Raw genomic sequence first — 72,089 nt, forward strand, 5'->3', positions numbered from 1 at the left:
AGGTGATTCCGCTCCAGGTGACGAGTACGAGCTCAAGTGGGAGTTCGACGAGGACTCTCAGCATTATTATGTTTCCTTTCCCGACGATTAGTAGTGGTGCCTAGTTGGGGTTATCGATTCAGGGCCTTGTCGCATGTTGGGGGTCTTTTCTATTTTGGCGCCGTAGTCGGGCCATGAGTGATTTGTATGATGAATGTTATTTATGTACTCTGATGTGACGTGGCGAGTGTAAGCCAACTATGTTATCTTCCCCGTTTTATCATGTATTACATGGGATGTTGTAATGATTTCCTGACTTGCGACATTGCTTTCAATGCGGTTATGTCTCTAAGTTGTGCCTCGACACGTGGGAGCTATAGCCGCATCGAGGGCGTTACAAGTTGGTATCAGAGCCTTCCCCGACCTTAGGAGCCCCCATTGCTTGATCGCTTTTAGCAGCCGAGTTGTGTCTAGAAAAATGTTTTGAGTCACTTAGGAATTATATATCGGAGAGTTAGGAATTATTTTTACTTCCCAGTCTCCTCATCACTCTGGTAAGGCATCCTGACGTAGAGTTTTGACTCTTCTCTTCTCAAATTTCAATAAAAAAAATTTTTAGGATCACGCGAGTATCTTGGTTTTGTTCCGATGGTTTTGTGACGAGAACATTGTTCTTGGTGCCTCCTGTCTTTAGGGGTTGTGGCAGTGTCCCAGGGAGTTGAGCTCCGAGGTGTTGTCGTCACAATTTTATCGTTGCAATTCTGGTATACTTGAGATTTGTGCGCGACATCGAAAATCTCTTTTATGCAGTTCGTTGGTGAGATAACCTCGACGCCACCCAGTACTGGGGCGGGAGTTCGGGAGTATCGCCATAACTTGTATAACGGATGCTTTTCGAAGGTTGAGATAGATGGTTTCCGAAGGTTTTTTTGGTTATGTGTTGAAGGATGGATACAGCTGGATGTAGGATTGCTAGCTTGTGTGAGATATTATGCTCCCCTGTATCCCCAACACCTGATTGCATAACCGGGAAAATTTCGAGAATTTCATAGGTGGGAATTCAAGTAGCCTTAGGATATCTTTCCGACAGATGTATGATATGAAATTGGGGTTCGACGTCTAGTGGTTCGCCTATTCACGGTCGATTTTACAGTGGTCTCGTTGTGTCTTAAAGAGTCCTTGGCTATGCTGACTCGGGGACGCTTCGTATGTCATGTGCACTGCCTTGTACATGATGGTGCTGTACGATCGAGCCCGTGTAGGTCCCACCACGAAAACTTTGGACGAAATTTCTATCATGTATTTGTTCCGGCTTATTCCGCAAGCCAACCCTTGGTTTTATTTCGAGTTGTGGCATTCGTTTTGTTTCGACGTCATATGTTGATTCCATCCCTCGTTGTTGTACCCCTTCTACCTGATTCTTCGTGGCTTCGCAATTTAGGAATATGTGACCACTTCAAGAGAAATGCATTCGTTCATTTTGTTCGGATGTGAAGACTATATGTTGCAATTTTCATTCCGTTGGATTCAGCTTCAATATTTATCTATCAATGTGCTAATGGTGGTCAACATCTTCAGGACGGCTCCTCCAACGCGCACGACTCCGAATCCTGATCCGCCACCACCTCCACCTCCTCCAGAGGCATGGCAAGCTGTGATGGCCGCAACTAATGCAAATACTCAGCTGATCATGCAAATTCTCCAAGAGCGCAATCAAGGCAGTCAAGGGAATCAAGGCAGCAATCAGGGTCACTTTGCTACACTCAACCAGTTCCTTGCTAACGGGCCAAAGACTTTCAGTAATTGTGTTGAGGCAACCGATGCTGACGATTGGCTTGTGGATCTGTGTAAGCATTTCGAGTGCAGCAACGTCAGGCCTGAAGATTTCGTCAAGTTCGCTTCTTTCCAACTCAAAGATCAGGCTGCAGAGTGGTTCCAGCAGTACAAAGATTCCAGAGGTGGACGTTTGATCACTTGGGATGATTTCCGTCAAGATTTCCGCGCTCATCACATTCCGCAGAGCGTGGTTGAAAGCAAGCGTGAGGAATTCCGCAATCTGAAGCAAGGCTCTTTGTCTGTCTATGACTACAACAAATTGTTCCAGAAGCTCGCCCGTTTTGCCAAGCAGGATGTTCCTGATGAGAAGAGCATGATCTATCAGTTCAGGGGTGGTCTTCGTGAGGAAATTCAGCTCGCTCTTGTTCTCTTCGAGCCTTTGAGATACGATGAGTTCTACAACATGGCACTGAAGCAAGAGGCTGCTCAGTTGAGGTGTGATGCTTCCAGGAAGCGTGCCAGAGATGTTACTCCGTCTTCCTCTACTCAAGTGGCCAAGCAGCAGAAGTTTTGGCTTCCTCCTCCTCCGTTCCGTCAGCCGTATTAGCAGAAGAGTAAAGGTGGCAGTGGTTCTTCCCACCCACCCAACCCAGGCTTTCAGAACAAGACTTCGTCTCAAGCTCCAAGATCGAGTGCTCCGTATCACCGTCCGCTTTCAGAGGTCACGTGCAACAAGTGCCAACAGAAGGGTCACTATGCCAACAAGTGTTTCAACCAGAGGCGTCTTCCTCCTCCTCCTCCTGTCAGATCGGCAAGTACAGTTGTGGTCAAGCATAATCCCAAGCACGCCAAGGTCAATTTGATGAATGCAGCCCAGGCAGAGGACTCGTCAGATGTGATCATGGGTAACCTTCCTGTTAATGATATTCTTGCAAAAGTTCTTTTTGACTCTGGTGCATCGCATTCCTTCATGTCATTTCCATTTGCATCGGAGAACAATTTTAGCACTAAGGCATTACCTAGAGCTATGCAAGTCGTCTCTCCAGCTAAGCGACTGAGTTCCAGTATGGAGGTGCCAGACATTTCAATCTTGATGGGTGATTTCAAGTTTCTTGCTACTCCAATGGTTCTTGGTAACTCTGATATTGATCTTATTCTCGGAATGGATTGGCTTTCTAAGCATAAAGCTCAGCTTGATTGTGCAGCCAGGCAGATTCAACTGACTCATTCGTCTGAGGATGTCATTGTCTTTGCCGCTCGGGATAATACCATCCGGTTGTTTTCTCTCAATGAGAAGGGTGAATTGGATGCTATTTCGCAGATTCCGGTTGTTTGTGAATATCCAGACGTTTTTCCAGAAGAACTCCCAGGGATGCCTCCAAACCGGCCGGTTGAATTTGTTATTGAACTTGAGCCCGGTACGGAACCTGTGTGCAAACGTCCCTACAAGCTCGACCCCGAAGAGTTGAAGGAGTTGAAGAAACAACTCGATGAGCAAGAAAGATTGGGTCTCATCCGGCCTAGTACTTCTCCGTGGGGTTGTGGTGTTCTTTTTGTGAAGAAGAAGGATGGATCGAGTCGACTTTGTGTTGATTACCGTCCAGTGAACAAGAAGACCATCAAGAACAAATACCCACTTCCCAACATCAATGAGCTGTTCGAACAACTCAAGGGTGCCCAAGTATTCTCCAAGCTTGATCTCCGTATGGGTTATCACCAGATTCGCATTCGTGAAGAAGATATTCCCAAGACAGCATTCAGAACAAGCTTTGGTTCATACGAATACACTGTCATGTCTTTTGGCCTCGCCAACGCTCCTCCGACGTTTTCTCGCATGATGAACTTCATCTTCAACGCCTACACCAATGACTTCGTTTTGGTCTATCTCGATGACATTCTGGTTTTCTCGAAGAACAAGGAAGATCATGCCAAGCATTTGCGTTTGGTTCTCGATAAGCTCAGGGAACATCAGTTCTATGCCAAGTTCTCCAAGTGTGAATTTTGGCTCAATGAGGTTCTTTATCTTGGTCATATCATCTCTGCCAAGGGCATTTCCGTCAATCCTGAGAAGGTGTCTGCAATTGTGAATTGGGAACCTCCTCAGAACGTGAAGCAACTCCGCAGTTTTCTCGGTCTCGCAAGCTATTGCCGAAGATTCGTTGAAAACTTTTCCAAGATCGCGAAGCCTCTCTCAAATCTTCTTCAGAAGCACGTCAAGTACGTTTGGTCTCCGGAGTGTGATATTGCTTTCAACACTTTGAAAGAGAAGTTGATCACTGCTCCAGTTCTGACTCCACCTGACGAATCCAAGCCGTACGAGGTCTTTTGTGATGCCTCTCTCCAAGGTCTCGGTGCAGTTTTGATGCAAGAGAAGAAAGTTGTTGCTTATACCTCTCGCCAGTTGAAGCCTAATGAGAAGAACTACCCCACTCATGATCTCGAGTTGGCGGCAGTTGTGCATGCTCTTTTGACTTGGAGACATCTTCTATTGGGAAGAAAAGTGGACATTTTCACTGATCACAAGAGTCTCAAGTACATCTTCACCCAGTCTAATCTCAACCTAAGGCAAACTCGGTGGGTCGAAATGATTCAAGAGTATAATCCGAGTATTGAGTATACTCCAGGTAAGGCCAATGTGATTGCTGACACTTTGAGCAGAAAGGCTTACTGCAACAGTCTGATTCTCAAGCCTTATCAACCCGAGCTTTGTGAAGCTTTCCGCAAGCTGAATCTTCAAGTTGTTCCTCAAGGATTCCTCGCCAACCTTCAAGTCTCTCCTACCTTAGAAGACCAGATTCGCCAAGCCCAGCTTCTTGATGCCATGGTGAAAAAGGTGAAGATTGGGATTGCCAAGAGTCAGTCCAAGTACAAGTGCTACCGCCTTGATGACAAGGACACTCTCTTCTTCGAGGATCGTATTGTTGTGCCCAAAGGTGAACTTCATAAAGTGATCATGAACGAGGCTCACAACTCTCTCCTCTCCATCCACCCTGGTAGTACGAAGATGTATCAGGATCTCAAGCAAGCTTATTGGTGGACTCGAATGAAGCGCGAGATCGCTCAATTCGTGAATGAATGTGATGTCTGCAGAAGAGTGAAGGCAGAACACCAAAGGCCAGCAGGTCTCCTCCAACCTCTTGCCATTCCAGAATGGAAGTTTGACCACATTGAAATGGACTTCGTGACTGGGTTTCCAAAATCCAAGCGTGGCAATGATGCTATATTTGTTGTCATCGACAAGCTCACCAAAGTGGCTCATTTTCTGCCTATCAAAGAGTCGATCACTGCAGCTCAATTGGCGGAACTCTATACCTCTCGCATTGTCTCTCTGCACGGTATTCCTCTAGTGATCTCTTCAGACCGTGGCAGTATCTTTACCTCGAAGTTTTGGGATTCTTTTAAGAAAGCCATGGGTACCAACATCCACTTCAGCACTGCTTTCCATCCTCAAACAAGCGGTCAAGTCGAGCGTGTCAATCAGATTCTTGAAGATATGCTCAGGGCTTGTGTGATCTCCTTCGGCATGAAGTGGGAGGATTGTCTTCCTTATGCTGAATTCTCCTATAACAACAGTTTTCAAGCAAGTTCGGGCAAGGCCCCTTTTGAAATTCTGTATGGCAGGAAGTGCCGTACCCCTCTCAACTGGTCTGAAACCGGTGAACGTCAGCTGCTGGGTAATGACTTAATCACAGAAGCAGAAGAAATGTGCAAGGTCATTCGTGATAACCTCAAAGCGGCCCAATCCCGCCAGAAGAGCTACTATGATAGTAAGCACCGTGATTTGGCTTTCGAGATCGGAGATCATGTTTACCTCCGCGTCTCTCCTATGAAAGGCACTCCTCGCTTCGGTATCAAAGGGAAGCTTGCCCCTAGATACGTGGGACCTTTCAAGATTGTCAGCAAGAGAGGCGACCTCACCTATCAACTTGAGCTTCCTTCAAACTTTGCAAATGTTCATGATGTGTTCCACGTCTCTCAGCTTCGAAAGTGCTTCAAGACTCCTGACCACACCGTCAACTTCGAGGACATTGAGCTCCAAGAAGATCTCTCCTATCGTGAGCACCCAGTTGCTATTCTTGAAGAGACTGAACGCAAGACTCGCGACAAGTCAATCAAATTTCTCAAAGTCAAGTGGTCTCACCATTCCGATCATGAAGCTACCTGGGAACGCGAGGATCACCTCCGTTCTGAGTACCCGGAGTTCCTTCAGTCCTAGATCTCGGGACGAGATCTTTTCGTAGTGGTGGAGTGTTGTAACACCCCGGATGTAACTTTCCCTATTTGTACTCCAACTCTTGCCGTTTCCGGTGTTAAGTTATATTTATTTCTCGGGTTCGGGTCTTTGTCTCCGTGTGTTGTTTTCTTTTTCGTGCATCCCTTATCATGTCATCTCGTGCATTGCATTTGCATACATGTTCATCTCATGCATTCGAGCATTTTCCCCGTTGTCCGTTTTGCATTCCGGCGCTTCGTTCTCCTCCGATGGCCATTTCTAGCTTTCTTTCATGTGTGGGGATTAAACATTTCCGGATTGGACCGAGACTTGCCATGCGGCCTTGGTTTACTACCGGTAGACCGCCTGTCAAGTTTCGTGTCATTTGGACTTCGTTTGATACTCCTACGGTTAACCGAGGGACCGAGAAGGCCTCGTGTGTGTTGCAGCCCAACACCCCCCAAATTTGGCCCAAAACCCACCAAACTCTGCTCCATGTCCTAGAGCGTTCGATCACGATCGCGTGGGCGAAAACCGCACCTCATTTGGACTCTCCTAGCTCCACTTATGCCTATTTATACCCCCTCCATTCGGATCTCCTCTTCCCCCGTTCAAAACCCTAAAAAAAAACAGATCCATCTTCCCCCGCGCCGGGCCGGACGTGTCCGCCCGCGCCAGACGTTGTCCGCCCCGCCGCCGCACGCACTCACGCGCCGCCACGTGGGCAGCGCCCACATCGCCGCCGCCGGGCCCGCCTGGCCCGCGCGCCGGCCCCCTTCCTCCTCCTCCCGGGCCAGAGGTGGCCGTGGCCAGACCGCCGCCGCCCGAGGCCACCGGCCTCCGCCGCCGCCCGTAGCTCCGGTGGCCGGAGCCACCACCGCCGCCATCGCCGCCCTCCGCCTCGCCCGGCCCGGCCTCGGTTCTCCGCCGCCGAGCCGCCCGCCGCCTCCACCACCGACGATCGGGCCGGATCCGGCCGCCCCTCCACCGGCCGGCGAGCCCCTCCTCTCCTCCGGCGTCCTTCTCCGGCGAGCGCGAGCTCCGGCACCGATCTGCTACAGTGTCGCGAAGTGCTACAGTAAACCCTAGATCTGATCTGGGAGGTTGTTTTTTTGCCAAGTCCCTAGAATTTTTACTCCATATGCTCCTGTTCGAGGACCCGTACCTCCGCAACTGTAGCTCCGTTTTGGGCGTAAGATATATCAAAATCTTCGCCTGGACATGTACATTATTTCATTCCATTGCATCATTTGCATTTGAGCTCATCTTGATGCCCTAAATGCTGTTAGAAGGAGGCTTCGTGAGTTAAACTGCAGATCCGTTAGTTCATCATGCACTTTTGTCATTTTTGCCATGTTTGATCCGTGCATGATATGCCTGTGCCCCTTTGGGATGAATTTTTAAGCATTTTGTCTTCTTTCCAGAGGTGCCACCCATGCATTTTTAGGATGTGTGAGTTGTCTTGTGCAAGCTTGCGAAGAGAGGTACCTGAGATTGCTGATTTCAGGGACTTGGTGATTTTCACTAAGTCTGGGATATTTTAGTTCGTGATGCCATATGTCCAGCTTGTTTCCTAGTGATCCGTGCCTCTTTTGAGGATGATCAGTTAGGTAGTTTTGATATTTATGTTATGCTCTATCCATACATGTCTTTGTTTGCATATGTGGAGTGCTCTAGGTTGACTCAATCGAGCTCAACTTTTGCTTCGTTGTTAATCTGGGCAGATCGTCAACTTGTTTGCGATTTTGCCGATGCTACCGTTAGTGTTCCATGCATGCTATGCCTTTGTTCTTGCCATGTGTAGCTAGAATATTGTGTCTTATTTCTAGATATATGCTTGCCTTGCCATGAATTGCACCATGGTGAGTGCATCGAGCTCGTTTATATGCCTTCGTGAGTTAAATTTCAGCATGTCTCAGTTTTCACTGTCTGAAAACTGATTGTGTTCGAGCTATGTTCGTGAGCTCGGTAGAGTATTTTGTGAACCCTTTTGGCCCCAGGTCACTTTGGGTGTTTTGTTAAGCTTGTTGAGTATCTCCATGCCATGTTCTTACTTGTCATGTTCGGGTCATTTATCATGTTGTTTTGCTGCTCCAAAGAGAGCATCGTGATCTGAAATTTCAGGCTAGTGTTAATTTCACCAAGTCTGGAATCTGTTTTGCATATTCATTTTTGCCATGCTTGTTTGAACCTCTTAATGGATGAATTTGCCTATGGCTCAGTGCTAGTGTTTTGTTAACCATCTTCTGTACATCACTGCCATGTATTTTGTTTTCATGTTTGGTGGCTGTAGCATGTTCATTTCTTTGCGTTTAGATGCCTACTTGCTGTAAATCGCAGACCGGTGTCATATCTTAAAACGCTTGCCATTTCCAAACCGTAGCTCCGATTCCAATGATCTTTATATCGTTTTCAAGAGATTTCATCCCCTCTATCCAGTGGCACACTTGGAATTCCAAGTTGAGGCCAGGTTCATGCATTTCCTGTCATATCTTGCATTTTGCCTCCCGCATCGCATCCCGCATAGCATATCATCATTTCATCGTATTGCTTGGTCTTGCATGTGGTTGATTGTATCCTTGTTGCTTGTTTGTCTTGTTTGGGTAGAGCCGGGAGACGAGTTCGCTACCGAGGAGCCCGTTGAGTTTGCTTGTGAGGATCCAGTCAGCTCTGACAACTGTCCAGGCAAGATGACCATACCCTCGAAATCACTACTATCTTTGCTATGCTAGTTTGTTCGCTCTTGCTATGCCAATGCTACGATGCCTACCTTTTGCTTGTCAGCCTCCCAATTGCATGATTGAACCTCTAACCTACCATTGTCCTAGCAAACCGTTGATTGGCTATGTTACCGCTTTGCTCAGCCCCTCTTATAGCGTTGCTAGTTGCAGGTGAAGATTGGAGCCGTTCCTATTGGAACATCTTTTATTTGCTTGTTGGGATATCACTATATTTCTTTGTTATCTTAATGCATCTATATACTTGGTAAAGGGTGGAAGGCTCGGCCTCTCGCCTAGTGTTTTGTTCCACTCTTGCCGCCCTAGTTTCGGTCATATCGGTGTTATGTTCCCAGATTTTGCGTTCCTTACACGGTTGGGTTATTATGGGAACCCCTTGATATTTCGCCTTGATTAAAGCTTGTCCAGCAATGCCCAACCTTGGTCTTACCATTTGCCACCTAGCCTTTTCTTTCCCTTGGGTTCTGCAGACTCAAGGGTCATCGTATTTTAGCCCCCCACAGGCCAGTGCTCCCTCCGAGTGTTGGTCCGAACTGAGCTGCCTGCGGGGCCACCTCGGGGAAACTTGAGGGTTGGTTTTACTCGTAGCTAGTCTCATCTGAGTGTGCCCTGAGAAAGAGATATGTGCAGCTCCTATCGGGATTTGTCGGCACATTCGGGCAGTGTTGCTGGTCTTGTTTTAACCTGTCGAAGTGTCTTGAGTTACCGAGATACCGAGTCTGATCGGAACGTCTTGGGAGGAGGTCTTTTCCTTCGTTGACCGTGAGAGCTTGTCATGGGCTAAGTTGGGACTCCCCTGCAGGGATTGAACTTTCGAAAGCCGTGCCCGCGGTTATGGGCAGATGGGAATTTGTTAATGTCCGGTTGTAGATAACTTAAACCTTAATTAATTAAAATGAATCAACTGAGTGTGTTGCCGTGATGGCCTCTTCTCGGCGGAGTCCGGGAAGTGGACACGGTGTTGGAGTAATGCTTGCGCAGGTTGTTCCTTCTAGTCTCTCGCTCGCGCTTTGCCTCCTCTTCTCGCTCTCCTTTGCGGATAAGTTAGCCACCACATATGCTAGTCGCTTGCTGCAGCTCCACATACTTGCCTTATCCTTCCTATAAGCTTAAATAGTCTTGATCGCGTGGGTGTGAGATTGTTGAGTCCCCGTGGCTCACAGATACTACAACTCCAGATGCAGGTCCAGGTGATTCCGCTCCAGGTGACGAGTACGAGCTCAAGTGGGAGTTCGACGAGGACTCTCAGCGTTATTATGTTTCCTTTCCCGACGATCAGTAGTGGTGCCTAGTTGGGGTTATCGATTCAGGGCCTTGTCGCATGTTGGGGGTCTTTTCTATTTTGGCGCCGTAGTCGGGCCATGAGTGATTTGTATGATGAATGTTATTTATGTACTCTGATGTGACGTGGCGAGTGTAAGCCAACTATGTTATCTTCCCCGTTTTATCATGTATTACATGGGATGTTGTAATGATTGCCTGACTTGCGACATTGCTTTCAATGCGGTTATGTCTCTAAGTCGTGCCTCGACACGTGGGAGCTGTAGCCGCATCGAGGGCGTTACAGAGGGTGGGGGCACACCCCCCTAGGGCGCGCCCCCTGCCTCGTGGGTCCCTCGGTGCTCCACCGACGTACTCCTTCCTCCTATATATACCTACGTACCCCCAAACGATCCGAACATGAGCCAAAAACCTAATTCCACCGCCGCAACTTTCTGTATCCATGAGATCCCATCTTGGGGCCTGTTCCGGAGCTCCGCCGGAAGAGGGCCGTCATCACGGAGGGCTTCTACATCATCCTAGCCCCTCCGATGAAGTTTGAGTAGTTTACCTCAGACCTTCGGGTCCATAGTTAGTAGCTAGATGGCTTCTTCTCTCTCTTTGAATCTCAATACAAAGTTCTCCCCCTCTCTTGTGGAGATCTATTCGATGTAATCTTCTTTTTGCAGTGTGTTTGTTGAGACCGATGAATTGTGGGTTTATGATCAAGTCTAGCTATGAATAATATTTGAATCTTCTCTGAATTCTTTTATGTATCATTGGTTATCTTTGCAAGTCTCTTCAAGTTATCCGTTTGGTTTGGCCAACTAGATTGGTAGTTCTTGCCATGGGAGAAGTGCTTAGCTTTGGGTTCGATCTTGCGGTGTCCTTACCCAGTGACAGAAGGGGCAGCAAAGCACGTATTGTATCGTTGCCATCGAGGATAACAAGATGGGGTTTATTTCATATTGCATGAATTTATCTCTCTACATCATGTCATCTTGCTTAAGGCGTTACTGTGTTTTAACTTAATACTCTAGATGTATGCTGGATAGCGGTCGATGAGTGGAGTAATAGTAGTAGATGCAGAATCGTTTCGATCTACTTGTCACGGACGTGATGCCTATATACATGATCATGCCTAGATATTCTCATAACTATGCTCAATTCTATCAATTGCTCAACAGTAATTTGTTCACCCACCGTAGAATACTTATGCTCTTGAGAGAAGCCACTAGTGAAACCTATGGCCCCCGGGTCTATTCTCATCATATCAATCTCCATTACTTTAATCTTGCTTTGCTTTTTACTTTGCTTTTACTTTTTACTTTTTCATCTTTATACCAAAAATACCAAAAATATTATGTCTATCAGATCTCACTCTCGTATGTGACCGTGAAGGGATTGACAACCCCTAATCGCGTTGGTTGCGAGTAGCTATCGCTTTGTGCGGGTACGAGGGACTTGAGCGTGGCCTCCTACTGGATTGATACCTTGGTTCTCAAAAAATGAGGGAAATACTTACGCTACTCTGCTGCATCATCCCTTCCTCTTCGGGGAAAACCAACGCAAGCTCAAAACGTAGCATGTTACCGGCTAGATCGATGTGACTTGGAATCGGGGTCCTGGCAAGTGCGAGGAATCATAATACGCCCCGTGGCAATAACCCGACGGGTGGCGGTGGCAATGCCCAGGATGTAGTGGATCGCACTATGGCACGTCGGGAAGTCGCGTTAGTGGCATAGCATGAAGCTCCGGTTCGTCAGCTCACGTCGGTTCGTCAGTTCACTCCGTTTCGTCCGACAACATCGGTGGAATTAGGGGTACCTCCAGTTCTTTAGGAGTGCCATGTCTTGTCCCAGCGCTGCGCAATGTACGGTAACCCAAGGATTTCAAAGGCCCGCGTAAGGTGCCGAATTACACCGCCAATTTATCCCCTGAGTCATGGGTGGAGAGTTATGAGATGGCAATGGAGATGCTGGATGTGGACGAAGCGGCATGTGCCAAATACTTTACCATGATGTTGGAGGGAACAGCTCGCACATGGTTGAAAAATCTGCCAGCCAACTCTATTGGATCATGGGTCGAATTAATGGCCTGATTTATCCAGAACTTCAAAGTTACGTGCAAGCAGCCCATGTCCATCGTGGATTTAGTTGTCTGTGTCCAGGAGGAAGGAGAATCAACAACCCACTGGGTGCGCCGGGTTTCGGAGATTTTGCATTCATCAGACCGCATCAATGCTAACACAACCGTTTTAACATTGGAAGGCAATTTCCGGTTTGCACCTTTGAAGCTGAAATTGGGACGGCTCAAACGCCATTGTAATGACATGGGAACGCTTATGGCAGCTTTGGTAAAATATGTCGACTCTGATAGTAGCAAGGACCCCGAGTCTGATGATGACAACACAGGGAAGGGAAAGAAGAGCGGCAACGCCAAGGGGCAGCAGCATAATCCGGCATGTCATGGGAACAATGGTAAACGCAAGGCAGATAATAGCTTGGACTTTGTGGCTAACACCAACGCCCAGGATAACGGTCAGCGGCGTAAGGGTAAACCGCCCCAGCGGGGTGGAGGATCAGGCCCCAATCTGTAGCGCCTGTTAAACCAGCCTTGCCCAAAGCACGGATCAAAGGAGAGGCCAGCTACGCATCTTTGGAAGGATTGCTTCATCATGCGGGAGTTCAAAAATTCAAATATCTTTCAATATGACAATGGACCGCCTGGCGGTTCAGGAGGCGGTTTCCATGGGCCGGGTTATGGTGGTGGCAGTTCTTGTAGCGACCAGACCTCAAATAGTCTGATCTCTGTGGTCCGGTGTCATCCCTGGATCAGTAATGCTGACACCACACAGTACTCAGAGGATTTATAACAGAGTAGCAATCACACACTTATTACATCGAGTGTCTCAAAAGAGAACTTATTACAATAAATATGGCTTAAGGCCATCTAATAACGATAACAGCGGAAGGCTTGGAAGATAAGTGAGTCCATCAACTCCAACGGCATCACTGAGTATAGGACCACGACCTAAAAACTCCTTAATCGTCATCTGAAAAGTCTGCAACATTAACGTTGCAGCCCGAAACGGGTCAGCACATGGAATATGCTGGCAAGGTAACACATAGAGAATAATGGAATGGAACAGCTATACTACATGCATATTTAGCTGGTGGAAAGCTCTATGGTTACAGTTTTGCATAAAGCCAATTTTTCCCTACTTCAAAGGAAAAAAATTGAATTACTATCATGGTGGTTGTTAAACATTGAGAATGGTTGACAGCATTCTCAATCCCAATTAAGCATCATCATTAAACATAACCCAACAAAATTAATTTAGAGTAACATGTTGAGATTCACATGAAAATCCAAGTACTAGATACTCAAGATGTCCATAACCGGGGACACGGCTAACCATGATTAGTTTATTACACTCTGCAGAGGTTTGCGCACTTTTCCCCACAAGACTCGACCGCCTCCGTTTGGTTTCTCGCACTACATGGTGTTTGAGAAGACGGATGACCGAGACATAGTCTTTCAGAAGCGCTAACACCTTACGATCGGGTAGAATGTACCACCTACATCCCCTACATCTGCTAGTCTACCACTATAAGAGTTCGCACGACTTAGTCAACTATGCTAGAGCCCATAATAGCTTGTGGCTGCACACGGAAGTTTCTAGTATGAATAGTCGCATGATCCCTTTGAGCCTGGGTGGCGGTCCAAAAGAAAACAAGCAAGTCCTGGAATACCCAGGTGCCTCAATCCACCCATATGTGTGTTTAAGTTTCCACCTTAGATAAACCATTAATTAACAATCTCACATCTGTCATGGATTTCACTCACCCAATCCACGTCTACTAGCATAGCTTGGCATAATAAGCAAACGGAGAAGTAACTCCCAAAGGTTTGATAATAAACAGGTAATAGGTACTACGTCATCTACTTCCCATCCCACAATTTAATTGGATCCTAATCATGCAATGTGTGAGGATTGATCTAATGCAATAAAACTGGGTAGTAGAAAAGGTATGATCAAAGTGTTACTTACCTTGCTGATGATCCGCGAAACCTAACGATTCGAAGTAACAAGCGGCGCACTCCGGGTATTCTATCGCAGACAAACAAACAAGCATACAATAAGTACTCATATAATGCACAGGTAAAACTCAAATAAGAGATCTAAACAGAAGGTTCAACTTAAGAACTCCGGTTGGCAAAAAGAATCAAATCGAACAAAGCAACGAAAATCAAACTGCGAAAGAAAACAACTTTGTTCTAGTAATCTAGATCTAAGGCAAATTTTACAGTAGCAAAACCTTGTTTAAGTTGGTTAAACGGATAGAGGGTTTCGAGACAAATCACTAGGCGCTTGAATCGCCTGATTCTGATAAACGAGCGAAAAGTTAAACTAAAACGAAAATCGGATGAGGAATCGCGATCAGAAAAATCACGGATTTAATCCGAGAAAAAGAAAAACGACGAACACCAATTTTTTTTCTCTTTTTTTCGGCATGGAAAACGAGGCGTGACGAACCTTGGGCGGCGGGATCGTCGGCGGCGGCGGCGGCAGCTCCGGCGGCGCGTGCGGATCGAGGCGGGGCTGATGGGCTGGGGCGGCTCGGGGCGGCGCTATTTAAAGGCTGCCCCCGGGCGGTGTCCCGCTCGGGTACGGCCCGAAGTCGGTTCATTTTTTTTAATTATTTTGCCCGGATGAAAAATAAAAAGAAATACTAAACGGACTCCAAAAATTCCGAAATAAATTTTCACAGGCTTCTAAAATCAAGCCGCACAAGGTGAACATTTATTTGGGCCCTAAATGCAATTTGGAAAAACGCACATTTTTCCTAAATTCAAATAAAACACCGAAAAACTCCGAAATAAAATCTTATTTGATTTTATTATTAAATCCTCAATATTTCTTTATTTTGAGAAAGTCATTTTATTCCCTCTCTCATATTTTTATAATAGAAATAATTGATGATAAAATAAATAAAATCAAATGATCCTATTCTCAAAATTTGAGAGAACTCAAATATGAAAATAACAAAATCCCCAACTCTCTCCGTGGGTCATTGAGTTGCGTAGAATTTCTAGGATCAACCAAAATGCAAAGTAAAATATGATATGCATGATGATCTAATGTATAACATTCCAAATTGAAAATTTGGGATGTTACAAACCTACCCCCCTTAAGATGAATCTCGCCCTCGAGATTTGGGTTTGCTAGAAAATAGGTCAGGGTGGCCTTTGAGCAAATCTTCCTCTCGTTCCCAGGTGGCTTCATCCTCCGTGTGGTGGCTCCACTGAACCTTGCAAAACTTGATAACCTTGTTGCGAGTATCTCGGCTGGAAAACTCGAGAATCTTAACTGGTTTCTCCTCGTAGGTCAAATCGTTATCCAACTGAATAGTTTCCAATGGCACTGTGTCTCTCAACGGTATGTCAGCCATCTCCGCGTGACATTTCTTTAACTGAGAAATGTGGAACACATCATGTACTCCTGACAATCCTTCGGGCAATTCCAACTTGTAGGCCACTTCTCCCATACGCTCCAAAACTCGATATGGTCCTACAAATCGTGGCGCTAACTTCCCTTTAACTCCAAAACGCTTTGTTCCTCGAAGTGGAGATACTCGAAGATAAGCTCTGTCTCCGACTTCGTAAACTGTCTCCTTGCGTTTAGAATCTGCATAACTTTTCTGTCTGGACTAGGCTACCTTGAGCCTATCGTGAATCAGCTTCACCTTCTGTTCAGACTCTTTAATCAAGTCAGGACCAAACAACTAGCGGTCTCCAACTTCGTCCCATGACAACGGTGTCCTGCACCTCCTTCCGTACAAGGTTTCGAAAGGGGCCATCTTTAAACTGGTTTGGTAACTATTGTTGTAAGAGAACTCTACATATGGAAAATTATCGTCCCAACTAGATCCGTAATCTAGCGCACAAGCTCTCAGCATATCCTCCAAAATATGATTGACTCTCTCGGTCTGTCCATCTGTCTGTGGATGAAAAGCTGTACTGAATTCTAGCCTTGTTCCCAAAGTTTCGTGCAACTGCTTCCAGAACTTTGAGGTAAACTGGGTTCCTCTATCCGATACGATACTCCTTGGAACTCCATGCAGACATACGATCCTGGTCATGTATATCTTTGCCAACTTAGCACTGGTGTAAGTGGTCTTTACTCAGATGAAATGAGCTACTTTCGTCAATCGATCAACTACAACCCAAATTGAGTCATAGCCTGAACGATTCCTGGGCAATCCCGTGATAAAATCCATGCCTAGCTTATCCCACTTCCATTTGGGTATCGGCAATGGTTGTAACAATCCTGCTGGCTTCTGATGCCCTGCCTTTACTCTCTGACATACATCACAAACTGCTACATACTCCGCAATATCCTTCTTCATTCCGGTCCACTAGAAAATATCCTTCAAATCCAGATACATCTTGGTATTTCCTGGGTGAATTGAATACGGTGAGTCGTGTGCCTCTTGCAAAATCAACTTCCTGATCTTCGGGTCATTGGGCACATAAAAGCGGTCTTCAAACCATAGGGTGTCGTGCTCATCCTCACAAAATCCTTTAGCTTTTCCTTTGCTCAGTTTCTCCTTTATAGCGGCAATCTCTTTGTCAGCTTTATGAGCTTCCCTGATTTTATCCATCAAGGTTGACTGAATCTCCAATGCTGCTACACAGCCTCTCGGAACTATTTCCAAACATAGTTCACGAAGATTATCTACTAAATCCCTTAGTATTCCTCCCGTCATTAATGTATTGACATGGCTCTTGCGGCTTAATGCGTCAACTACTACATTAGCCTTTCCGGGGTGATAATGCAATTTCATAACATAATCCTTGATAAGCTCCAACCATCTCCTTTGTCTGAGATTTAACTCCTTCTGTGTGAAAATGTACTTCAAACTCTTATGATCCGTGTACACCTCACAATGATTTCCAATGAGAAAATGTCTCCATGTCTTCAATGCATGCACTACAGCTGCTAACTCCAAATCATGCGTAGCATAATTCAAATCATGAGGCTTCAGTTGTCTTGAGGCATATGAAACAACTCTCCCTTCCTGCATAAACACTTCTCCAAGTCCTCGAAGTGAAGCGTCGCGATACACCTCATAATCCTTGGTCTGGTCTGGCAAAATCAACACTGGTGAGGTAACTAAATGTTTCTTCAACTCCTGGAAACTAGCCTCACAATCCTCTATCCATATGAACTTGGTATCTTTCTTCAACAACTCAGTCATAGGCTTCGCAATCTTTGAGAAATTCTTAATAAATCTCCGGTACTATCCCGCGAGTCCAAGAAAACTCCGGATCTCTCCAACTGTTGTTGGGGCTTCCCACTTGGTCACGGTTTCAACTTTAGCGGGATCTACTGCTATACCTTCTCCAGATATAACATGTCCGAGGAATCCTACTTCCTTCAACCAAAACTCACATTTGCTGAACTTGGCATATAATTGATGTTCTCTGAGCTTTCCAAGTACCAAACGCAAATGCTCCTTATGTTCCTCTTCATTCTTCGAATAAACCAGGATATCATCTATGAACACTATGACGAACTTATCCAAAAACTCCATAAACACTTTGTTCATCATGTTCATAAAATAGGCAGGTGCGTTAGTCAGGCCAAATGACATAACGGTATACTCATACAGCCCATACCTAGTGGTAAAAGCTGTCTTTGGAATATCCTGTTCTCGAATCTTCAACTTGTGGTATCCTGATCGTAGATCGATCTTGGAAAATACCTTAGCTCCTTGCAATCGATCAAACAGATCGTTGATCATTGGTAGCGGGTACTTGTTCTTGATCGTTACTTCATTCAATCCTCGATAATCAACAACCATCCTTAACGATCCATCCTTCTTCTCCACTAGAAGTACTGGAGATCCCCAAGGTGAAGAAGTTGGGCGAATATATCCTTTATCCAGTAACTCCTTAATCTGCTTGTCAATTTCCACCAAATCCTTTGCTGGCATCCTATATGGTCTCTTTGATATTGGACCTGTGCCTGGCAATAGCTCAATCAAAAAATCAATATCTCTATCTGGTGGCATGCCTGGCAACTCCTCTGGAAATACATCAGGGAAATCCCTTACCACTGGTACTTCCTCTTGCAAAACTCTTGTTAGGCAATTTAATTGAGTCCTCTTTGGCACATGCCGGGATACATACTTGATCATTCTCCCTTCTGGGGTGGTAAGCAAAATTTACTTACTATCACACTCAATATTCCCTTCATACTTTGATAACCAATCCATGCCTAATATCACATCCAATCCTTGAGATTCCAATACTATTAGGTCTGAGGGAAAAACGTAGTTACCAATCCTTAATGGTAACTGATCACACCATAGACTAGCCACATATTCTGCTCCGTGCGAGGTTACTAACATGGGTGACCTAAGGGCTTGGATTGGTAGGTTATACTTATCCACAAATCCCCTTGAGATGTATGAATGCGATGCTCCAGTATCAAAAGGAACGAGTGCAGTAAATGACTTAACCAAAAACTTACCTATTACTGCATCGGGCTGAGCTTCTACCTCCTCCACGCTAACGTGGTTCACCTGTCCCCTATTGAAAGGGTTCGGCTTCTTCCCAGAACTTCCATTGCTATTTCCATTTTGTAATTCAAGACATTCATTGGCATAATGTCCTGTCTTCGAACACTTAAAGAAAGTGACTTGGCTTAGGTCCTTCTTGGCTGGGGTTGAGGGGTTGGTGCGGTTCTGGCCATTGCTTCCTCCACTACCATTGCCATTCTTGGTGCCATTGTGATTGTGCGAGCTACCTCCTCCATGAGTATGCTGAAAATGTCCTCCCGGTCTAGGGGTAAAATGTGGCTTCTGCTGAGCTCCTAAATTATACTTTCCTTGTCCATACTTCCTCTTGCGATTCTCAATCTGCTGCTGCTTCCCTTCAATCATAAGAGCACGCTCTACCAACTCCAGGTAGTTGTTGAAGGTGGCTACCACCAACTGCATGCTGAACTCATCATTCAGTCCTTCCAGAAACTTCTCCTGTTTCGCTGCATCCATAGCGACGTCATCTGGGGCATAACGTGCTAACTTACTAAATTCCTCCACATACTGGCCAACTGTCCTTCCTCCTTGGCGCAAGTTGCGAAACTCGCGCTTCTTCATGGCCATAGCTCCTGTTGAAACGTGTGCAGTACAAAAAGCTTGCTGAAACTGGTCCCATGTGACAGTGTTGACTGGGAAAGTGGCTGTGAAATTCTCCCACCATGATGCTGCTGGTCCTTCTAGCTGATGTGCGGCAAACTTCACCTTCTTCGCATCTATGCATCCTGCTATGGTCAACTCCCTAGCTGTCTTGTGGAGCCAATCATCTGCTACTATTGGCTCGCTGCTACTGGAAAACACCGGCGGATTCATCCTAAGAAAATGGGCTAAGTGGTCAACAGGTGATGGTGGTGGTGATGGGTTGTTGTTGTTGTTCCCCTGATTCTGATTCTGGACTAGCAACTGCATCAATGTGTTCTGCTGCTGGATCAACTGGGTGAGCTCCGGTGGAAAGGTAAATCCGGGGTCACGTCTCGGAGGCATCTGAGGGTTTAGAAAAGATGAGATATAAGAATAGAGGGGGTCTAAAGAGAAAACACTACCCATATGCACATGAGGCAAAAACAAACAATTCACTTCATTCAATCAAACAAGGGCATATAATCGATCTAACTATCGCAAAAGTGCTCGGACTACTATATTTACATGGTGGACTACTACTACTGATGAGGTGGTCTACTAGAAATATTCTACGGTCGTTGACTCCATGATATCTGCTCCAGCTTCATCTACATAGTCATCATCGCTACTATCTGCTTTCGAGTTGGTGCCGTCGATGATGATGTAGTCTTTCGGGCTAATTTCCTGAGGTTCTTCGTCTTCATCTACTGGCGTAGGGTCTCCCATAAATATTCCAATCTTCTTGATCAGGTCATCATTCTTCTCCACCAATACTTCAATTTTTTCTTCATAATCTTCACGTGTAGCCTTGAGTTCTTCCTCCAGTTCCTTGATTCTAGTCTTAGCCTTCTTCAGATCTATCATGTCGGCGCACATCTGGTTCTCCTGTCGTCGAATGTGCTGGTTTAGCTCCTGGATAAAAGCTGTAGTTGATCTATCCTTCCTGGTGCTGATCATCTCCCAGTGTTCATCTTGGCGCCCACAAATCTGGTAGATAGTATCCTTGAGATCCTTGCGGTAGACTTCTCCAATGCGTCCCATGGCGATGTGAGCTGCCATGCTCTTTGCTAGACTCCAAGTTGGTGCATCAAAAGAAAACTCTATGGGCTCAGTGACTGGCATGAACGTCCTTCCTGGAACTTGAACTTGAATCATCCAGCGCTCTTCTTTAGGTAAAGTGGCGTTGTAGGTTCCCGTGAAGCTTGGTACTCCTATATTCAGGTATCTAGTGACTTCCTTCAAGTGTCGTCCAAAGGGTGTATCTTCAACCGGTTGTGTGAACTTGTTCCTTGCATCCGCCATCCTAAAGAGTAGAAAGGATGAGAGGTCAGAAGAGAAGAGAGTGAGTAGTGATCTAGGTCTCTAACTTAGTGGTCGTGTCCTACAGTTAGCGTGTGCTCTGATACCATCTCTGTAGCGACCAGACCTCAAACAGTCTGATCTCTGTGCTCCGGTGTCATCCCTGGATTAGTAATGCTGACACCACACAGTACTCGGAGGATTTATAATAGAGTAGCAATCACACACTTATTACATCGAGTGTCTCAAAAGAGAACTTATTACAATAAATATGGCTTAAGGCCATCTAATAACGATAACAGCGGAAGGCTTGGAAGATCAGTGAGTCCATCAACTCCAACGGCATCACTGAGTATAGGACCACGACCTAAAAACTCCTTAATCGTCGTCTGAAAAGTCTGCAACATTAACGTTCCAGCCCGAAACGGGTCAGCACATGGAATATGCTGGCAAGGTAACACATAGAGAATAATGGAATGGAACAGCTATACTACATGCATATTTGGCTGGTGGAAAGCTCTATGGTTACAGTTTTGCGTAAAGCCAATTTTTCCCTACTTCAAAGGAATAAAATTTAATTACTATCATGGTGGTTGTTAAACATTGAGAATGGTTGACAGCATTCTCAATCCCAATTAAGCATCGTCATTAAACATAACCCAACAAAATTAATTTAGAGTAACATGTTGAGATTCACATGAAAATCCAAGTACTAGATACTCAAGATGTCCATAACCGGGGACACGGCTAACCATGATTAGTTTATTACACTCTGCAGAGGTTTGCGCACTTTTCCCCACAAGACTCGATCGCCTCCGTTTGGTTTCTCGCACTACATGGTGTTTGAGAAGACGGATGACCGAGACATAGTCTTTCAGAAGCGCTAGCACCTTACGATCGGGTAGACCATACCACCTACATCCCCTACATCTGCTAGTCTACCACTGTAAGAGTTCGCACGACTTAGTCTACTACGCTAGAGCCCATAATAGCTTGTGGCTGCACACGGAAGTTTCTAGTATGAATAGTCGCATGATTCCTTTGAGCCTGGGTGGCGGTCCAAAAGAAAACAGGCAAGTCCTGGAATACCCAGGTGCCTCAATCCACCCAGATATCTGTTTAAGTTGCCACCTTAGATAAACCATTAATTAACAATCTCACATCTATCATGGATTTCACTCACCCAATCCACGTCTACTAGCATAGCTTGGCATAATAAGCAAACGTAGAAGTAACTCCCAAAGGTTTGATAATAAACAGGTAATATGTACTACCTCATCTACTTCCCATCCCACAATTTAATTGGATCCTAATCATGCAATGTGTGAGGATTGATCTAATGCAATAAAACTGGGTAGTAGAAAAGGTATGATCAAAGTGTTACTTGCCTTGCTGATGATCCGCGAAACCTAACGATTCGAAGTAATAGGCGGTGCACTCCGGGTATTCTATCATAGACAAACAAACAAGCATACAATAAGTACTCATCTAATGCACAGGTAAAACTCAAATAAGAGATCTAACCAGAAGGTTCAACTTAAGAACTCCGGTTGGCAAAAAGAATCAAATCAAACGAAGCAACGAAAATCAAACTGCGAAAGAAAACAACTTTGTTCTAGTAATCTAGATCTAAGGCAAATTTTACAGTAGCAAAACCTTGTTTAAGTTGGTTAAACGGATAGAGGGTTTCGAGACGAATCCCTAGGCGCTTGAATCGCCTGATTCCAATAAACGAGCGAAAAGTTAAACTAAAACGAAAATCGGATCAGGAATCGCGATCAGAAAAATCACGGATTCAATCCGAGAAAAAGAAAAATGACGAACGCTGATTTTTTTCTCTTTTTTTGGCACGGAAAACGACGCGCGATGAACCTCGGGCGGCGGGATCATTGGCGGCGGCGGCGGCGGCTTCGGCCGCACGCGCGGATCGAGGCGGGGCTGATGGGCTGGGGCGGCTCAGGGCAGCGCTATTTAAAGGATGCCCCCGGGCGGTGTCCCGCTCGGGTACGGCCCGAAAGTCGGTTTTTTTTTTTTAATTATTCCAATCGGAAGAAAAATAAAAATAAATACTAAACGGACTCCAAAAATTCCGAAATAAATTTTCACGGGCTTCTAAAATCAAGCCGCACAAGGTGAACATTTACTTGGGCCCTAAATGCAATTTTGAAAAACGCACATTTTTCCTAAATTCAAATAAAACACCGAAAAACTCCGAAATAAAATATTATTTGATTTATTATTAAATCCTCAATATTTCTTTATTTTGGGAAAGTCATTTTATTCCCTCTCTCATATTTTTGTAATAGAAATAATTGATGATAAAATAAATAAAATCAAATGATCCTATTCTCAAAATTTGAGAGAACTCAAATATGAAAATAACGAAATCCCCAACTCTCTCCGTGGGTCATTGAGTTGCATAGAATTTCTAGGATCAACCAAAATGCAAAGTGAAATATGATATGCATGATGATATAATGTATAACATTCCAAATTGAAAATTTGGGATGTTACAGTTCTGGTTCAGGGTTCTAGGGCAACCAGGGAGGTTACAACCATCAGGGGAATCAATAGCAGCAGCAATCGGGTTATCAGAGCAATCCAAAACAGTTGAATAGTCGGCAATATCATGTCTTCACCACTAGCTTATGTAAGCGCGATTAGAAGATTCATAAAAGAGTTGTGAACTCCGTTGAACCGGCAGTACCTCGTTATCTGCGCTGGTCTGAACAACCGATCATGTGGAGTTGAGAGGATTATCCACCCCGGGTTGACAATCCGGGTCATCTGGCTTTAGTGGTGGCACCCCAGGTTGGGGGTATAAATCTACCAAGGTGCTTATGGATGGAGGAAGCAGTATCAATATCCTTTACTATGAAACCTTTCGCCGCATGGGGTTAATAGATAAGAATCTTAAACCATCGAACATTGTGTTTCATGGGGTAGTTCCTGGTAAATCGACATACCCAGTTGGCAAGATAGCTCTGGAAGTTGCTTTTGGAAATGATCATGATTCAAGATCATAGGTGTTGACTTTTGAAGTGGTGAAAATCAAGAGTCCATATCATGCCCTGTTCGGACGGTCGGCTTATGCTAAGTTCATGGCAAGGCCTTGTGATGTTTATTTGCATCTTAAGATGCTGGGTCATAAGGGGACCATCATGGTGCATGGGAGCCGGAAGATTGCTTTGGAATGTGAAGAAGGTGATGCAGCTTATGCTGAGTCGGTTTGTGCCACGGAGGAGCTGAAATTTTACAAAGATAATGTTGATCCGGTAGATATGACTTCTTTGAAAAAGCCAACTACTGAGCATGATTCGGCACTGAAGTTTAAATCGGCTAAGGAGGCTAAAGTGGTTGACTTTGTTCCTGGCGATTCATCCAAGCAGTTCAGCATCAACGCTAACTTGGATCCGAAATAGGATGGCGCGCTCATCGAGTTCATCCGTGAGAACCAGGACATCTTTGCATGGAAGCCTTCTGACATGCCATGTGTACCGAGGGAACTCACTGAGCACACCCTTAATATAGATCCTAAGTTTAAACCGGTCAAGCAGTTTCTTCGGCGCTTCAACAAAGAAAGGCGTAAAGCTATTGGTGAAGAGGTAGCCCGGCTCTTGGCAGCAGGGTTTATTGTGGAGGTCTTTCACCCTGAGTGGCTAGCTAATCCGGTGCTGGTACTTCAGAAAAACGGCAGTTGGCATATGTGTGTGGATTACACAGACTTAAACAAAGCCTATCCAGCTGACCCCTTTGCTCTCCCTTGAATCGATGAAATTATTGATGCTACAGCAGGTTGTGACCATTTATGTTTTCTGGATGCTTATTCTGGTTATCATCGGATCAAAATGGCAGTTAAGGACCAGGAGAAGACAACCTTCATAACTCCCTTTGGAGCCTTTTGCTATGTATCTATGCCTTTCGGGATCAAGAGTGCCCAGGCATCTTACCAGCGTTGTGTTCAGGATTGTCTACATAAACAGATTGGGCGCAACGTACATGCATATATGGATGATATTGTGGTGAAATCCAGAAAGGAGGAGACATTGATAGGTGACTTGAGGGAAACTTTTGAAAACTTCCGGGATTATAAGATGATGCTTAATTCGGCCAAATGTGTCTTTGGTGTATCGGCAGGCAAGCTTTTGGGTTTTCTCATGTCTAACAGGGGGACTGAAGCTAATCCGGAGAAGATCACTGCTATCACGTCTCCGGCTAAACCGGCGTGCATTAACGATGTTCAACGTTTGGCGGGCCAGATTGCAGCCTTAAGCCGGTTTATTAGTCGCCTTGGAGAGAAGGCTATCCCTTTGTATGAGATGTTAGAGAAAACGGATCACTTCGTTTGGAGTGATGCTGCTGATGAAGCACTCGCAGATCTGAAAAGACAGTTAGCTGAGCCACCTGTCCTTGCGGCTCCGGTTGATAAGGAGCCCTTATTGCTATATGTGGCTGCTAATGCTCGAGCTGTTAGTGTGGCTATTGTTGTGGAGCACAAGGAGGCTGGGAAAGAGTATCCGGTTCAACGGCCGGTTTATTATATCAGCGAGGTGCTTATCGAGTCCAAACAGAGATACCCACATTGGCAGAAACTAGTGTATGGAGTTTTTATGGCAAGGCGGAAGCTCAAGCATTATTTTCAGGGTCATCCTATCATAGTGGTCAGTTCAGCCCCCTGGGTGATATCATCCAAAACAGAGAAGCAACTGGCCAGATTGCTAAGTGGGCTATTGAGCTTGGACCTCACGGGCTAAAATATACACCTCGCACAGCAATCAAATCCCAAGCACTTGTGGACTTCATCAATGATTAGACAGAGTCGCAAGCACCGGAGGAAAAGCCAGACAACACTTATTGGACTATTCACTTTGATGGGTCCAGGAAATGGGATGGCTCGGGGGCTGGAGTCATATTAACTTCCCCACGAGGTGATAAGTTTTGTTATGTTCTCCGTTTAATGTTCCCTTGTATTAACAACGCAACTTAGTATGAGGCCTTGCTCCATGGTCTTCGGATGGCTAAGGAAATGAACTTAAGCCGGGTTAAGTGCTTTGGTGACTCGGACCTGGTGGCTTAGCAGGTATCTAGCACTTGTGATTCGAAGGATCCACTTATGGCAGCATATAGACAAGAGGTGGATGGAGTGGCTGGTCACTTCAAGGGTTATCAAGTGGACCATATAAACCGGCGGAAGAATGAAGCAGCAGACGCTTTAAGTCACTTAGGCTCTCAATGTAAACTGCTGCCACCCAATACCTTCCTCGATGTAGTGCATAATCCGTCAGTGAAGATACCTACGGAGGAGGATTTGGCTGTGCCCGACCCGGAGGCTCAATTGGTGGCGGCTCTTCATGTTATTCCGGATTGGACGGTCCCGTACCTGGCATACATGAACCGGGGCGAGTTGCCAGACGATGAAACCTTGGCCCGGTAGATAATCCGGCGATCCAAGTCAATGACCATTGTCAATGGGGAGCTACATCATTGTAGCGCCACAGGAGCATTTCAGCATTGTGTCTCTCCTCGAGAAGGTTGTGAGATCTTGCGTGAGATCCATGAGGGAGATTGTGGTCGCCATGCTGGTTCAAAATCCTTGGTGGCTAAGGCTTTTCATCATGGCTTCTATTGATTGACGGCTCATGCTGATGCTGAGGATTTGGTAAATAGGTGTGATGGTTGTCAAAAGTTTGCACGCCGTGCTCATGTTCCGGCCAAAGAATTAAGAATGATCCCAATAACTTGGACGTTTGAAACTTGGGGGCTCGATATGGTTGGACCTTTTAAGAGGTCCAAGGACAAGAAGACTCACCTGTTGGTAGCAGTTGATAAGTTTACCAAGTGGGTAGAGGTAGAGCCAGTCAGTAAGTGTGATGCGGCCATGGCGGTTCAATTCATCAAAAAGGTGGTATTCCGGTTTGGTTTTCCACACAACATTATCACTGATAATGGTACTAATCTATCCAAGGGTGCTATGGAGGAATTTTGTCAACGAGAGCACATCCGGCTTGATGTGTCATCAGTGGCTCACCCCCAATCTAATGGTCAGGAAGAAAGGGCCAATCAAGAAATTTTGAGAGGTATCAAGCCCCGGCTTATGGTTCCTTTAAAGGGGACACCGGGTTGTTGGGTGGAGTTACCTTCCGTGTTATGGGGCATCAACACCACACCAAACAGATCTATGGGTTACACGCCTTTCTTCATGGTTTACGGAGCAGAAGCAGTTCTCCCTAGTGACATACGTCATGACTCGCCCCGTGTGGCGGCTTATGTTGAAGTTGATAATGAAAAAGCGCGTCAAGACTCATTGGAACTGTTAGATGAGGAGCGCGATCTTGCGGCGGCACGTTCGTCTATTTATCAACAAGATCTACGACGTTATCAGAGCCGCCGGGTTAAAACCGGAACTTTTCAAGAAGGCGATCTACTGCTCCGGCTCATCCAGGATCAGACTGTTAGGGAACATAGTAATTTCAAAAAAATTCCTACGCACACGCAAGATCATGGTGATGCATAGCAACGAGAGGGGAGAGTGTTTCGTCAAGTACCGGACGCACGACACCTCTGAGTTCAGCACACGTTCAGCCCGATGACGTCCCTCGAACTCCGATCCAGCCGAGTGTCGAGGGAGTGTTTCGTCAGCACGACGGCATGGTGACGATGATGATGTTCCACCAACGCAGGGCTTCGCCTAAGCACCGCTACAGTATTATCGAGGTGGACTATGGTGGAGGGGGCACCGCACACGGCTAAAAGATCAAGCGATCAATTGTTGTGTGTCTAGGGTGCCCCCTGCCCCCGTATATAAAGGAGCAAGGGGGGAGGTGTGGCCGGCCTAGCGGGGGCGCGCCAGGAGCAGTCCTACTCCTACCGGGAGTAGGACTCCCTCCCTTTTCCTTGTTGGACTAGGAGAGGAGGGGGAAAGAGTAGGAAGGGAGGAAGGAAAGGGGGGTGCCGCCCCCCTCTCCTTGTCCTATTCGGACAAGGGGGGAGGGGCATGCGGCCCTGCCCTAGCCGCCTCTCCTCTTCTCCACAAGGCCCACTATGGCCCATTAAGCTCCCGGGGGGTTCCGGTAAACTCCCGGTACTCCGGAAAAATCCCGATTTCACCCGGAACACTTCCGATATCCAAACATAGGCTTCCAATATATCAATCTTCATGTCTCGACCATTTCGAGACTCCTCGTCATGTCCGTTATCACATCCGGGACTCCGAACAACGTTCGGTACATCAAAACATATAAACTCATAATATAACTGTCATCGAAACGTTAAGCGTGCGGACCCTACGGGTTTGAGAACTATGTAGACATGATCGAGACATGTCTCTGGTCAATAACCAATAGCGGAACCTGGATGCTCATATTGGCTCCCACATATTCTACGAAGATTTTTATTGGTCAGACCACATAACAACATACGTTGTTCCCTTTGTCATCGGTATGTTGCTTGCTCGAGATTCGATCGTCGGTATCTCAATACCTAGTTCAATCTCGTTACCGGTAAGTCTCTTTACTCGTTCCGTAATACATCAACCCGCAACTAACTCATTAGTTGCAATGCTTGCAAGGCTTAAGTGATGTGCATTACCGAGATACCTCTTCGACAATTGGAGTGACAAATCCTAATCTCGAAATACGCCAACCCAACAAGTACCTTCGGAGACACCTGTAGAGCACCTTTATAATCACCTAGTTACGTTTTGACGTTTGGTAGCACACAAAGTGTTCCTCCGATAAACGGAAGTTGCATAATCTCATAGTGATAGGAACATGTATAAGTCATGAAGAAAGCAATAGCAATATACTAAACGATCGAGTGCTAAGCTAACAGAATGGGTCAAGTCAATCACATCATTCTCCCAACGATGTGATCTCATTAATCAAATGACAACTCTTTGTCTATGGTTAGTAAACATAACCATCTTCGATTAATGAGCTAGTCAAGTAGAGGCGTACTAGTGACACTCTGTTTGTCTATGTATTCACACATGTATCATGTTTCCGGTTAATACAATTCTAGCATGAATAATAAAGATTTATCATGATATAAGGAAATAAATAATAACTTTATTATTGCCTCTAGGGCATATTTCCTTCAGTCTCCAACTTGCACTAGAGTCAATAATCTAGATTATACAGTAATGATTCTAACACCCATGGAGCGTTGGTGCTGATCATGTTTTGCTCGTGGAAGAGGCTTAGTCAACAGGACTGCAACATTCAGATCCGTATGTATCTTGCAAATTTCTATGTCTCCCACCTGGACTAAATCCCGGATGGAATTGAAGTGTCCCTTGATGTGCTTGGTTCTCTTGTGAAATCTGGATTCCTTCGCCAAGGCAATTGCACCAGTATTGTCACAAAAGATTTTCATTGGACCCGATGCACTAGGTATGACACCTAGATCAGATATGGACTCCTTCATCCAGACTCCTTCGTTTGCTGCTTCCGAAGCAGCTATGTACTCCGCTACACACGTAGATCCCTCCACAACGCTTTGTTTAGAATTGCACCAACTGACAGCTCCACCGTTCAATGTAAACATGTATCCGTTTTGTGATTTAGAATTGTCCGGATCAGTGTCAAAGCTTGCATCAACGTAGCCGTTTACGATGAGCTCTTTGTCACCTCCATAAACGAGAAACATATCCTTAGTCCTTTTCAGGTATTTCAGGATGTTCTTGACCGCTGTCCAGTGACCCACACCTGTTTTACTTTGGTACCTCCCTGCTAGACTTATAGAAAGGCACACATCAGGTCTGGTACACAACATTGCATACATGATAGAACCTATGGCTGAAGCATAGGGAACATCTTTCATTTTCTCTCTATCTTCTAAAGTGGTCGGGCATTGAGTCTTACTCAACTTCACACCTTGTAACACAGGCAAGAACCCTTTCTTTGCTTGATCCATTTTGAACTTCTTCAAAACTTTGTCAAGGTATGTGCTTTGTGAAAGTCCAATTAAGCTTCTTGATCTATCTCTATAGATCTTGATGCCCAATATATAAGCAGCTTCACCGAGGTCTTTCATTGAAAAACTCTTATTCAAGTATCCCTTTATGCTATCCAGAAATTCTATATCATTTCCAATCAAAAATATGTCATCCACATATAATATCAGAAATGCTACAGAGCTCCCACTCACTTACTTGTAAATACAGGCTTCTCCAAAAGTCTGTACAAAATCAAATGCTTTGATCACACTATCAAAGACGTTATTCCAACTCCGAGAGGCTTGCACCAGTCCACAAATGGATCGCTGGAGCTTGCACACTTTGTTAGCTCCATTTGGATCGACAAAAACTTCCGGTTGCATCATATACAACTCTTCTTCCAGAAATTCATTCAGGAATGCAGTTTTGACATCCATTTTCCAAATTTCATAATAAAAAAATGCGACAATTGCTAACATGATTCGGACAGACTTAAGCATCGCTACGGGTGAGAAGGTCTCATCGTAGTCAATCCCTTGAACTTGTCGAAAACCTTTCACAACAAGTCGAGCTTTATAGACAGTAACATTACCGTCAACTTCAGTCTTCTTGTTGAAGATCCATTTATTCTCAATTGCTTCCCGATCAATGGGCAAGTCAACCAAAGTCCACACTTTGTTCTCATACATGGATCCCATCTCAGATTTCATGGCTTCAAGCCATTTCGCGGAATCTGGGCTTACCATCTCTTCTTCATAGTTCGTAGGTTCGTCATGGTCTAGTAACATAACTTCCAGAATAGGATTTCCGTACCACTCTGGTGCGGATCTTACTCTGGTTGACCTACGAGGTTCAGTAACAACTTGATCTGAAGTTCCATGATCATCATCATTAACTTCCTCACTAATTGGTGTAGGTGTCACAGAAACCGGTTTCTGTGATGAACTACTTTCCAATAGGGGAGCAGGTATAGTTACCTCATCAAGTTCTACTTTCCCCACACTCACTTCTTTCGAGAGAAACTCCTTCTCTAGAAAGATTCCGAATTTAGCAACAAAAGTTTTGCCTTCGGATCTGTGATAGAAGGTGTACCCAATAGTCTCCTTTGGGTATCCTATGAAGACACATTTCTCCGATTTGGGTTCGAGCTTATCAGGTTGAAGCTTTTTCACATAAGCATCACAGCCCCAAACTTTCAGAAACGACAACTTTGGTTTCTTGCCAAACCACAGTTCATAAGGCGTTGTCTCAACGGATTTTGATTGTTCCCTATTTAACGTGAATGCGGCCGTCTCTAAAGCATAACCCTAAAACAATAGCGGTAAATCAGTAAGAGACATCATAGATCGCACCATATCTAGTAGAGTACGATTACGACGTTCGGACACACCATTACACTGTGGTGTTCCGGGTGGTGTGAGTTGCGAAACTATTCCGCATTGTTTCAAATGAAGACCAAACTCATAACTCAAATATTCTCTTCCACGATCAGATCATAGAAACTTTTTTTTCTTGTTACGATGATTTTCAACTTCACTCTAAAATTCTTTGAACTTTTCAAACGTTTCAGACTTATGTTTCATTAAGTAGATATACCCATATCTGCTTAAATCATCTATGAAGGTGAGAAAATAACGATATCCGCCACGAGCCTCAACATTCATCGGACCACATACATTTGTATGTATGATTTCCAACAAATCTGTTGCTCTCTCCATAGTTCTGGAGAATGGCTGTAACACCCCAGATGTAACTTTCCCAATTTGTACTCCAACTCTTGCCGTTTCCGGTGTTAAGTTATATTTATTTCTCGGGTTCGGGTCTTTGTCTCCGTGTGTTGTTGTCTTTGTCATGCATCTCATATCATGTCATCATGTGCATTGCATTTGCATACGTGTTTGTCTCATGCATTCGAGCATTTTTCCCGTTGTCAGTTTTGCATTCCGGCACTTCGTTCTCCTCCGGTGGTCATTTCTAGCTCTCTTTCGTGTGTGGGGATTAAACATTTCGGTAGACCACCTATCAAGTTTCGTACCATTTGGACTTCGTTTGATACTCCAACGGTTAACCGAGGGACCGAAAAGGCCTCGTGTGTGTTGCAGCCCAACACCCCTTCAATTTTGGCCAAAACCCACCAATCTCTGCTCCATCATCTAGATCGTTCGATCACGATCGCGTGGCCGAAAACCGCACCTCATTTGGACTCTCCTAGCTCCCTCTATGCCTATTTAAAGGCCCCCCCGTTTTTCGGATCGTCTCCTCCCCCGAAACCCTAAAAAAAAGAGATCTCCGCCGCCGCCGGACAACGTCCGCGCTGAGCCGGACGTGTCTGGATCCGCCGCCGCCTACCGCCGCCCGCCACGTGGCGCTCACCTATCCCCGCCGCTGCCGCGGCCCGGGAGCCCGAGGCCGGCCCCCGCCGCCCGCATCGCCGCCCGCCGCCGCCTCGCACCAGCCCCGCCTCCTTCCTTGTCGCCGGGCCACCGCACCGCCACCTCCATCGCCGCCGGCCACCGCCTCCTCTTCCCGACGCCGTCCCGACGCCGGCCGGCGCCAGCCGCCTCCACCACCGCGCCGGCAAGGCCGCGCCGCCACCGCCCCGCTCCGGCGAGCTCCACCGGCGCCGCCCCGGCCCCTTCCTCTCCCCGGCCGGCCTCCTCCTCTACTCCGGCAAGAACACCAGCGAACAGGAAATCCGGCGACCTCGATTTCCGTGCCGTCCAGATCTGGATCTGAGGATCCCCCGGTTGACATTTGTCCCCCAACCCTAATTTTTTGGCATACTTTGACCTGTGATATCTCCGCATCCGTAGCTCCGATTTGGACATATAGTATATCAAAATGTTCGTCTCGATGAGTACATCATTTCATTCCATTGCGTCATTTTCATTTGAGTGCATCTTGATGCCCGAAATTCTGTTAGAAGGAGGCTTCATGAATAAATTGTCAGATCTGCTAGTTCATCTTAGACTTTTGTCATTTTTGCCATGATTGTTGTGTGCATGATATGCCCATGAGTCCTATAGATGTTTTGTTAAGAATTTTGTTATCTTTCCAGAGGTGCAACCCATGCATTTTTGTGATGTGTGTGGTGATTTGTGCAAGCTTGCAAAGTGAGGCACCCGGTAAATCTGTTTTCTGGGACTTAGTAGTTTTCACTAAGTCTGGGATTATTTAGTTCATGATGCCATATGTTCATGCTATTTCCTAGTGATCCGTGCCTCTTTTGAGGATGATCAGTAAAGAAGTTTTTGTTAATATTGTTATTCTCTATCCATGCATGTCTTTGTTTGCAATTATGGAGCACCCTAGCTTGAGTCAATCGAGCTCTACTTTTGCTTCGTTGCGAATCTGGGCAGATCGTCAACTTGTTTGCGATTTTGCCGATGTTATTGTAGTTGATCCATGCATGATATTCCATTGTTCTTGCATTGTCTAGCTTGTATTTTGTGCCTTCTTAAGGGATGTATGCTTGTATTGCCATGACTTGCACCGTAGTGAGTGCATCGAGCTCGTAAACATGCCTTCGTGCGTTATGTTTCAGCATGTCCTAGTATTCACCAAGTCTGAAAACTGATTATGTTTTTGCTATGTTCGTGTGCTTGTTAGTATATTTTGTGATCCCTTTTGGCTCAAGGTCACTAAGGGACTTTTGTTAAGCTTGTTGAGTAGCTCCATGCCATGTCTTTCTTTGTCATGTTCAGGTCCTGTAGCATTTTGTTTTGTTGCTCCGAAGAGGGCTATATGATCTGAAATTCCAGACAAGTGTTAATTTCACTAAGTCTGAGATCTGTTTACCATTTGCATTTTTGCCATGCTTGTTTGAACCTCCTAATGGATGAATTGGCCATAGCTTAGTGCCAGGCTTTTGTTAATCATCATGTGTGCATCCCTGCCATGTATTTTGTTGTCATGTTTCGATGCTGTAGCATGTTCATCTCATTGCATTTAGATGCCTACTTGCTGTAAATTGCAGACCGGTGTCATTTTTGAATCGCTTGCCATTTCCAAACCGTAACTCCGATTCCGGCGTTCTTTATATCGTTTTCAAGAGATTTCATCTCATCTTTCCAGTGGCACCCTTGGAATTCGAAGTTGAGGCCAGGTTCATGCATTTCCTGTCACATCTTGCATTTTGCATCCCGCATCGCATCCCGCATAGCATATCATCTTTGCATCGTGTTGTTTGAGTTTGCACGTGGTTGATTGTATCCTTGTTGCTTGTTTGTCTTGTTTGGGTAGAGCCGGGAGACGAGTTCGCTAACGAGGAGCCCGTTGAGTTTGCTCTTGAGGATCCAGTCAACTCCGACAACTGTGCAGGCAAGATGATCATACCCTCGAAATCACTACTATCTTTGCTATGCTAGTTTTGCTCGATCTTTTGCTATGCCATTGCTACGATGCCAACCACTTGCTTGCAAGCCTCCCAAATTGCCATGTCAAACCTCTAACCCACCATTGTCCTAGCAAACCGTTGATTGGCTATGTTACCGCTTTGCTCAGCCCCTCTTATAGCGTTGCTAGTTGCAGGTGAAGATCGGAGGCCGTTCCTTGTTGGAACATCTTTTATTTACTTGTTGGGATATCATTATATTGCTATGTTATCTTAATGCATCTATATACTTGGTAAAGGGTGGAAGGCTCGGCCTCTCGCCTAGTGTTTTGTTCCACTCTTGCCGCCCTAGTTTCCGTCATATCGGTGTTATGTTCCCGGATTTTTGCGTTCCTTACGTGTTTGGGTTATAATGGGAACCCCTTGATAGTTCGCCTTGATTAAAGCTTTTTCAGCAATGCCCAACCTTGGTCTTACCATTTGCCACCTAGCCTCTTTTTCCCTCGGGTTTCCGGAGCCCGCGGGTCATCTTATTTTAACCCCCCCGGGCCAGTGCTCCTCTGAGTGTTGGTCCAAACTAGAGTCATGTGTAGCGCCCCCTCGGGGAAACTCGAGGTTTGGTTTTAGTTGTATGGAGCGCTCATCTGAGTGTGCCCTGAGAAAGAGATTTGTGCAGCTCCTATTGGGATTGTTCGGCACATTCGGGCGGTGTTGCTGGTCTTGTTTTAACCTTTCGAAGTGTCTTGAGTTACCGAGATACCGAGTCTGATCGGAACGTCTTGGGAGGAGGTCTATTCCTTCGTTGACCGTGAGAGCTTGTCATGGGCTAAGTTGGGACTCCCCTGCGGGGATTGAACTTTCGAAAGCCATGCCCGCGGTTATGGGCAGATGGGAATTTGTTAATGTCCGGTTGTAGATAACTTAAACCTTAATTAATTAAAATGAATCAACTGAGTGTGTTGCTGTGATGGCCTCTTCTCGGCGGAGTCCGGGAAGTGGACACGGTGTTGGAGTAATGTTTGCGCAGGTTGTTCTCTAGTTTCTCGCTCGTGCTTTCTCTCGTCTTCTCGCTCTCTTTTGCGAATAAGTTAGCCACCATATTTGCTAGTCGCTTGCTGCAGCTCCACTCATATTTAACCCCTTGTCATTCCTATAAGCTTAAATAGTCTTGATCGCGAGGGTGCAAGATTGCTGAGTCCCTGTGGCTCACAGATCACTATTACACCAGATGCAGGGCCTGATGATTCCGCTCCAGGAGACGCGTATGAGCTCAAGTGGGAGTTCGACGAAGATTATCAACGATACTACGTTTCCTTTCCCGATGATCAGTAGTGGTGCCCAGTTGGGGGTGATTGGGACCGTGTCGCTTGTTGGGTTCTCTTTTATTTTGGCGCCGTAGTCGGGCCATGAGTGTTGGGATGATGTAATGTTATTTATGTACTTGATTGACGTGGCGAGTGTAAGCCAACTATGTTATCTCCCCTTTTATTATTACATGGGATGTTGTGAAGATTGTCTAACTTGCGACATATGCCTTTAATGCGATTATGTCTCTAAGTCGTGCCTCGACACGTGGGAGCTATAGTCGCATCGAGGGTGTAACAAGTTGGTATCAGAGCCTTCCCCGACCTTAGGAGCCCCATTGCTTGATCGTTTTTAGCGGCCGAGTTGTGTCTAGAAAAATGTTTTGAGTCATTTAGGGATTATATATTGGAGAGCTTAGGAATTCTTTTTACTTCCCAGTCTCCTCATTGCTCTGGTAAGGCATCCTGACGTAGAGTTTTGACTCTTCTCTTCTCAAATTTCACAAAAAAAAAATTTAGGATCACGCGAGTATCTTGGAATCGTTCCGATGGTTTTATGATGAGAACATTGTATTGGTGCCTCCTGTCAGGGGTTTAGTGGAAGTGTCCCGGGGAGTTGAGCTCTGAGGTGTTGTCATCATAATTTTATCGTTGCAATTCTGGAATACTTGAGATATTTTCGCCGACATCGAAAATCTCTTTTATGCAGTTCGTTGGTGAGATAACCTCGACGCCACCCAGTACTGGGGCGGGAGTTCGGGAGTATCGCCATAACTTGTATAACGGATGCTTTTCAAAGGTTGAGGTAGATGGTTTCCGAAGGTTTCTTGGTTATGTGTTGAAGGATGGATACAGCTGGATGTAGGAATTACTAGTTTGGGTGAGATATTTTGCTTCCCCTGTATCCCCAACACCTGATTGCATAACCGGAAAGGTTCGGGGGTTTCATAGGTGGGAATTCTAGTAGCTCTAGTTCTTCTTCCACGGATATTGGTTTGAGATTGGGATTTCTTACCGATTATTCGTTCTTGATCCGTACCTTGTTGATTTATTTCTCTACCTTAAATCTACGTGGCTTCGCAATTTATGGATATGTGACCATTTCAAGAGGATTGCATTCGTTCATTTTGTTCGGATGTGAAGACTATATGTTGCAATTTTGATTCCGTTGGATTCAGCTTCAATATTTGTTTGTCGATGTGCTAATGGTGGTCAACCTCTTCAGGATGGCTCCTCCAACGCGCACGACTCCGAATCCTGATCCGCCACCACCTCCACCTCCTCCAAAGGCATGGCAAGCTGTGATGGCCGCAACCAATGCAAACACACAGCTGATCATGCAAATTCTTCAAGAGCGCAATCAAGGCAGTCATGGGAATCAAGGCAACAATCAGAGTCACTTTGCTACACTCAACCAGTTCCTTGCTAATGGGCCAAAGACTTTCAGCAATTGTGTTGAGGCAACCGATGCTGACAATTGGCTTGTGGATCTGTGTAAGCATTTCGAGTGCAGTAACGTCAGGCCTGAGGACTTTGTTAAGTTCGCTTCCTTCCAACTCAAAGATCAAGCTGCAGAATGGTTCCAGCAGTACAAGGACTCTAGAGGTGGACGTGTTATCACTTGGGATGATTTCCGTCGAGATTTCCGAGCTCATCATATTCCGCAGAGCGTGGTTGAAAGCAAGCGTGAGGAATTCCACAATCTGAAGCAAGGCTCTTTGTCTGTCTATGATTACAACAAGTTGTTCCAGAAGCTCGCCCGCTTTGCCAAGCAGGACGTCCCTGATGGGAAGAGCATGATATACCAGTTCAGGGGTGGCCTCAGAGAAGAAATTCAGCTAGCTCTTGTCCTCTTCGAGCCCTTGAGATACGATGAGTTCTACAACATGGCACTGAAGGAAGAGGCTGCTCAGTTGAGATGTGATGCTTCCAAGAAGCGAGTCAGAGATGTTACTCCATCTTCCTCTACTCAAGTGGCCAAGCAGCAAAAGTTTTGGCTTCCTCCTCCTCCATTCCGTCAGCCATATCAGCAGAAGAGCAAAGGTGGCAGTGGTTCTTCCCACCCACCCAACCCTGGCTTTCAGAACAAGACTTCGTCTCAAGCTCTAAGATCGAGTGCTCCGTATCACTGTCCACTTTCAGAGGTCACGTGCAACAAGTGCCAACAGAAGGGTCACTATGCCAACAAGTGTTTCAACCAGAGGCGTCTTCCTCCTCCTCCTCCTGTCAGATCGGCAAGTACAGTTGTCGTCAAGCATAACCCCAAGTTCGCCAAGGTCAATATGGTGAATGCAGCTCAGGCGGAGGACTCACCAGATGTGATCATGGGTAACCTTCCTGTTAATGGTATTCCTGCAAAAGTTCTTTTTGACACGGGTGCATCACATTGCTTCATTTCCAAACCTTTTGCATCAAAGTATGAGTGTGATTATCAGTATCTGCAAAGTTCCTTGCAAATTGTGTCACCGGGCAAGCAGATGACAGCTAACACCTGCGTCCCGGAGGTTACTATCACATTGGGTGACTACAAGTTCCTTTCTTCCCCAATTGTTCTTGGTAACTCGGATATTGATCTTATTCTCGGAATGGATTGGCTTTCTAAGCACAAGGCACATCTTGATTGTGCTGCCAGGCAGATTCAATTAACTCATTCGTCTGAGGATGTAATTGTATTTGCCGCTCGGGATAATACCATTCGTCTGTTTTCTCTCAATGAGAAGGGTGAATTGGATTCCATCTCTCAAATTCCAGTCATTTGCGAATATCAAGACGTCTTTCCAGAAGAGCTCCCTGGAATGCCACCGCACCGGCCAGTTGAATTCGTTATTGATCTTGAGCCCGGCACGGAACCTGTGTGCAAACGTCCTTACAAGCTCGGACCTGAATTGTTGAAGGAGCTGAAGAAGCAACTCGATATGCAAGAGAAAATGGGTATCATCCGGCCTAGTTCTTCTCCGTGGGGTTGTGGTGTTCTTTTTGTGAAGAAGAAGGATGGAACGGACCGACTTTGTGTTGACTACCGTCCAGTGAACAAGAAGACCATCAAGAACAAATACCCACTTCCCAACATCAATGAGCTGTTCGAACAACTCAAAGGTGCTCAAGTATTCTCCAAGCTTGATCTCCGTATGGGTTATCACCAGATTCGCATTCGTGAAGAAGATATTCCCAAGACAGCATTCAGAACAAGCTTTGGTTCATATGAATACACTATCATGTCTTTTGGCCTCGCCAACGCTCCTCCGACGTTCTCTCGCATGATGAACTTCATCTTCAACGCCTACACCAATGACTTCATTTTGGTCTATCTCGACGACATTCTGGTTTTCTCGAAGAACAAGGAAGATCATGCCATGCACTTGCGTTTGGTTCTTGATAAGCTAAGAGAACATCAGTTCTACGCCAAGTTCTCCAAGTGTGAATTTTGGCTTGATGAGGTTCTTTATCTTGGTCATATCATCTCTGCCAAGGGCATTGCCATGAATCCTGAGAAGGTGTCTGCAATTGTGAATTGGGAACCTCCTCAGAACGTGAAGCAACTCCGCAGTTTTCTCGGTCTCGCAAGCTATTGCCGAAGATTCGTTGAAAACTTTTCTAAGATCGCGAAGCCTCTCTCAAATCTTCTTCAGAAGCATGTCAAGTACGTTTGGTCTCCGGAGTGCGATATTGCTTTCAACACTTTGAAAGAGAAATTGATCACTGCTCCAGTTCTGACTCCACCTGATGAATCCAAGCCGTACGAGGTCTTTTGTGATGCCTCTCTCCAAGGTCTTGGCGCAGTATTGATGCAAGAGAAGAAAGTTGTTGCTTATACATCTCGCCAGTTGAAGCCTAATGAGAAGAAGTACCCCACTCATGATCTCGAGTTGGCGGCAGTAGTGCATGCTCTTTTGACTTGGAGACATCTTCTATTGGGAAGAAAAGTGGACATTTTCACTAATCACAAGAGTCTCAAGTACATCTTCACTCAGCCTAATCTCAACCTCAGGAAAACTCGATGGGTCGAAATGATTCAAGAGTATAATCCGAGTATCGAGTATACTCCAGGCAAGGCCAATGTGATTGCTGACGCATTGAGCAGAAAGGCCTACTGCAACTGTCTGATTCTCAAGCCTTATTAACCCGAGCTTTGTGAAGCTTTCCGCAAACTTAATCTGCAAGTTGTTCCTCAAGGTTTCCTCGCCAACCTTCAAGTCTCTCCTACCTTGGAAGACCAGATTCGCCAAGCCCAGCTTCTTGATGCTATGGTGAAAAAGGTGAAGATTGGGATTGCCAAGAGTCAGTCCAAGTACAAGTGCTACCGCCTTGATGACAAGGACACTATCTTCTTCGAGGATCGAATTGTTGTACCCAAAGGTGAACTTTGTAAAGTGATCATGAACGAGGCTCACAATTCTCTCCTCTCCATCCACCCTGGGAGGACGAAGATGTATCAGGACCTTAAGAAAGCTTATTGGTGGACTCGAATGAAGCGCGAGATCGCTCAATTCGTGAATGAATGTGATGTCTGCAGAAGAGTGAAGGCAGAACACCAAAGGCCAGCAGGTCTCCTCCAACCTCTTGCCATTCCAGAATGGAAGTTTGACCACATTGAAATGGACTTCGTGATTGTGTTTCCAAAGTCCAAGCATGGCAATGATGCTATATTTGTTGTCATCGACAAACTCACCAATGTGGCTCACTTTCTGCCTATCAAAGAGTCGATCACTGCAGCTCAATTGGCGGAACTCTATACCTCTCGTATTGTCTCTCTGCACGGTATTCCTCAAGTGATCTCTTCAGACCGTGGCAGCATCTTTACCTTGAAGTTTTGGGATTCTTTCCAGAAGGCCATGGGCACTAACATCCGCTTCAGCACAGCTTTCCATCCTCAAACAAGCGGTCAAGTCGAGTGTGTCAACCAGATTCTTGAAGATATGCTCAGGGCTTGTGTGATCTCCTTTGGCATGAAGTGGGAGGATTGTCTTCCATATGCTGAATTCTCCTACAACAATAGTTTTCAAGCAAGTTCGGGCAAGGCCCCATTTGAAATTCTGTATGGCAGGAAGTGCCGTACCCCTCTCAACTGGTCTGAAACCGGCGAACGTCAGCTTTTGGGTAATGACTTAATCACTGAAGCAGAAGAAATGTGCAAAGTCATTCGTGATAACCTCAAAGCAGCCCAATCCCGCCAGAAGAGCTACTATGATAGTAAGCACCGTGATTTGGCTTTCGAGATCGGAGATCATGTTTACCTCCGTGTCTCTCCTATGAAAGGTACTCGTCGCTTCGGTATCAAAGGGAAGCTTGCCCCTAGATACGTGGGACCTTTCAAGATTGTCAGCAAGAGAAGCGACCTCGCCTATCAACTCGAGCTTCCTTCAAACTTTGCAAATGTTCATGACGTGTTCCATGTCTCTTAGCTTCGAAAGTGCTTCAAGACTCCTGACCGCACCGTCAACTTCGAGGACATCTAGCTCCAAGAAGATCTCTCCTATCGTGAGCACCCAGTTGCTATTCTTCAAGAGACTGAATGCAAGACTCGCAACAAGTCAATCAAATTTCTCAAAGTCAAGTGGTCACACCATTCCGACTGTGAAGCCACCTGGGAACGCGAGGATCACCTCCGTTCTAAGTACCCGGCGTTCTTTCAGTCCTAGATCTCGGGACGAGATCCTTTCGTAGTGGTGGAGTGTTATAACACCCCGGATGTAACTTTCCCAATTTGTACTCCAACTCTTGCCGTTTCCGGTGTTAAGTTATATTTATTTCTCGGGTTCGGGTCTTTGTCTCCGTGTGTTGTTCGTCTCATGCATTCGAGCATTTTTCCCGTTGTCCGTTTTGCATTCCGGCGCTTCGTTCTCCTCCGGTGGTCATTTCTAGCTCTCTTTCGTGTGTGGGGATTAAACATTTCCGGATTGGACCGGGACTTGCCAAGCGGCCTTGGTTTACTACCGGTAGACCGCCTGTCAAGTTTCGTACCATTTGGACTTCGTTTGATACTCCAACGGTTAACCGAGGGACCGAAAAGGCCTCGTGTATATTGCAGCCCAACACCCCTTCAATTTGGCCCAAAACCCACCAAACTCTGCTCCATCATCTAGATCGTTCGATCACGATCGCGTGGCCGAAAACCGCACCTCATTTGGACTCTCCTAGCTCCCTCTATGCCTATTTAAACCCCCCCGTTTTTCGGATCATCTCCTCCCCCGAAACCCTAAAAAAAGAGATCTCCGCCGCCGCCGGATAACGTCCGCGCCGAGCCAGACGTGTCCGGATCCGCCGCCGCCTACCGCCGCCCACCACATGGCGCTCGCCTGTCCCCGCCGCCGCCGCCGCCCGGGAGCCCGAGGCCGGCCCCCGCGGCCCGCATCGCCGCCCGCCACCGCCTCGCACCAGCCCCGCCTCCTTCCTCGTCGCCGGGCCACCGCACCGCCGCCTCCATCGCCGCCGGCCACCGCCTCCTCTTCCCGACTCCGTCCCGACGCCGGCCGGCGCCAGCCGCCTCCGCTACCGCGCCGGCAAGGCCGCGCCTCCACCGCCCTGCTCCGGCGAGCTCCACCGGCACCGCCCCGGCCCCTTCCTCTCCCCGGCCGGCCTCCTCCTCTACTCCGGCAAGAACTTCGGCGAATAGGAAATCCGGCGACCTCGATTTCCGCGCCGTCCAGATCTGGATCTGAGGATCCCCCGGTTGACTTTTGTCCCCCGAACCCTAATTTTTATGCATACTTTGACCTGTGATATCTCCGCATCTGTAGCTCTGATTTGGACATATGGTATATCAAAATGTTCGTCTCGATGAGTACATCATTTCATTCCATTGCATCATTTTCATTTGAGTGCATCTTGATGCCCGAAATGCTGTTAGAAAGAGGGTTCGTGAGTAAATTGTCAGATCTGCTAGTTCATCTTAGACTTTTGTCATTTTTGCCATGATTGTTGTGTGCATGATATGCCCATGAGTCCTATAGATGTTTTGTTAAGAATTTTGTTATCTTTCCAGAGGTGCAACCCATGCATTTTTGTGATGTGTGTGGTGATTTGTGCAAGCTTGCAAAGTGAGGCACCCGGTAAGTCTGGGATTATTTAGTTCATGATGCCATATGTTCATGCTATTTCCTAGTGATCCGTGCCTCTTTTGAGGATAGTCAGTAAAGGAGTTTTGTTAATCTTGTTATGCTCTATCCATCCATGTTTTTGTTTGCAATTATGGAGCACCGTAGCTTGATTCAATCGAGCTCTACTTTTGCTTCGTTGCGAATCTGGGCAGATCGTCAACTTGTTTGCGATTTTGCCGATGTTATCGTAGTTGATCCGTGCATGCTATGCCATTGTTCTTACCATGTATAGCTTGTATTTTGTGCCTTCTTAAGGGATGTATGCTTGTCTTTCCATGACTTGCACCGTAGTGAGTGCATCGAGCTCGTAAACATGCCTTCGTGAGTTATGTTTCAGCATGTCCCAGTTTTCACAGTCTGAAAACTGATTATGTTTTTGCTATGTTCGTGTGCTTGTTCGTATATTTTTTGATCCCTTTTGGCTCAAGGTCACTAAGAGACTTTTGTTAAGATTGTTGAGTAGCTCCATGCCATGTCTTGCTTTGTCATGTTCAGGTCCTATAGCATGTTGTTTTGTTGCTCCGAAGAGGGCTATATGATCTGAAATTCCAGACAAGTGTTAATTTCACTAAGTCTGAGATCTGTTTACCATTTGCGTTTTTGCCATGCTTGTTTGAACCTCCTAATGGATGAATTGGCCGTAGCTCAGTGCTAGGCTTTTGTTAAGCATCTTGTGTGCATCCCTGCCATTTATTTTGTTGTCATGTTTGGATGCTGTAGCATGTTCATCTCATTGCATTTAGATGCCTACTTGCTGTAAATCGCAGACCGGTGTCATTTTTGAACCGCTTGCCATTTCCAAACCGTAACTCCGATTCCGGCGTTCTTTATATCATTTTCAAGAGATTTCATCTCATCTTTCCATTGGCACCCTTGGAATTCCAAGTTGAGGCCAGGTTCATGCATTTCCTGTCACATCTTGCATTTTGCATCCCGCATCGCATCCCGCATAGCATATCATCTTTGCATCGTGTTGTTTGAGTTTGCACGTGGTTGATTGTATCCTTGTTGCTTGTTTGTCTTGTTTGGGTAGAGCCGGGAGACGAGTTCGCTAACGAGGAGCCCATTGAGTTTGCTCTTGAGGATCCAGTCAACTCTCACAACTGTGCAGGCAAGATGATCATACCCTCGAAATCACTACTATCTTTGCTATGCTTGTTTTGCTCGCTCTTTTGCTATGCCATTGCTACGATGCCAACCACTTCCTTGCAAGCCTCCCAAATTTCCATGTCAAACCTCTAACCCACCATTGTCCTAGCAAACCGTTTATTGGCTATGTTACTACTTTGCTCAGCCCCTCTTATAGCGTTGCTAGTTGTAGGTGAAGATCGGAGGTCGTTCCTTGTTGGAACATCTTTTATTTACTTGTTGGGATATCATTATATTGCTATGTTATCTTAATGCATCTATATACTTGGTAAAGGGTGGAAGGCTCGGCCTCTCGCCTAGTGTTTTGTTCCACTCTTGCCGCCCTAGTTTCCGTCATATCGGTGTTATGTTCCCGGATTTTTGCGTTCCTTACGCGGTTGGGTTATAATGGGAACCCCTTGATAGTTCGCCTTGATTAAAGCTTTTCCAGCAATGCCCAACCTTGGTCTTACCATTTTCCACCTAGCCTCTTTTTCCCTCGGGTTTTCGGAGCCCGCAGGTCATCTTATTTTAACCCCCCCGGGCCAGTGCTCCTCTGAGTGTTGGTCCAAACTAGAGTCCTGTGCAGCGCCCCCTCGGGGAAACTCGAGGTTTGGTTTTAGTTGTATGGAGCATTCATCTGAGTGTGCCCTGAGAAATAGATATGTGCAGCTCCTATCGGGATTTGTCGGCACATTCGGGCGGTGTTGCTGGTCTTGTTTTAACCTGTCGAAGTGTCTTGAGTTACCGAGATACCGAGTCTGATCGGAAAGTCTTGGGAGGAGGTCTATTCCTTCGTTGACCGTGAGAGCTTGTCATGGGCTAAGTTGGGACTCCCCTGCGAGGATTGAACTTTCAAAAGCCGTGCCCGCGGTTATGGGAAGATGGGAATTTGTTAATGTCCAGTTGTAGATAACTTGAACCTTAACTTAATTAAAATGAATCAACTGAGTGTGTTACCGTGATGGCCTCTTCTCGGCGGAGTCCGGGAAGTGGACACGGTGTTGGAGTAATGTTTGCGCAGGTTGTTCTCTAGTTTCTCGCTCGTGCTTTGTCTCCTCTTCTCGCTCTCTTTTGCGAATAAGTTAGCCACCATATTTGCTAGTCGCTTGCTGCAGCTCCACTCATATTTAACCCCTTGTCATTCCTATAAGCTTAAATAGTCTTGATCGCGAGGGTGCGAGATTGCTGAGTCCCTGTGGCTCACAGATCACTATTACACCAGATGCAGGGCCTGATGATTCCGCTCCAGGAGATGCGTATGAGCTCAAGTGGGAGTTCGACGAAGACTCTCAACGAAACTACGTTTCCTTTCCCGATGATCAGTAGTGGTGCCCAGTTGGGGGTGATTGGGACCGTGTCGCTTGTTGGGTTCTCTTTTATTTTGGCGCCGTAGTTGGGCCATGAGTGTTTGGATGATGTAATGTTATTTATGTACTTGATTGACGTGGCGAGTGTAAGCCAACTATGTTATCTCCCCTTTTATTATTATTACATGGGATGTTGTGAAGATTGCCTAACTTGCGACATATGCCTTCAATGCGATTATGTCTCTAAGTCGTGCCTCAACACGTGGGAGCTATAGTCGCATCGAGGGTGTTACAATGGCGTTTTAGTCATCTTTCACATGAGGCACGGTTCGCAAGTACCAAGTGATTCATAATCAAGTGGTTCCAAAAGTCCATCAGTATGGAGTTCCTTCATGCGCGTTACACCGATATGACCTAAACGGCAGTGCCACAAATAAGTTGCACTATCATTATCAACTCTGCATCTTTTGGCTTCAATATTACGAATATGTGTATCACTACTATCGAGATTCAACAAAAATAGACCACTCTTCAAGGGTGCATGACCATAAAAGATATTACTCATATAAATGGAGCAACCATTATTCTCTGATTTAAATGAATAACCGTCTCGCATCAAAAAAGATCCAGATATAATGTTCATGCTCAACGTTGGCACCAAATAACAATTATTTAGGTCTAACACTAATCCCGAAGGTAGATGTAGAGGTAGTGTGCCGACCGCGATCACATCGACTTTGGAACCATTTCCCACGCGCATCGTCACCTCGTCCTTATCCAATCTTTGCTTAATCCGTAGCCCCTGTTTCGAGTTGCAAATATGAGCAACAGAACCGGTATCAAATACCCAGGTGCTACTTTGAGCATTAGTAAGGTACACATCAATAACATGTATATCACATATACCTTTGTTCACCTTGCCATCCTTCTTATCCGCCAAATACTTGGGGCAGTTCTGCTTCCAGTGACCAGTCTGCTTGAAGTAGAAGCACTCAGTCTTAGGCTTAGGTCCAAACTTGGGTTTTTTCTCCTGAGCAGCAACTTGCTTGCTGTTCTTCTTGAAGTTCCCCTTCTTCTTCCCTTTGCCCTTTTTCTCGAAACTGGTGGTCTTATTGACCATCAACACTTGATGCTCCTTCTTGATTTCTACCTCCGCAGCCTTTAGCATTGCGAAGAGCTCGGGAATTGTCTTATCCATGCCTTGCATATTATAGTTCATCACAAAGCTCTTGTAGCCTGGTGGCAGTGTTGAAGAATTCTGTCAATGACGCTATCATCCGGAAGATTAACTCCCAGTTGAATCAAGTGATTGCGGTACCCAGACATCTTGAGTATATGCTCACTTACTAAACTATTCTCCTCCATCTTGCAGCTATAGAACTTATTGGAGACTTCATATCTCTCAATCCGGGCATTCTTTTGAAATATTAACTTCAACTCCTGGAACATCTCATATGCTCCATGACGTTCAAAGCGTCATTGAAGTCCTAGTTCTAAGCTGTAAAGCATGGCACACTGAACTATCGAGTAGTCATCAACACGTCACTGCCAGGCATTCACAATGCCCGCAGTTGCTGGTGCAGGTTGTACACCTAGCGGTGCTTCCAGTATGTAACTCTTCTATGCAGCAATGAGGATAATCCTGAAGTTACGGACCCAGTCCGTGTAATTGCTACCATCATCTTTCAACTTTGCTTTCTCAAGGAACGCATTAAAATTCAACGGAAATACAGCACAGGCCATCTATCTACAATCAACATAGACAGGCAAGATACTATCAGGTACTAAGTTCATGATAAATTTAAGTTCAATTAATCATATTACTTAAGAACTCCCACTTATATAGACATCCCTCTAATCCTCTAAGTGATCACGTGATCCAGATCAACTAAACCATGTCCGATCATCACATGAGATGGAGTAGTTCCAATGGTGAACATCACTATGTTGATCATATCTACTATATGATTCACGCTCGACCTTTCGGTCTCCGTGTTCTGAGGCCATATCTGTTATATGCTAGGCTCATCAAGTTTAACCTGAGTAGTCCGCGTGTGCAACTGTTTTGCACCCGTTGTATTTGAACGTAGAGCCTACCACAGCCGATCATCACGTGGTGTCTCAACACGAAGAACTTTCGCAACGGTGCATACTCAGGGAGAACACTTATACTTTGATAATTTAGTGAGGGACCATCTTATAATGCTATCGTCAATCAAAGCAAGATAAGATGCATAATAGATAAAACATCACATGCAATCAATATAAGTGATACGATATGGCCATCATCATCATCTTGTGCTTGTGATCTCCATCTCCAAAGCTCCGTCATGATCACCATCGTCACCAGCGTGACACCTTGATCTCCATCGTAGCATCGTTGTTGTCTCGCCAATCTTATACTTCTACGATTATCGCTACCGCTTAGTGATAAAGTAAAGCATTACAGGGCGATTGCATTGCATACAATAAAACGACAACCATATGGCTCTTGCTACTTTCCGATAACTCGGTTACAAAACATGATCATCTCATACAATTTAGACGTCCTCTACTTTGTTGTTGCAAATTTTACATGGCTGCTAAGTGCTTAGCAAGAACCGTTCTTACGTACACATCAAAACCACAATGATAGTTTGTCAAGTTGGTGATGTTTTAACCTTCGCAAGGACCGGGCGTAGCCACAATCGGTTCAACTAAAGTTGGAGAAACTGACACCCGCCAGCCACCTGTGTGCAAAGCACATCGGTAGATCCAGTCTCGCGTAAGCATACGCGTAATGTCGGTCCGGGCCGCTTCATCCAACAATACCTCCGAACCAAAGTATGACATGCTGGTAAGCAGTATGACTTATATCACCCACAACTCACTTGTGTTCTACTCGTGCATATGACATCTACCCATAATACCTGCCTCGGATGCCACTGTTGGGGAACATAGTAATTTCATAAAATTTCCTATGCACACGCAAGATCATAGTGATGCATAGATACGAGAGGGGAGAGTGTTGTCCACTTACCCTCGCAGACCAAAAGCGGAAGTGTCGGTGTCAAAACTGGCGGATCTCGGGTAGGGGGTCCCGAACTGTGTGTCTAAGGCAGAAGGTAACAGGAGGCAGGTGACATAATGTTTTACCCAGGTTCGGGCCCTCTTGGGAGGTAAAACCCTACGTCCTACTTGATTAATATTGATGATATGGGTAGTACAAGAGTAGATCTACCACGAGATCAGAGAGGCTAAACCCTAGAAGCTAGTGTATGGTATGATTGTATGTTGTCCTACAGACTAAAACCCTCCGGTGTATATAGACACCGGAGGGGATAGGGCTACACAAGGTCGGTTACAAAGGAGGAGATATACATATCCGTATTGCCTAGCTTGCCTTCCACGCTAAGTAGAGTCCCATCCGAACACGAGATGAAGTCTTCAATCTTGTATCTTCATAATCCAACAGTTCGGCCAATGGAGATAGTCCGGCAGTCCGGAGACCCCCTAATCCAGGACTCCCTCAGTAGCCCTCGAACCAGGCTTCAATGACGACGAGTCTGGCGCGCAGTATTGTCTTCGGCATTGCAAGGCGGGTTCTTCTCCAATTTCCAAGTGTTTGTGAATAGTATCCAGTCCCATAAATGTTGATCCTCTTAGCTTCTGCGCCCAATAAGGGAAATTTCTCGAACGAATACGAGGCGCCAAGGCATTTTTACATTCACCCCCTAGCCAGATAAATAAATTGTCTATAAAGGGATTGGGATTCTTAGATCCGATCCACACCATCCTCCCCTCAGCGAGAATCCATCAGAGTGTGTTTCGGAAAGATCCATTCCAGCATGGCCAACCTCCGCAGCCCCTCCTCCCTCCCCCATAGCCCTAAGCTTGGTGATTGGGAGAGGTGTTCAATTCCCCATAGTCGATTGGTCGAACTGCGGATCAAAGGATTTCTTCCTCCGGCATACATGGTGCCCGTTCGAGCCGGGCTCGCCACCTACAATGGCGGGGAGCAAGCAGAGAACTTTCCCCGTCCCTCCATGGGGGAACGGGTTTGCCTTGTTCCTTACTTACTAAGGGGACTCGGATTTCCAATTCATCCGTTCCTGGAGTTCTACGGCCGCCAACTACACAATCTCACCCCTGCCTCCATCCTACACATCGCCGGCTATGTTGCTCTCTGCGAGTTGTTCCTGGGCTGCGAGGCTCACTTTGAGCTCTGGAAAAGGCTATTTTGCCTTGTCCCTCTCACACAAAGGGAATCACTTTATCAAGTGGGCGGAGCCGAAGTATCGCATCGCCGATACCGGATATCTATCCGGTACCCCGAAGAAGCCGTTCAAAGACTGGCCTTCAGAATGGTTTTATATGGAGGACGTTCCCCTTTCGGACCTTGTTCGGCGAGGTCTTCCTGAGTTCAACAATGCTCCTCTGAAGAAGCGCCGAAGTTGGCGCCCGCAGAGCGCCTAGATGGAAGACGACAGAGAAGTCCTCTATCTGATGAACCGGATTAAGGCACTGGCTCAGTCAGGTTTGACAATAACCGAAGTTATGTCGATTTGCATAATGCGGGTAGTGCAACCACTTCAATATCGTGGGCATCGCTTATGGTGTTTCAACGGGGAGGATGACGCCACCCACTACGGGCGTAAAGGTCCGGGCGATGCAGCCGCATCAGCCAAAATGCTGTCCGAACTGTTCAAGGGAGAGGAGGAGGAGTTCACCCGCATCAAGCCATGGGACGGATTCTCCATGTATAATCCTCCAAGCTGGGTAAGCTATATCCCCTTACTTCCATCCTCTCGCGTTTTTCGTCGTAAGTATTCACCTTGCCAATTTACGGCAGGAACTGCGAAAGGCCATAAAGGAGGTCTGCAGCCCTTCTCCACAACCAGAGGACCCTGACCGGGCCCTCGACTCCGAACTCGAAGAAGATCCGGTTATCTCCGTGGAGCTGATAAACCGGCAGTTCTATCAGGTGAGTTGCGATGATGCCATGGTGGCCATTACAGCCGACTATCTCGGACTGCTCCCTGCATCGCACGTAAGAAAAACTGAAAAGTCCAAACTCAAAAAAGTAGGATCCCCTTTTAGACACTTCACCCACCATATTCACATGGCCTTTTTACAGGGAAGGCATTCAGGACGCCCTGCAGCAACGCGCCAACAGGAGGCGCCGAGGCCAGGTAGGCCAAAAAGGAAGGCGGTTAGGACGGAGACACCGGCGCAAAGGTACAACAAACCCCGCACCGTGGTTGTCGTCTTTCTCAAAATATAATGACGCACGTGTTTCTTTAACAGAAAAAATGCTTGTGGGAATATGTCCGGCGATGTCGCTGATCACGCTTCCACTAGTCGGGCACCAGGACCGGACACAGAGGCAGAAGCCGATATGGGGCAGGCGCCGGATAATCCCCCTATAGAGGATGCGGATAGGTTATCTGCTACAAACTCAGAAGTGGAAAGCGCCATGAATCATAGGCGCCGCCGGGCCGTACTCCGTGACGCTTGTTTCTCACCAGAGGCGTTTGATGCCTTTAATTCTGGAGAGGTGTACCTCCGTGCCGCTCAGGATGGTCTTGCCAGAGGCACGGATCGGTATGTAAAGGATGTACGGGTGAGTGAATCTGACGATTTGTATGTATCAGTAGTCCCCGAGACTTGAAACAGTTAGCAGAACTGATTTAAGGATCATCTTTATTGTGCAGGTTCTTACAGATAAGAATACTAGGCTGTCCCAGGAGCTGGAGGAATGCAAGACCCAACTGCGGGTCGCAATGGCCGCATTGCAGGAATAGAAAAAACCTCCCACTGGTAATATTTTAAAGAATGATGGTTACCATATAGTGTGCGGCATGGCTGCTGATCTAACAATAGATTTTGCAGATGAATCCGGAGAAAATCCGGGGGACCAGCATGTTATGCGGCAGCTAGAAGCTGGCAAACGCGTGCTGACTGAGGTTAGGCGGGAGAAAAACAATCTCCAAGACGCCAATATAAGGCTGAACGTGGAACTAAAAGACGTTCGGGGCCAGCTTGCAGACTCCGAGAAGGAGAACAAGAGGCTTCGACGCGGCATTTTTAGTAAGTGCTTGAACGAATCCTTTAAAGGTATTCGGCGAAGAAGCTGACTAACAGCGTTACGTATGTAGGTATGCTGACGGGTCGTCCCGGGGAGGAAATTCCCGGGTCTGCGGGTGATCTTCTGTCCGAGCTGTCACATCTGCACGAATAAGTTCGGCAGGTGATGCAGGGTGTTGCCCAGGCCTTGTGGCCGTCTGTCTCCCTGCCAGAGGGTGTTGCGGAGCTTGTGGAGAAGCTCAAAGGAGCGCGGCGGCGAATCCGATTATGGAAGATATCGGCCTACCGACAGGGTGCCAGAGAAGCCTGGGCCATGGTGAAGACGCGGTATACCAAAACAGACCCAAATCACATGGCCGAGGTCGGACCTGTGGGGCCTGACGGAAAAGAGATTCCCGTTAGCTTAGTTTATGGGAAAGTAGAATTAGCCGCAAAGTATTCCCAACAGGATTGTAAGCTAGACCGCCTGTTGGATGGTATAGAAGAAGAATTTAGTCAGTCTGCATGACTATGTAATTGAAGTGACATGTATAATGCCTTCTAGCCGGATTGTAGATCATTTGTTGTTGCGGACCTTTTCGCTTCAGCCTCCGGGCCCAATAGTCCGGAGTGTAGCCGAATACCCGCTCAGTTATATAAGAACCGGGGTATGCGTGGAGACTAGGCGTAGGGGTCATTAGTGCTTTATCAGACAAGTGCCCAACTAGTTATGTTATATTACATTGGTAGTAAGAAACATATTCCAGGGAGAATAGTTCCGTTAAGGGTTCCTTTCCCTGGGCAAGCATGCCCTAAAGTGCATGTCCGGACTATGATGGGAAATGCAGAAAAAACATCTGGGGGCAGATATGAAAAATAAGAGTCATCTTTTGTTCACCGACCGAATATTCCCTTAAGAACGCTAGCTTTCGGCTTCACCCAGTCTGAGGTACACATCCGGCTGACCCGGCGGTAACAATCGCAGAGGTGCTCCTTTTATGCCCTAGCCGAATTAACAGGAACGTAGGGCATAAATACAAGAGCCAGGAAACCCATCTTGGCCAAAACTTAAGTCATATCGATGCATATAATGGTGAAAAAAGGTACATGCGGAAGTATAACACATGTGTTGGGCATGAAGCCCGGATAAATAATTTAAGCTTCTGTGAAAGGAGCCCCCAGGTATGAAGAGTGCGGCTAGCGCATCTGTAATGTGCAAACAAGGCACAAGGTGACCCTTGAAGGCCTAGAGAAATAAGAAAAGAAAGAAAGAAAGGAAAACAAGACAGATAATGTATTTGTGAAAAATGGACAAAGGGAGGGGACTAACATAGAGTCCTGTGCTAGGCGTAGAATCTTCGGAGCCTGGCCGCGTTCCATGGGTTCGGCTCGAGTCGACTAGTCGATGCATCCCGCAGTCGGTACCCTCCACCGGTCAGAACTTGGTCGATAATGAAGGGACCTTCCCATTTGGGCTCGAGCTTGTTCTTTTTCTTATCCGGCAGGCGTAGAACTAGTTTGCCAATGTTATAAGTTTTGGCCCATACTTCTCTGCTTTGGTATCTGCGAGCCTGTTGCTGATAAAATGCAGAACGGGCTTTGGCTACGTCGCGCTCCTCCTCCAAGGTGTCCAGACTATCCTGCCGATCGAGCTGGGCTTCTCTTTCTTCGTACATGCACACTCTAGGTGAGTCATGAATCATGTCATAGGGCAAGACTGCCTCTGCGCCCTACACCATAAAGAAGGGTGTATATCCGGTACTGCGATTCGGCGTGGTCCGCAGCCCCCAGAGTACGGAGTCGAGCTCCTCTACCCAGTGCATGTTAGACTCTGTTAAGGAACGCAGGTTTAATGCCGCTCATTATAAGACCGTTTGCTCGCTCGACTTGACCGTTGGTTTGTGGGTGATAGACTGAGGCATAATCGAGCTTGATGCCCATTTTGCTGCACCAGAGTTTTACTTCGTCGGCCGTGAAGTTCGTGCCGTTATCAGTGATGATGCTGTGGGGGACGCCATAACGGTGTACAACCCTGGATATGAAATCTACACCGGTCCGGATTCGGCTGTCTTAACTGGTTTGGCCTCTATCCATTTGGTGAATTTATCCACCATGACCAATAAGTATTTTTTCTTGTGGGTTCCCCCTTTAAGTGGTCCAACCATGTCAAGCCCCCAGACCACAAAGGGCCGTGTAATGGGGATTGTTTGGAGGGCGGTGGGTGGCATGTGGCTTTGATTTGCAAAGAGCTGGCAACCGGTGCAACGTTGGACCAAGTCATGTGCATCTGCCCGGGCCGTTGGCCAATAGAATCCTGTATGGAAGGCCTTGCTTACAAGAGCCCGGGCTGCGGCGTGATGACCGCCGAGTCCGGCGTGAATTTCTGCCAAAAGATTCCGCCCTTCCTCTTCGGAGATGCAACTTTGAAGGACTCCGGTAGTGCTTTTCTTGTACAATTCTGCCTCATGGACCCTGTAGGCCTTGGATCGCCGCACTATGCAGCGTGCCTCATTTTGGTCCTCCGGAAGTTCCTATCTAGTTAGGTAGGCCAGGAATGGTTCTGTCCACGGGGCAATAATGGCCATTATTTCGTGGGCTGAAGGTGTTATTTCGGTGGCGGAGCCTCTGATTGTGTTGGAGAGTTCGGTATCGGGTATTTTGGCCGGGTCCGGACTATTGTTACCGGTGTCCCCTTCCCATGCTACGGATGGCTTGAAGAGCCTTTCCAGAAATATGTTGGGGGGACCGCGTCGCGTTTTGCGCCGATGCGGGCGAGGATATCCGCCGCCTGATTGTTTTCCCGAGCCACATGGTGAAATTCGAGTCCCTTGAACCGAGCTGACATTTTTAGGACGGCATTTCGATAGGCCGCCATTTTCGGATCCTTGGCGTAGAAATCTCCGTTTATTTGGGATATTGTGAGGTTTGAATCCCCACGCACCTCTAGGCGTTGAATGCCCATGGAGACTGCCATCCGAAGACCATGCAACAGAGCTTCGTATTCAGCTGCATTGTTGGAATTTGTATACAATATTTGGAGTATGTACCAAACGGTATCTCCGGTTGGGGACGTCAGGACGACTCCAGCCCCTAGACCGGCCAGCATTTTAGAACCGTCGAAGTGCATGATCCAATTAGAGTATGCGCCATACTCTTTAGGGAGTTTGGCCTCCGTCCATTCGGCGATGAAGTCGGCCAGTACTTGCGATTTAATGGCTCGGCAAGGTTTGTATGTTATGTCGAATGGGAGGAGCTCAATGGCCCATTTGGCAATCCGGCCCGTAGCGTCGCGGTTGTTGATAATATCATTAAGTGGCACTTCTGAGGCTACTGTAATCGAACACTCTTGAAAGTAGTGTCGCAGTTTCCGCGATGCCATGAATATCGCATGTGCTATTTTTTGGTAATGCGGGTACCGTGATTTGCATGGAGTGAGGACAGTGGATACATAGAATACCGGCTTTTGAAGAGGGAATTTGTGTCCATCCGCTTCCCGTTCGACAATGAGCACCGCGCTTACAACTTGATGAGTCGCCGCAATGTACAAAAGCATTGGTTCGCTGATGTTTGGTGCAGCCAGGATCGGGTTGGTTGCCAGAATGGCCTTTATTTCTTCCAATCCGGCTGTGGCCGCGTCTGCCCACTCGAAGTGTTCGGTGCGTCGAAGGAGGCGATAAAGGGGTAAAGCCTTTTCTCCCAAGCGGGAGATAAAGCAGCTTAGAGCCGCCACGCATCCAGTTAGCTTCTGAATTTGTTTGAGGTCTGTTGGGGTAGCCAACTATGACAACGCTCAGATTTTGGCCGGATTTGCTTCGATACCTCTACTGGAGACAATGAATCCCAGGAGCTTTCCGGCTGGTACGCCGAAAACGCATTTTTCCAGATTGAGCTTGATGTCATATGTTCGGAGGTTGTCGAAAGTGAGCCTCAAGTCGTCTATCAAAGAGTCGACGTGTTTGGTTTTGATGACCACATCGTCTACGTATGCCTCTACTGTTTTGCCAATTTGTTTCTCCAGACATGTCTGAATCATGTGGTGATATGTTGCACTGGCGTTTTTGAGCCCAAAAGGCATTGTGTTGAAACAAAAGGGGGCGTATGGTGTGATGAATGTCATTGCGGCTTGGTCAGACTCCGCCATCTTGATTTGGTGGTAACCGGAGTAAGCGTCGAGGAAACACAATGTCTCGTGTCCTGCGGTAGCGTCAATGATTTGATCGATGCGTGGGAGGGGGAATGGATCCTTTGGGCAAGCTTTATTGAGGTCTTTGAAATCGACGCAAAGGCGCTAGAATTTGTCCTTCTTTGGTACCATCACCAGGTTTGCTAGCCAGTCCAGATATTTTATTTCTCTGATGAATCTGGCCTCCAATAACTTGGCTAGTTCTTCTCCCATGGCCTATCTCTTAGGTTCGGAGAAACGCCGAAGAGCTTGCTTGGCCGGCTTCAATCCCTTTAGGATATTGAGGCTATGCTCGGCCAGCCTACGTGGGATTCCTGGCATGTCTGAGGGATGCCAGGCGAATATGTCCCAATTCTCGCGTAGGAACTCTCGTAGTGCAGCGTCCACAGTGGGGTTTAACTATGCCCCGATGGAGGCTGTTTTGGTAGGGTCCGTTGGGTGGACTTGGAATTTGACTATTTCATCCGCTGGTTTAAAAGAGGTGGACTTGGATCTCTTGTCGAGTATCACATTGTCCCTGTCCACTGTGGAGCGTAGCGTGGTTAACTCCTCAGCCGAGAGGGCTTCGGATAATGCCTCGAGGGCCAATGCCGCTGTTTTGTTTTCGGCGCGGAGTGCTGTGTCCAGATCACTGGCGAGGGTGATGATTTCGTTGGGTCCGGGCATTTTAAGCTTCATGTACCCATAATGGGGTACGGCTTGGAAGATTGTGAACGCCTCCCGTCCTAAAAGAGCGTGATAGCCACTGCTGAACGGGGCCACTTGGAATGTAATTTCTTCGGACCTGTAATTGTCCGGCGTGCCGAATACCACATCTAGTGTGATTTTCCCAGCACAGCGTGCTTCCCGACTGGGGATAATTCCTCTGAAGGTTGTGCTACTTTGCTCGATGCGGTTCTAGTCTATTTCCATCTTTTGAAGGGTTTCCTCATAGATGAGGTTTAGTCCGCTGCCACCGTCCATGAGTACTTTGGTGAGTCAAAAGCCGTCCACGATTGGACTGAGGACCAGTGCGGCTGGTGCTCGGGCTGTTCGGAATTTGGGTTCATCAGTGGCATTGAAGGTAATAGCCGTGTCACTCCATGGATTTGTTGCTGCTACGTGGTAGATTTTGGCCCTGCCGTGGAGTGTTCGCTTGCGCCTATTATTTGACGCAAAGGTCTCGAACACTGTTAACACCGTATTGTTATCCACTGGATGGTGTTCTATGGTATGTGGGATAAGAAGATCCTCACCACTTTTGGCCACCTGCCGAAGTATCCAACATGCTCTAAGGCTGTGTGTTGGTATTATATCCGCCGTGCTATGAATTTTGCAGGGTCCATTGAGCCATCCCTCCAGTACGGTTCCTTGCCCTATAGAGGGTTTTTGCTTTTTGGTAGTTAACCCGGGTGTATTGTGATAATGCACCCTTTTATTTCGGACTGGGTTTGTGTTCAGGGCCGGATTATCCCAAAAGTTTGTTTCGGTTTTCCAGGAACTTCCATCACACAGTACTTTCGTACTATGGACGCCAAGTCAGCGAAGCGTGTTATCTCACGGCGATTTATGGCGTTAAGGATTCCCTTGTCCGTGCAATTATTGCAGAAAAATAAGATTGCGTCTTCCTCGCGACAGTCCTTAACCTTGTTCATCAGAAGGAGGAATCTGGCCCAGTAATGATGTACTGTTTCCTAGGGCTCTTGCCTGATATGGGAAAGGTCGCTTGTGTTTGGGTGGGTGGGTGGAATTGAATCCAAACCCCTACCAGATCTTGGATCCAGGGACCAAGGAGTTACCAATTTTGGAAGTTCCGGTTCCGGGATGTTACCCGCTAATCCTGGTCCGCTGCCTGACTCTAAGTTCAAGGATTGGATGTTGTCCTCCCACGAACGGGCGTCCGGCTCGGAGAGCTCGGGAATCCGGACATATTTGGTCCTAAGGATAGAGGAAAGGTCGCCGCATTGTTCCTCCACCACTGCAATATGATGGGTGACCGGTGGAGAATTAACCTGCCTTTGATTGGGTTTAAGCCCAATCCGATCATAGTCCGTAGCGACTCCCAAGGCGGCGATGCGATCCAAGAGCTCGTTTAAGGAGGAGAGCTCCATTGGATCCATCCGTTCGGCGAGTGCCGATTTGACGTGGAGGCTGTTTTCGATGACCTGAGAATTCATCGTCGATGCGGTGGCCGAACAGGCGGTCATAATGAACCCGCCTAGCCGGAGAGTTTGGCGGACAGCCAAAGCTCCCCCAATAGTAGTACCGTCTTTAAAGATGAGACGAGACATCCTTCCTTCTGGCAACGACACAGAGGAACTCTCAATGAAAGCACCAATGTCGGTGTCAAAACCGGCAGATCTCGGGTAGGGGGTCCCAAACTGTGCGTCTAAGGCGGATGGTAACAGGAGGCAGGGTACACAATGTTTTACCCAGGTTCGGTCCCTCTTGATGGAGGTAAAACCCTACGTCCTGCTTGATTAATATTGATGATATGGGTAGTACAAGAGTAGATCTACCACGAGATCAGAGAGGCTAAACCCTAGAAGCTAGCCTATGGTATGATTGTATGTCGTCCTACGGACTAAAACCCTCCGGTTTATATAGACACCGGGGGGGCTAGGGTTCCACAAGGTCGGTTACAAAGGAGGAGATATACATATCTGTATTTCCTATCTTGCCTTCCACGCCAAGTAGAGTCCCATCCGGACACGAGATGAAGTCTTCAATCTTGTATCTTCATAATCCAAGAGTAAGGCCAATGGAGATAGTCCGGCTGTCCAGAGACCCCCTAATCCAGGACTCCCTCAGGAAGCGTTAGCACAACGTGCTTGATGTAGTCGTACGTCTTCACGATCCGACCAATCAAGTACCGAACGCACGGCACCTCCGAGTTTAGCACACGTTCAGCCCAATGATGTCCCTCGAACTCCGATCTAGTCGAGAGTTGAGGGAGAGTTTCGTCAGCACGACGGCGAGGTGAAGATGATGATGTTCTACCGACGCAGGGCTTCGCCTAAGCACCGCTACAGTATTATCGAGGTAGACTATGGTGGAGGAGGGCACCGCCCACGGCTAAAAGATCAAGCGATCAATTGTTGTGTGTCTAGGGTGCCCCCCGCCCCCGTATATAAAGGAGCAAGGTGGGAGGTGCGACCGGCCTAGAGGGGGCGCGCCAGGAGGAGTTCTACTCCTACCAGGAGTAGGACTCCCTCCCTTTTCCTTGTTGGACTAGGAGAGGAGGGGGAAAGAGGAGGGAGAGGGGAAGGAAAGGGGGGTGCCGCCCCCCTCTCCTTGTCCTATTCGGACTAGGGGGGGAGGTGCGCGCGGCCCTGCCCTGGCCGCCTCTCCTCTTCTCCACAAGGCCCACTATGGCCCATTAAGCTCCTGGGGGGTTCCGGTAACCTCCCGCTACTCCGGTAAAATCCCGATTTTACCCGGAACACTTCCGATATCCAAACATAGGCTTCCAATATATCAATCTTCATGTCTCGACCATTTCGAGACTCCTCGTCATATCCGTGATCACATCCGCCACTCCGAACAACCTTCGGTACATCAAAACATATAAACTCATAATATAACTGTCATCGAAACGTTAAGCGTGTGGACCCTACGGGTTTGAGAACTATATAGACATGACCGAGATTCGATCAGACCGCATAACAACATACGTTGTTCCCTTTGTCATCGGTATGTTACTTGCTCGAGATTCGATCGTCGGTATCTCAATACCTAGTTCAATCTCGTTACAGGCAAGTCTCTTTACTCATTCCATAATACATCATCCCCCAACTAACTCATAGTTGCAATGCTTGCAAGGCTTAAGTGATGTTCATTACCGAGAGGGCCCAGAGATACCTCTCCGACAATCGGAGTGACAAATCCTAATCTCGAAATATTCCAACCCAACAAGTACCTTCGGAGACACCTGTAGAGCACCTTTATAATTGCCCAGTTATGTTGTGATGTTTGGTAGCACACAAAGTGTTCCTCCGGTAAACGGGAGTTGCATAATCTCATAGTCATAGCAACATGTATAAGTCATGAAGAAAGCAATAGCAATATACTAAACGATCGAGTGCTAAGCTAACGGAATGGGTCAAGTCAATCACATCATTCTCCCAGCGATGTGATCTCATTAATCAAATGGCAACTTTTTTCTATGGTTAGGAAAGATAACCATCTTCGATTAATGAGCTAGTCAAGTAGAGGTATACTAGTGACACTCTGTTTGTCTATGTATTCACGCATGTATCATGTTTCTGGTTAATACAATTCTAGCATGAATAATAAACATTTATCATGATATAAGGAAATAAATAATAACTTTATTATTGCCTCTAGGGCATATTTCCTTCACGCACTGATATGCACAAGCTATCCCCACCTTGGGAAGGGCCTTTTGTGGTCAGCAAAAATTTGCACAATGGATCATACTACCTTATCGATGTTCGAGAGCACAAAGACTCACGTAAATCAGAGGAGGAGACCCAGCGGCCATGGAATATAGCTCATCTTCGGCCTTACTATTCTTGAGCCATAGGCTCTTTTTATGTACATAATTATGACAATGTATATATTATAGTCAATATAATAAACCGAAGCCTTAGCTAAAGCGGGGCCTCTGTTTTTTTACATCATATGTGTTTTCATGGGGGCTTCTGTTTACAAAGCGGAGTTCTGTTGATCCAGCTTGTAAAGCCACACATATAAAAGGAAATCACTAGGGGGCTTGGTCATATCTGAACCTTAGCTACACCTCTTGATCGGCTCAGGGCCAAAGGGAAATCACTAGGGGGCTTGGTTGTATTCACACCAGAGCTACACCTCTTGATAGGCTTAAGGCTAATAGGAAATTAGGTGGGGCTAAAGAGAGGGTTGCACCAGCACAACTCAAACATAGGCACCTACCGAGCACAGCTCAAATATTACTTGTGAGCTCTTTGCTTCTCAAAGAACAAAGAGTCTACACCCTTGTAATAGGCTATCAAGCCAGGCTTGGAAGCCAGGTGTATTCACCTAAAACCTCGGGTTATCCTACCTCTTTAAGTAAGCCACTCTGTCCAGGTAAACCTGGTATGACCCGTCGAACGCTTGTCAAGTTAATCTCGTAGACCCTGAACTTGTCAAAGTTAGAATGATGATTGGTTAAAGATTGAGGTCCATCTTAAAAGGCTTTGAAAAATGGTTTAACTCAGTGGCCTGGCAGCCCATGAAAAGCCTGGATTTATTTCCTGGCAGCCCATGAAAAGCCTTGCATATTCTTCTTGTGTTTTTTGCAAAGTTTTTCTTTTTTGATATTCATAAGTATTTTCTGATAAACCAGCGTTTATTAGAACCCGACTTACAATGCTAAATTGTTAGTACATGATCAGCTATAATCCGACGCTTATTGCTCCGGTCTGGTTTTGAATACAAGTCACCATTATTATATGGATCAAATCGGTGTTTACCATAACCCGGTATGGTTTTATCGTGAACCGACAAACCTGGAAAGAGTCCTCTATACTCCAGCTTGGTGTTATCACCCTTTTATAACAATCATCGGTCAAACAACAAGGTAACATGTATTCTTTATTTTATATCTAGTTGTTTTTAAACAGCCTTAGCTTTACACTGAAGCTATATATTTGGGCATCATGACCCCTCCAGCGGTAAACCGCCAGGACCCTTTCAATTTCTTGTTTGCAGGAACAAGTTAAAATACAGCCACTGCAGATTATGCATATAATAAAGATCCCAAAAGCATGGCGAGTTATCATTACCAATCAAAATAAGTATGCTCGATGGCATAACAGACAAGTGTTTGAGCGAGCCTATCACAAGGCGCTTTAATGCCCACACTGGATAATAGTTTCAATAAGAATGATAGGCTGCGACAGACTAAACCGGCCTCCGGTTCAGGATTCATCATCAGGTCGACTTGAAGATTAAGGATCATCTTGAGTCGGTGCATCCTCCTCTTCTCTACCCAGTGGTTGGAAATCAATCATTGTCCAATCGATTCCAGTTAAATCTTGGAACACGGCTTCTTCACTTATAAGGGTGGAAGGATCAATGTTAGGGGCATAGGTGTGCTTACGAATGGGCGGAACAAGATCTTCTACATCATGTGATGGCGCATGATATCTTTTCTGATCAGCATCGTAAACCGGCTGGTAATGAGACAGATCCGTTTCACCCGCCAATTTGCTTGCTATGGGTTGCAATTCCCTTGTTAGCCTTCGGAGATCATCATTGTTGAATTCTGAACCGTCTTCCTTTACGCCGGGATAGCCTTGGCCGATATCTGCCGGTTCAAGATCTGGAATTCATGCCTTGGCCCGGATTAGCGCAGTCAGCGCGCCTGACCTTGCAGCTGATCTTTTGAGTTCATCCAACCGGGCAGGCAACATGGACAGCTTCTTGATAGTTTCTTTTATCAGTGTTGGAGGAGGCCTGTTATAGGCAGCAATGCAGATAGCCCGTTGGGATCCGGAATACAACTGCTCTATCAAGGTGTAGGCTGCCTTCAGCTTCATCCGCATGTTAGAGCCCAGATGGGTAATGCGGGTCCCTGTGACATTGCAAGCATCAGTAAGTCAGTAATTGATACGGTAGAATGACTTGAAAAATATGAGATGAGGATACTTACCAAATATAGCAGAGGTCATAGCGTTTATTTGCTGCTTTAAACTGGTCAGTTCTTCGACCACTGGTTTAAGGGCTGCCTCTGCGTCTTTGGCCTTTTTTACTAAAGCGGCCTTCTCCGTGTCCCAATCTGCACGTTCCTTCTTTAAGTTTTCCTTCAGCTTCTCTATGGCTGTTAAGGTATTGGTCAGTTGCTCTTTGGCTTTAGAAGCCTCCGCCTGCTATGATTTGATGTTCTCTTGAAGATCAGCGGTTTGGGAGTCCTTTTTGCTCAACTCATCCTATAAAGATAGACATGTCATCAACTGTTTGTATATATTTGAAGTACCAAGCGTATAACAAGTTATGCACTTTGCACTTGGGGGCTAATGCCTACTCGCTTCATTCTAGAAAATTATTTCAATTCCCAAGCATATAATGCAAGCATTATTCTTGGCACTTAGGGGCTAATGTACATCTGCTCAAAAGTAACAGTGGTTAAAGTATCGGTTCACCTTAGAAAGGTAAACCGGCCCTTGGGGACTACATAGGCGAAAGTTACGAGGATACAATGTTAAAGTACCGGTTCATTTTTAAAGGATCAACCGACCATTGGAGGATAAGTATGCAGAAGTATGGTATTATGAAGTCCCGGTTTTTGATTACTATCATAAATCGGCCCTTGGGAGCTACTTGAATTGGTACTTACAATTGGACTTAAGAGAGAAAAGGATTTGTACTTACTTCATAAGGTTCCTTCATCAAATTCACTAAACCGGCTTCATAGTCACGGTTTGTGTACAGACGGTTCAGAAAACCAGAATGGAGATCTTGGGTGTTAAGGTGGGCATATCTTGATAAATCGATGCTCCACTTGCCTTTCTCCATGGCAGCACGTTCTTCTTTGGCACTATGTTTTGCCAATACAACAAGATGGCCAGGGGAGGTGTGGCCAATGCCAGTAATGATAACCTCATCTTCCTTGTCACAAGCATCCTTTACCGGAGTTGGTGGAATATCAGTAGCCTTAACCGGACTAGATGGTCCATCATCAGTACGGACTAGACTTGCCGGTTTATCAGCTTGCACTGCGGTATCAACTTCTACTTGTTCAATAAAAACATGATCAGGGGGTAGCAGGTCATCGAACGGTTTGTCTACACGACCCTTTTTACTAGGTCTGGCCTTGGCTCTGAAAGAGAAGATATACACATCAGTTTAGCACATAAGCATAAAGCGTCAAAAGGAGACAGATTAAGATATTTACCCAGGGATGGTCTTGAGGGGTGGAAGCTATGTGGCAGTTGATTAGCCAGATGATGAAGGTGACGTTCCCTGATAATTCGAATCGGACGGATTAAGAGGCTGTCGGAAATAACCCGCCTTGGGGTAAGAAGTATTGGAAGTATTTGAAACCTCAGATTGGCGCTTTCGAACCGAAGTATTTGGCAGACCGGTTGAAGTAATTATTTGGCCGCTCTGAAGGGTTGTGCGGCGTGCTTCATGTTGCTGCTTATTCAAAAGAAAGTTTGGGTCCAAGTAAGCTAGGGGGTGAGAAAATCTTACTTTCCGGATTGCTTGATGGATTTTTTGTGTTGGCAGAGGGTCTGAATCGAAGGAAAGGATAATTACCTCTACGTTGTCAGCTTGGCTGCCCTCGGCGTCATCTTGACAAATATCATTGTCAGTGAGGTGTATGAAAAGAGAACCGAGGGAATCGAGTTCTACCTCTGCTTCCGGTTCATCAGGATCATCATCATGTTCTAAACCGATTGGTTCAGTTGCCTTCCTCTTGGAAAATTTCTTAACAGCCTTCGTTTTTTGATGAGGAGCCTTAACTATTTTCTCCCGAGGTTTGTTTTTCCAGAACGGGTCATCGCCCTGTTTAAAAAATGGACAGAGGGTATTAAAAGTTGCACAGTTCAAAAATATCAGGTGTAAAGCGGAAGCAAAACAATTCTTACAGCGGGCGGTTTGTTCTATGTGTAAAAGGGACTTAACCCGGTCTTGCTATAGACAGGTTTCGGTTCATTCAGCATTTTCTTGATAGACTCAGTAACTTCATCATCTGTTAGCTGAATGTCGGTATGACGTTGGGAGTCTTTTACGTCACCGGTGTACTCGCACATTAAACCGGAGCGGCGACTTAATGGCAAGATACTCCAGAATATCCAGCAACGAACGAAGTGCACACCTATTAAACTGTTGGCCATGAAAGCTCTAAGCTTCAAGAGTTGTGGTGCATACGAGGCCCGTTCCATGGCACTTAGTCGTTGCGGAAGCGGATGAGTATTGGCAAGCCGGTGAGCACGGTAACCCGACGGAGGGTTCTCATCTTCAGGAGAGGTGTCCTTGCAATAGAACCAAGTTTGATTCCACTCCTTTGGGTGACTGCAAAGTTTGGCGTGAGGAAAACTAACATCCTTCCTTTTCTGAATGGAGACACCACCGAGTTCAGTATTGGGCCCGTCTACGAATTCAGTGCGACGGTTTAAGTGGAAGAAATCCCGGAACAGCTCGACAGTCGGCTCTTCTTGTAGATAGGCTTCACAAAACAGCTGAAAGTTGCAGATATTGGATACAGAGTTGGGTCCAATATCTTGAGGGTGGATCTGAAAGCTGGCAAGTACATCTCGGAAAAACTTGGATCCGGGCGGTTTAAAACCATGGCCCATATGATCAGCAAGCACTACTACTTCACCCTCTCTAGGGGTAGGAGGATTTTCCGGACCAGGAACTCACCACCGGATTTCATTCTTCTTCGCTAAGGTACCAATTTTGACACATCCATTCAGTTGCTCCTCAGTAACCCCGGAAGGGGCCTAGTTACAGGAATAGAATTGTTTGGCCATTGCAAGTTAATGCCGGTTTATGATTCATTAATGACAATGCATAAGGTACAACAGGTTGAGGAAAAAGGAATTCAAGCATGTAAAATTGATAAACCGGAGGAAGTTATAAACCGCCTACGACAGAGTGTTTATAAGTGGTAAAGTGATGAACGGTTTACAAGGGGACTAATGTCATATGACTGATTATTTTCTACACAGATAAACCGCCTGTGCAGGTAAAGAAGGTACAGATCTGAAGCAAAAAATGGCTAAGTGAAGAAAAACAGGTTTCACAGAATCACATTCGCGTTTTGGATCTACTACAAGTCAGGAAAAGAAAAAGATTTAGACCTAAAAAAGGTTGGTCCTTGAGCAGTTCATTAAGGTACAGATCGAAGTTTTTATCCGTATAAAAGCTTGATTTGATAACCAAGAAAGGGAGCACTAGAGCTATCGCATGGAGCGTATCAAGCCTAAGGTCTACTGTCTAGGGAGTGATGAAGAACAAGAGAGGAACGCCATGAACATGTAGGAACCCTAAAATGGATCTAGCGGCCGCGGAAGGACTTACTGTGGCCGCGGAAGGACTTACTGCAGCCGTGGAAGCAGCAGAGGTGCGCTGCGATTCTCTGGTACGAACAGGTTGATGCAGCGGCCGACGGTGAGCCAGAGGCGAGGCTTGACAATGGCGGCGGCGCTCAGGTGCAGAGACATTGCGAGGAAGAAGAAGGGATGAAGAGGCAACATAAAGAAAAGAAGGGGATCCTCCGCCTCTATTTATAAGGACAAAGAGATAAGTGACAGGCGCGGGAATGGAGGAGCCCAAAAAATGGATAAATGACGAGATTGTTGCCTCGATTGTGGATGTTCATTAATAAAAGGAGTATCTTCGGCTTTAAATGAACAAGTGATGTCACGGCGGTTTACTACAAATCCAGAGGATGACGTCAGGGCAGTTTACAAGATCTATGCGAAGGTGCAAGGGGAGGAATTTTCCTAAGTGTTGAAGATTGACATGAACAAGTTCAAATCAATCTGGGGCCTAATGTTGGGGATATTATTACTGGACAGAAACCGGCCAGGAGTGGCCGGGTTAACTATATGATGATTACTATTTGAAGCCCAGGAAGACAAAGGATGATGGTGCTTCAGGAAGGCCAAAGTCCCAAAGGAGGGTTAAGGCCTGTAGACATAAACCGACATTATCATGTAACTTGTATTGTAAGATAGAAGGAATAGAGACCGAGTTGGACACCTTGATGATCCGGCCTCGGGACTCTATAAACAGGCGGGCGTCGACCTATGTATATAAAGGGGCGACCCGGCGGCGGTTTAGGGACAACACACAACAACTCGAGAACCAGGCAAAGCGGATTCGCTCCCTGGTCATCGAAACCCTAGAAATTCCATCACAACTGGAGTAGGCTTTTACCTTCATCGTAAGGGGCCGAACCAGTATAAAACTCTCGCGTCCTTTGTCCGCTTTAGCCCCTTTAAGCTAACCCGTAGCGATGGCTGCATGACTACGTCCTTTCACAAGGACATCTGCCGTGACAAAACCATGACACTTTACTAGTAGAAGACGGGGACGAGTAGGGCGTGCGAACGGCGTGGGGTTGCTGGCTTGCCCTGTGGATAAACGGTTGCAAGCCCCCAAAGAGTTCTCGAGAACTATGCGGGCCCAGTAGATGTCATGTCTACTAGACCCATATCGTAGGCCTGACGATATAGCTTCTGCCTGTTCGCACGCCATGCCGGCACGTGGGTAACTTCACCTAATTCTGTCAACCATAGCGCCTCCCACGAACTTCGCCTCCCTCGCGTGGTCGCGCCCTTTGACACTTCGACCGGCTATAACTGAGCAATTTTTTTTCTACTCCGCATGCATGATACTCCCTCTGGTCCTTTTTACTTCTGTCAACTGTTTGCAAAGTGTTTGACCAAATTTATACTAAAAATATCAATATCTACAATACTGATTATAATAAGTATAAGAACTACTATTAGATGAGTTAGATGAGTTAAAGATTCTAATCCTGAACTAACCCTGAAGTAACTCTAGCGAAAGAGGTGTTTGGATGACAGGGTTAGATGGAGCGCGGATATGGTGAGGTGGCTTCATGGGCGGTGCGAGAGGGAGGGAGAGGATGAGAAGCTTCGAGGAAGTGGGGAGGGATCTGCTGCAGGGAGAGCGAGAGAAAAATGTGTTTTTTAGTGTCCCGAGAAGAACTAACCCAAATAAGCACCTCTTGGGTGGGTTAGATTTTTTTTGGGTTTGTTGAGTTCAAACTAACCCAAACTAACTCTAACACATGGATCCAAACAGGGCCTAGGTTAGCTATTAGAGTACTACTACCTCCCTTCTAGTTTAAACGGCTCGATTCAAAATTCTCACCTACTCTTAGCAAGATAGAGGCGGTGGAATAGTTTTTGTAGTTCTTCACAAAAAAATGTGTTTACCAATGCATGCATGAACACCAGTTACTCTAACCCCCCTCTCTTCTTTAATTATTTGCCACATCTGCATGTTTGCTATTCCCGTGTGCATGATACCAGCTAAGATGCCACCATTATGGCCAGCCTTAATCATCGCATGCAATAATTTAGTGCACTTTGAAATATGAACATGTGTGGGCAGTGTATGTTTTTAATGACTTGAGACTATACCTAGCCCGGCATGCAAGATGAGACTTATTATGCACTGTTCCCCATACCTGCAGGAAGCCCGTTCGTCTCCAAATCTTTTCCTCTCCATTTGTAGAAACAATATGCCTGCCAGACTCTCCTTCTCCCTCCGGCGATCCCACCACTCCACCCCGTGTGGAAAAAATCTACATGCATGACTCTCCTCCCCCCTCGCTCGTCCAATCCGTTGTGACCAGCAATATTTCCACCCCTTCCCTCCACCATAATTTACTCCAACAAATATGCCCACATACTACCTCCTTTCCGGTTTATAGGGCTTAATTCAAAAATCTCACCAACCAATGTAGATGATGAGTGGTGGAATAATTTTCATGGTTTGTAAAAGCACTCAATTAATGCGCTCGTTTTTCTCAAAGAATTGTGTTTAACAATGCATTAATTGCAATGCATGCATGCATGAAGTACATGCATTGGTCAAGTTTCTCATAATCCTCGCATGCAATGAATTAATGCAACTTGAAATCTGAGCATGTAATGGGAGTAGCTGTTACGTTAATCACGCAACATATCATCCGGGACGCTGCTTCAGATACTTAACTCCAGGTGCATCGGGTCACTAACATATGGGCCCAACAGGGGTCTAGCCCACATGTCAGTGACATAACTGGACCTGTAGTTCAGTCAGTGCATCTCAGTCCATATCTTACGTAGGTGTGCCATTGCTCGCTATAAATATTGCACCTCCCACGACATCGCTATCTCCTCCCCCTCATGTTCACGTTCATCTCTATCTCCTCCCCCTCCCTCTCACGTCGACCACCATGGCATCGCCCCTCCCAAGCCCTAGGCGCCCCTCGCTGCACCGCGCGGATGGTCATGTGTCGTCGTTCCGTTCCTCACCGCCACTAGTCGAGGAGGACGCGTCGGCATTCCGCTCCTCACCGTGATGCGTCGACGTGGACGCGTCGCTGTTCCGTTCCTCGCCGCCACTAGTCGAGGAGGACGCATCGGCATTCCGCTCCTCGCCGCGACGCGTCGAGGTGGACGCGTCAGTGTTCCCAATCTCGCCAACAAGCGCGTCGGAGGTCGTGTCGGCTCCCCGCTACGAGGAGAACGCAGCGCCGCCCGCTGAGCCCCCCAACCTTGAGGAGCTTTGGAAAGAAATGGATGTCGCCTTGTGGGAGGCTTTGCCTCGAGCTGAGGGCGCCAAAATAGAGGCGAAGAAAAAGGCCAAGGAAGAGATGCGCACCACGGAACAAGCTGCCTGGCAGGCCTATGTCGCGTCCGAGAGAGTCAGGCAATTGGGTCCTTGGTAGAAGGCTCGTGCGAGGGCCATTAGGGTGGCGGGGAGGACGCCCGTGCCGAAGCCTTGAGTGCAGTCGGGCCCAAGCGCCTCATCTACGCTTGGTGGTACGTGGACCGGGTGCACGCTTCCAGCAAGGAGGAGTACCTGTTGGCGCCGGATGACCACACCGGTGAGATCGCTCTCGCCCGCTGGCAAGCCGCCAATTAGCACCTCGCGTTGTGTCGGCGTGCTGGGAAACGGCCATGCACCAGGGCACTCATGGTGCGCCGCAAGCGCTCCTGCAAGCACCGTGGCTTTTAGTAGGAGTATAATTTTTGTTTCGTAAGGCGATCTCATTAGTTTTGGGACGCAAATGGTAAATCTCGAACGTTCACGAATTATTAGCGTCCTTAATTAAGTATGTAAAAGGGAAAGTTTGGAAACCTTGTGTATTCGTACGCATTTTGTAAGTACGTGCATATAGCACAAACTTTACTATATACTATTGCACTACACGTATTTCTCTATATATGCTTGCAGACTATGCTACTCCCTCCGTCCAGGTCAATAAGTCATCTTTGGTTGTGCACCGTGACCAAGGAGGGAAGACTTATACACCTAGGACATTTTGATTAGTGAAATTAGGATAGCTGTCATGATAACTTTACATACAAACAGAACAGAATTGTTGATTTGTTAGACTTTTCAAGGACTTCTTTTTTGAAGAAAAAAATCATTGTGGGAGATCTGTTTTCACGAATTGAACTTTGCACGTGCTATGCACGTACCCGTGTACTAGTAATATACTAGTTGTAGTTATCAAATCGAATAGTACTGCACCGTCCACTGCACGCCCGGCTGAACACGCCTCCTCGCCTCCATCCAACCCTTCCGTTAAACCTGCATGCAAACGAAAAACCTACTCCGGCCCGCAGGAGGAAATTTGCTGGTTGCCATTGGAGAATAATAGAGTCATGTCCAATCCATTTGAGTTAATTGCGTGTATGATTATCCCTCTATGAAAACTAATTGCGTCCTTAATCTTGTATCTAAGTACTCTCTGGGTTCCACTGTCAGTACAGTGTACATGACTTGCAGGCTGGCAACAGATTCGTACAGAAAGTTAAAAAGAAACAAATCCATCCTTAATCTTGTATTCTAATTACTCTGTGGGTTCCACTGCCAGTACAGTAGCGAAAGAAGTATAGTATATATTAAACAAAATATAGAAAGCTAAAGTTTAGGACATAATTCGAACTCAGGTCATCGCGCTGCGAGCATCCGGCCTGGACCAGTACACTAGGTGTTGGTTGCGAAGAATGCAAGAGATAAACCTTTATAACAATGAGCCCGTCCGTCGCAATGGATCCAAAGTAGAATAATACATATTCACAAATTTGAAAGAAAACAGTTTACTTTTGATATACGTATCACTAAAAATATCTTATGTTTCACTCCAAATAGTTTACTTTTGATATAACAATGATTGGACCAGTACTGTGATCACTCAAGCAAGTTGTCTGACTTCGATATGACCCTACGCTGCTGGTATGTGTCTCGTAAGTCAAGCGGCGTGCTGTAGTCATCATCACTTGTCCACTTCCTGCAGCACATATTCGCTTCTCCATCTTTGTCCGCTCTTCCATCCCCGCTAAGGCGCCTCCCCCCTTGTCCAATCTTCCGTCCCTGCTAAGGCGCCTCCCCCCTTGTCCAAAACCCAAGCACTAAGAATGGCAGAAACGAGCAGCGCCCACCGAAAGAGTGGCTGGAATTCGCTCCCCACAGAGGTAATCAAGCTCATTGTTTCGCGTGTGGACAATCTCAGTACCATGCCGCTCGCGGCGTGCTCATCGGGGCTGTACCATTTACTCATAGCCCTCGGGCCGGAGCTTTTTAAGCCAGCTCCTCGCTTGCCGATGCCGCCTGATCTTCAAAAATGGCGTGTCACGCAGCATAACGATCGTAGGGTGGCAAGCATCAACCCCCTTGACTGCGATCCGATCCCCGTCACCCTCAACTACATTAACAGTATGTACTGGGTCGGCATGAACACGTCTTGGATGGTTCTCGTCGATGGTCGCGGTAGCTGGATGCTCGTGGAGGTCTACACTCGGCAATGGATCCCCCTACCTTCGATTAACACTGCACTGCTTTGGCACCGCGGCCCAGAATACTCGGAATCTTACAGTAGCCAACATGATACCAAGTTTGATTTACTCAAGGTTGTAATCTGCCAAGTGCCCACAAGATCTGCGAATTATAAAGACTTCTGGCTAATTGCGTTCTTCAACCCCGGTCTCACCTATCTGACAGGTCACTACGGTAAGTGCATAAATTTGCACGTCCATCGCAGGATCATACATCCTCCATGGTTCTCTGATGCCATTGAACACAAGGGCTTCATTTACGCCATCGACTCCTTTTATGGTTGGACGTATTGCTGGCCTACTCCAGTCATCGCTACAAACGGCTATTACAGCAGTTTGTTACTTTCCTATGATATCATGATGGCTTGCTTATATTACTATCAACATTTACTGCAAAAATATACATGCTCATAACATGCTGTTCTTAAGATCGACTACATCAAGAGCCCTTTTTTATTTGACTCCACTTTTTTAGGGTTATTTGACTCCAACTTCATACGATGTTGTAGGCCGCCTGGTGTCCCTACCCTTCCTAATCCCAGAACCTTTCAAAGAAAAGCGGCATGGCAGTTGCAAGTGGTTCCTGGCTCGATCAGACAACGATGAACGATTGATGATTGTTCGCACGTACCGAACCTGTTGTTTCATGGAATACAATCACAGTCACTGCAAGGTCTTTGAGCAGGATCCCAGCTTCTCTGGGCCTTCATGAATTTTTGACTGGAGGTTGGTAAGTAGCCTTGGTACACACTCTCTGTTTGTCGGACTGAATTATCCGATTAACCAGGAGGTAACCGACGGCAAGGATCATGATGGCAGCGCGGTTTCATTCATCAGGCAAAACTGTGTGTACACAGCGTACCATGCGTCTCTACATGCACCATACCCTGATATGTGCCGCCACGCTCTGCAGCCCAAAGTAGGAGAGAGGGTCGTAAGTATCAGACTTCAACCTGCTGGCTGGAGTTTCCCCCGTCAGGCACCCATCTGGTTCAAGCCGTCAGCCAATCTCCACAGCTTAATAAATAGTAACGTCTAACTGAGCCAGTTAGTTAGATGCCTACACTTGGTGTAGTAGGATCTTTATTTAGTTTGATGCATACACTTGTTCTTTTTTGGTAGCCCTTTTGTAATGATGGTTGATGTTTGGTTTGGAAGAGAGAGCTGCGTCTTCACTCTTCTGGCCTGCTTACTGCTTCTGTTGCACCCGCAGCCCTAGTTGTTGTTGCTACTGTTTTCAATGTACAATCAGTAGTATATTTCATCTGTTGGTTGAATAAATGTGTTGTTAGAATGACAAACACAATGTTTTGGAAGTCATTGCACGGTTCGATCCTTTAGTGCCCCGTACCGTACGTAGCGCATACTATTTTTCGTACGGAACAAATTTCCAGTTGTTGATAACATGCAACCCACTGATGAAGGCCCAATAGAGAAGCCCATAATTAACTAGAAGGGAGGCTCTCACATGAATCCGGCCCAGGTACATGCTCATGGTCCCCTAAACATAAATAAGTAAATAAATAAATAAAGCTAAATGCTCATGCACCATTTCTTTAAATTCACGATTTAACAGGAGGATATTATTTCCTATGATAGTGTTGTTACATTCGGTCAATATTATTCTTCGGCAAAGATAGCGACCAGTCTTCTTTCTCCCAGCATTTTCTTCCTACAACCAGCGGACCCATGCAAATCGTAGTCAACATCGTAAATAGATTCGATCCATTTTTATTTTTCAAAAGAATGTCCAACCCAG

Source organism: Triticum urartu, chromosome 7A, assembly GCF_056163025.1.
Source record: "Triticum urartu cultivar PI428250 chromosome 7A, HENAU_Tu73, whole genome shotgun sequence".
Taxonomy (NCBI): domain Eukaryota; kingdom Viridiplantae; phylum Streptophyta; class Magnoliopsida; order Poales; family Poaceae; genus Triticum; species Triticum urartu.